We start from the raw sequence: 68,195 nt of genomic DNA on the forward strand, positions 1-68,195 counted from the left end.
CTGTCCACAATGCAAATGAAGTATTTAGCTACCTGGATGTCTTCATCAAAGGCATATAAACAGCTGGATGCAACTTTGGTATTAATTTGCAGAGGACAAATGTTATCCTCAGATGAGAACTTACTTTTAAGTGAATGTCATCTGCGCTAGAGCAGGAGAGCACACATATTGACTTCAAAACTGGGGAAGAACATTGGCCTAATCTTTACACCACAGGCCATTTGACTCCTGTAGCTATGTGTAAGAGAAGTAAAAAATAAGCAAATTCCCTTATTTGGTCAGATGCTGCTGATGGTAGCTTGATCCAAAATGCTGGTTATTGGCTAGATTACCCTGGGCGGATCACAGGAATATTTGAAAAGCCAAGGTCAGTGGGTTGGTTTGGGTTAAACAGAATTTGGTTGTGAGTCAGGGATGGGGAGTTAGTGAGTGCAAGCGTGGGAGGATTGTGGGTTTGGTGCGGAGAGAGAGAGAGAGAAGCTCATCCCGTAGCCACCAGCGACAGTGACCAGCCTTTGGATTTGCAATCTGCAATCATTCCAAATAGATGCTGTGCATCCATAATAAGCATTTTGCACTCATGCAAAGTGACAATTTGCACGTAAATACAACTGTTGGACAATATGGTGGTCTATTTTTGACTTTGGCTGCACAAGGAAGAGGCTAAATGGCAAAATAAAAAATGTAACAGTGGGGAGATTACCTTTAATTTATTGACTTTAGACAGAAAAATCATTTGCGTAAGAATGATTTAAAATCTGAAAGTGAAAGGAAGACACACAGACAAATACAATGTGAAATAAAACTCAGCCTCTAGCTTCTCAAACATTCCCAGCAGCCCATTGGTTGTACTTCATGTCCAGCGACTGCCACAGAACACAATACAGTCATTATGCAACTGGGAGAGGGACTCTATTAAAAAGTACAGGAGACTAAAATTGAAAAAAGGAGAAAAGGTCCCACGAGGAGAGCAGAGGGAATCAGCCAAGCTGGTTCGTACAGTGAAAACATACAATTACCCGAGCTACTTATGTGTTCACCCAAGGCCAAGTGATTGTAGGTGTGCTCTCAAACAGCAGCATCCTTGACAATCATCCACTATAACAGCCTGTGGTTCAGCTCCAAATCTGGCAGAACGGCGACTAATATAACCTAACTGCTAAAAATAACACAACACAGCCAAGATATAAATAATCCTAACAACTAATGTCAGGGGCACTTCCTCCCTTTGTTCCATGCTGAGGAGGGACTGTGGGTAAAAATAAAGAGAGAGTGGGAGAGGGTAAGGAAAAAGAGGGCGGGATCACGTTAAATAAAGAGGAGAGAGACAATGTGGGCAGTGAAAAAAAAAAAAAGCGTGTGAGACAGAGTTCTAACGCACACGCACACGGTGGATAATGATGTGGCCCTGCCATGGAGAAGAGGAATGTGACAACTTTCCCCTGTCTTCCCTCAGATAAAGAGACAAGTGGCTTGGGGCCAACAAGGCCAAGCGGACGCTTTAATTACATGAGACAAAGGAAAGGAAAGGAGGCTTGGATGATGGTGGTGGCAGTGTGTATGTGTGTGTGTGTTTTCATGGGGGTCCTTGAGTGTGTGTTTGTGGTGGAAAAGGGAGTGGGGGAGCGGGACGATAACTACTGTATAAACAGGGAAACATCTTCCATTTTTAACTTGATGGGTTCCAGACTGTCAAACTAATCATGTTGAACATAAACTATATTCAAAAAACACACACACACATGCACACAAATACATAACAGAGCATATATAGTATCCAACTCATATAGCCGCCTCTAATTTACTCCATGAAAGGCTAATAAAACTGACAAAGATCTCAAATTTAGCTGACAATATAATTTGACCTGATTTGAATGTGTGCAGCTTGGAGACAAATATAGCACCACAAAATACCAAGCGTGTCTAAAAATATTACAGCGCTGACTGCTTGAAATCAAAAGTGCATTCTTTGGAATGACACTTAATAGTGATTCATATTTTACTAAATCGGGCCACCGATCGAAACTAATTAAAGCTCATTCCATCCGGGAATAAAATAAGGTTTCATTCCTGCAAATGAAAAAAAAAAAAAACTCAATTGACTTTGATCTATTTGGGTCACTTGGAAGCAGGCTGAGGTCCATGACATGGCTTGACATGGGGTTAGAATGAACTCTCTTATTACAGGGTCGGAGTTTAGAGAGGCTGTGGCTAAACAGAGGTTGGTGGTGGTACATTGAATAATGGATGATTGGCCCTGCGTTCTTTTTTCAAGGTAAAATGGGCACCTAGTAAATGAGGGGCTGGTCAGCGCTTTGCAGCCTTGGTGACATATGATACAGGGCCGCAGACGTCATTCACACACACACACACACACACACAAAGGGGCATGTCTAAGGTGCACACACATGCATACACATAAACAGTCAAAATCCACAGCCCCATCTGACAGTCATTGGTCAACAATCAGCGACAGGAGCAGCCGGTTGAGGGAGAAGCGTGTGTGTGTATGTGTGTGTGCTCATGTGAAATAGAAAACCAGGCAACTCTTTAACCACTGTATGTATGAGCCATGGTAATACGTCCTCTCCCCCACCCATACATTAGCTTTAAAACAGGAACACAGGGGACCTCTCAGTTAGCATGAAGGAAAACCTCCACCAATCCCACCACCACATGAAGAGAAGAGAAAATAACTCTGCTTTTCATTCCAGTTTCTCCTTTTTTTAAAAAACCATTTTCCCCGAAAGCACAAAACCAACACATCAGGCATCTTGATTGCTTTGAGGATGATATATGACGGGCAGATGAGGAATATACAACGGTTTTCAAAGTGAATCACACTGCCTCATACAGTTATGTTTTTAGCATTTTGATCACAGTGGCAATACAGTAGCTTCTAAGCTCAAAGACACTTTGCTCCTGAAGGACACATTTTCCATTCCTGAGATCAAACCTCTGACCTTCTGATCGTAGGCCACACTCTCTAACCCTTCTATAACCTTATTATTTAATCAGCATGGTCAAGTGATAATGAGAAGCTGGATCTGGTGGAAGTTGAGAAGGCGAGGTATGAGCGAGCACTTGCGTTGACGCACGGTCTTGAAACATAGCCAGCATAACCTGAACCTCGTGGTATGTAAAACTCTCTCTCTCTATCTTTCAACAATCCACCAGGCCCTGTCATCCTAGGTCACAAATAAACGGGGGCTGGGGGCCAAAGATGCCTTTGAAAGTTCATTAAAAGTCATTGGGAGCATACAAAAGAGCTTTTTTAATGAAAAAAATAACTTAGAGCTGAGCCAGAAACAGGGTTAGAAAAAGAGTTGAGTCAACATAAACCACTGTTTCAACAAAAAAACCTCACAAAATACACAGAGGTCAAGCTTTTTGACATGTATTGCATGGTGTATTCATTGCAATTAAAGAAACATTTTGATTATTTGGGACTACACTTATTCGCTTAGATGAGAAGATTGATTCCACTCTTATATTACAGTGGTATTGATCTTTGCATGTGTCTCTTGGCGAGAAAGCGAACAAGCAAGTTTCCACAAATGTCAAATTATCCATTTAAGTAATATGTTACTCCTTGACAAGCTCTTTTTTCCCCCTGTTTTCTTGCCCACAGGGAGGTCAGAGGTCAGGTTCAGCCACAGATCAGCTCCGCTGGAGTTCAGAAGGGATTCAGAGTGAGATTCCCGTAACTGGGGGATGACCCTGCTGTTCATAAGATGATGACTCAACTCCTGCTTCTGTTTTATAAAAGGAAAGTGAGGGGAGTCATGACTCTCGTGTTGCTTGGATATTAAGACCTGTATTTCCATAATGGCAGCTTTTCAACAATTCAGTGTGTCAGTTTTATTTTCAGGTTGGCCATCAGTCAAGCCAGGTTTTGTAAGCACTGAGCTGGAGGTACAAGGTTATGTCATGACGACAGCGATCGACATTTCAGTCAGTGTGTACCTACGCCTGCCAAGTCAACGACATACTCCTCATGTGTTTGGTGTCAGTCCGACCTGTACTATGTGTTTACTGCTAAACAGTGGCATTCGCCAGAGCCAAATGTTTGCCTTTTTTTTGACATTCAGGTTTAAGCTCTGGCTCAGTTTTATAAGTAATGTCCGGTACTGACGAAAGGAAGCAAATGCAGTGAAGAACAAAGGAACAGCAAGTCACAAGAGCATCAGCTATTAAATTGGCCACGGCTTATACTCCCATGTTGTTCCGTTGACCTTGAAATGCTGATGCTATTAACGATTCCCACGGTAAACGCTCAGTTATTACCCTCAACCGCCGACCAAAAGTCTGTGAACGGCATAATCAGGACATTATGTAAATCTAATGGAGGTCCACCAGTGAGGAGTGACGCTAAGCCTTACCTCGCTCTTCCCCCTACCTGGGTAGAGGGGAAGCAGCCATGCATCCCATGAGTGAGTGATGGATGTTGATTGAAGGTCATTACTTAGCACCCCGCTGAACTCCTGACCCCACCCTGAGGGGGGTAAAAGCCCCCTGACGCAAGGTCAGGCGGCTGGTGGAACATCACACATATGAATGGCCTCCATACAGGCACATATAGGCAGATACAAACACACACACACACACACAAACATGGGCAGGTTTACACACAACAAAGCTACACACACTCAGACAATGGCTACAGCCCAAAGAGGATTCAATATCATATGCCATAATCGGCCTCTAAGCCTGAACAGAGGGGGTCTCTGCGATAGATGAGCTTAGAGCGCTTCAATCCTATTTTATCTGCTTATATTTCCTGTGCTCATAACTTTTGGGACTTAAAAAAAAGCTTGGGTCAAGGTAAGGTCAACTTGTAGATGACCCCGGCTACAAGTGAACCAGAGGAGGTCTTTAATATATTTGCTGTGGTTTACTCGGAGGATAATATCCTCTACTGATATCTATTTTTCCCTTGCAACTTTCAGGAAAAGTCATCTAGGGCTGTGCTGTGATTTGTCTACTTGAAATTTTCATTCATCAGTGTGGAATAAAGCACAACACCAAACGTGCTCATGACCACACACGCACACACACATATGCGTAGAGATTCTTTTACAAACCCCGGTTACAGCATCTCCTGGGAACCCGTTTAAACAAGCATCGAACAAAACACAGGCGAAGAGAAAAAGCTGAAAATTGGATCACAACGTCTCCCTCGTTTCCTCGTTTTTTTTTTTTTTCTTCTCCCCCCTCTGAGCTCACTTCACGTGAGACAGCGGGGCTCCTTTTTGCAGTCTTCTCAGAGACAGGCTAATCCAACTGTGGACCCCCAAAGAGGAGAGAAATGACTGGGTGAGGAGGGAGGGGGCGTCTATCTTCTGGGAGGAGGGAAATTGAGAAATAGAGAGACAGACATGGGAGGGAGAGATGAGAAAGGTAAAAAGATGAGGGAAGCCTCCCAGAGCTGTTTTATTAAGGCCTCTCTGCATCTTTTAGAAATACCTACCGTGTGTTTAGTCTTTATTCTGCTGCTTCTCTTCCCAAAGGGAGCATTGGGTAATTTCTTTCCCCTAAATAGACAAGCTGGCTCCCCCGCATACACACAAACACTCACTCAGACACTCACGTGCAGGCCACTGGCAGACTTAGCGACTGTAAGGCCAGACACTGCAACAACAGCATACTTCTCTCCCTTGAGACCTTCCTGCTTTTCCCTTATATGGGATAGCAGGAAGGTAAATCAAAGGTACAACAGCTTGAACACTGAAGGACACAGACATGAGAAGTGGTTATGAAAGGAATGTCAACTCCATACATGTTGCTCATGTGCTTTGTTATTATTTTTGAAATGTCTAGACTAACCAGCAGCCTTTGTATAGAGGTTTGGAGGGGTCATCACTTCTAAAGATGACAGATCAGATGTTATTAACAGTGTGAACAAGAGAATGAAAGGGTCTGTATTGATTTTTTGTAATCATAATTATCTGAGGTGTATCATTTATGTGCCACTAATACAAGGCCATGATACCTTTTCCCTTAAATCAACATTATGGAGGGTCGACTTCTTCACCATCCTATCAAGAGTTGGATGGGAGGGTTGACATTCATTTCAACGCTATTTAGTGGAGAGACTGCGACGGATGATCCGACATTCAGGAATCAGTATTAAGTATCAAGTATTTTTGGGGGGGCAAGGGGGGGGGGGGGTTGAACCCCAGGGCTTCCCTGTAAGGACGGGACTCCTGGAGTGATGCGTGCAGTCAACATTAAGCTAGCTGTTGGTGGTCAGTAATACCTTTAAACTGCAGACTGGCTGCTAAACCGCAATGTGTTGTTTTTTAACTTTAAACATGTTAAATATAAGATGCATGTAAGATGTGACATGTGGGTGAATTGTTTGTTATACAGAGCTGTAAAGAGTAATATAACAAGTAATGTGACTAAATACTTTGGCTGTTGTAATTAGTAATTTAGTGATGTTATGTAATTAGTAATATAATAACTTTATCACTGAGTTATGAGTGATGAGTAATTGATTGCTTGTTTCACATAACCAACATGAGTTACTAGTCAGCACAAAGATTATTTTAAGTATTTTAGTAATATTCCATCTCATCCTCCGTTTGCTGTATGTCCTCGCCAGATTTGGAAGTCTGTAAGTCATTAAAGTGCAGATCATGATAAGCAGACTTTTTGCTTTTCTTCCTTTTTGAAAATCCAACTACACATATTTCTGACTGGCATCCATCTTTACATGACATTCAGCTGATACAACAACAGAGCGACAGAGAATTAACCGTAACCCCTCTAGCAGCCTCATGTGACTTAGTGTAGGTGGAAGTTCATAACCAGAACGTGCAAGAAATTTCCCTCTCTACCCCTCATGCGCTCTATCTCTCTCTCTTTCTAATTGACTAACAAGGAAGGGCCTAATCCTGACCCAGAAGAACATATGTTAGGAGGTGGGGGTTGGGTAGGGGTGGAGGAGGAGGAGGAAGAAGAGGAAGAGGAGAGAGAAAAAGAAATGGCAGCATGGGAGGAGAAACAAGAGAAAGACAGTAAAAGACAGTAAAAGAAAAAAAAAAAGGAGGAAAAATGACTATAAAGCAAAAGCAGGGAAGCGCAGGATGAATGAAGACACAGTCAGAGAGGGAGAGAAAACAAGAAGGCAGTGAACTCATTAAGAGCTTACGCTGCAGGGATAAGGTTGAGCAGCAACCTGGGTTAGACAGGGTTAACTAATCTGAGCCACAGTTCCTCCCTTAGGATCTGGACCGCACACTCTGCTCCACACACACACACACAGACTAAAGCTATTGAACCTAACAAGATTCCAGGTGATTTCTCTCCACTTCACTCTCTCCCTCAATACATCCTGACTGAGTGATGAAGACACAGCGGAGGCTGACGCTCCTGTCAGGGCTGGCTCGGGGTCAGGCTGAAGGTTTGGGCCTCTGGATTGATTTAGACTCAAAAGAAAATTTTAAAGGCGGGTCAGACGGCAATTTCTCAGGACATAGTAAAGCTGCAATCACGCCTCTAAATTGTAATTGCATTGGATTTATATTATACTAAAGCGCTTTACAGTATGCCTCTCATTCACCCGTGCACTCACACAGCTGTCATGGGGAGGCGAGCCACTGCAGGTGGGGGTGTGAATGAGCAGGGGGAAACATGTGGAGCAGAACTAGAGTTGAATTATTATGATTCACGTGGAGACAATAAACAAACGAGTGTGCTGATGCATGCTAAGGCTATCTTGCTAACCTCGATCCTTTTATTATTTCAATAAAATTCAACTTTGCCAGATTGCCCAATATCATTGATGACTGATGTAGAAAAATTGAAAAACGTTTGACGACTACTGCAATAGAGAGAGAACTCCAGTTTTGGCTTATTGCTTCATGATTGTTATTGTGTTTGGTACAACAGGGATTTCCACGAGACTACTGTCTTTACTTTATATTAGACTTCAAGACAAGTTTTGAGTGATGATTTCTGTTTAATTTTTTTCAAAGCTGTTGAAAGCTTGCTGCTTTCTCTACAACAGAGTTGGTTTAACACTTTCTCATGATAACACCTGAATTTCCTGTTAAATTTCAGACTAAAGAGATAAAAAAACAGCTACAGATATTTTTCACACCCTCCTGATGTGTTGAATAGTGACTGAAACAATAAGGTATAATGTGACTGCCCTTGTAAAGTCCTTTAATGAATGCCTTTGTGAACATGTGCCTGTGTAGGGTAGAGAATAAAAACCTTCTCTGTGTGGTTCTGCCCTTTCGAGGAAATCCTCTAGGCGAAGGAAGCAGAGAAATGTTTCTTCTTCTTTTTAGTCATGTGTTGTACTCTACTGGGTCTTTTTTATACATCGCCTGTCTTCCTCTTGTGTCTTTGTGACTGTCTGTGTATATTTTTGTCTTTTTTTTTATTGGTTCTCTTTCATTTTGTCAATCTCTGTCAGTTTCTTTTTATATCTTCTTTGCTCTCTTTTCTCCTCTCTCTCTCTCTCTCTCTCTCTCTCTCTCTCTCTCCCTTGCCGTCTCTCTCAGTCTTTCCAGACAGTGGGCCGTGTGCTCTTTACTACATGTTGACACTCCTGCTCCGCCTCGCTCTAGCCATAATTGGCCGCCTGGCTTCATCCTTGTATAGTGCGCACACATACACACACACACACACACACACACACACACACCAGAATACCAGACGCAGAGGGAGAGACAGAAAAGTCAGAGCAAAAGCGAGACAGGGAGAAAGGAAGGGGAGTGGTAGCTGCCGGCGCCTGGGCCTGGTCAGTGTCTACTGTTGATCTTGGTTGTGGTAATATTTAGTTTAAACACTAATAGCCGACCGCATGTAAATGTCAGGCAGCCTCGGACCCTGCAGCATGCTGCAAGTGCCCTGCAGCATGAGGGCTGAGAAGCCAGGCCTGAAAGTCAGGAAATAGCAGACGCATATAGAGAGACACACAGTGCAAAAACAGGTGCTCACATGTACATACTGATGGATTACATACTGAAGAAGGCTGACATACTGCCAGCGTCAGTCTCGTACATTGCGACATTAAAGTTGAAATAATGCCCAAGCACTATATTTGCCTTTCATAAAGATACCATTGGGCAAATAACATTACAGACGAGCTTGTAATTGCAGAGGAAATACAACATGACAGATGGTTACTCCTTTTTACCATCCATGCTCAATAAATTCAATTGCGCCATAAATGCTTTTTATTGGTATTAAATAGCCATGTGGAGCTACACAGTGATCATTATCTTCAGCATAATATATATTCATCTGCAAAAACATGGCCTCCAAATGGAAATTTTAACCATCTTATCCAACTAAATGTAACCTGAGACCACTCAAGCGTGCCGTTCATACTTCCTATCTAACTTGTTTTGCATAGTAATGCTTTGTTACGCTCCCACTGTGGATCCAAGTCTGAAAGCAATGTTTTCCTCCTGAAATCCTCATCTCCTCTGTGGAGTAGGAGGGTTGCTTGGCCTAGATTTGTCTGCCCTGGATACACTGAGGGGTGAGGGGGGGCTTTAATGGGAACATAATGATATCAGTGCAGATTTACCTGGGCAGAGTCCTGCAGATAAATGGGTCAGAAGGATGAAAGGATGATGGAGCTACTCAGCAGGAAGGAGACCCGGCCGTAAGATGTGGGAGGGTTTAAAGTGCATGAGTGGGTGGGAAGGATTTAAATAAGTGAATTTAAGTAGTAGTAGTAGCGGTTGTTTTGCATTGAATTCATTTTTCTATATCCACAGGATAATTATTTAGCTTAATTTGATTTGGTTCAGTTGGTTTTGCTTCGAATCTTCACTTCAGTTTCAGTGTCCTTCAGATTCGATTCAGTTAAGCTCCGATCAATTCCACCTTTGATGGCAGCCAAAGATAACATTGTATAAGTTGTGAATTCAAGCTGGGGCACACAGGGGGTCTTTTATGCAACACAATCACAGCCTCTGACATGTCGGCACGCCTGTAAAGCAGTCAGTCCATCTGTGCTTGGCCTAGTTTTGGTTCACGTTGGTGGCATTCCAGACCCCATTCTCAAAGGGGACGGACAGAGACACACAGTGTGTCTCACACTGGATAAATATAGCCATGACATTCGAAAAGGCCTGTAGTTTGGCTAGTCAATTCATTTTGGCAGGCGCAGGATAATCAGACGCCCCAGCAGTGTGTAAACTCACAAAACCGAACTCATATGAACAAAGAGTTTCTTTTAGGATGTTGGGTTACATAATACAGTAGATTGACTTATTTAGATCAAACACACAATAACGACACACACACACACATACACGGCACTTTGCATGCATGTATGTCACACACATATACAGGTATGGGCCTGCCTCAGAATCAAGGGAAAACATGCTGGTTGACGTTCTCACCGTAAAAAATCTGACGCCCCTTAACCGCAGATCAGGTCTCACCCACTGCTCCGAGCTGTCAGCTTATACAAGGTAATTGCGTATGTATGCGTTTAACAGCCGTGCCAACAACAATCTGGGCTACTTTGGCACAAGATGAGAGGGAATCTTTACATCTGAACTTACAGGAATTTACGTGTGAGTGCCAGTTGTTTTGCTTTCATTTATGCAAATTCAGGGCAACTTGAAATAAGCTTGGCAACAATCCAGCTTCCTTTCACTCAATCAAGTTATAGGCTACTCGGGGATTCATAAAACAGCATATAAATCTAAATACTGATGCCACTTGTCAGCTTTCACATAAATCTTCGTGAAAAATCCTCTTCACTGTCAGTTTTATACATTCGATAAAACTGTCACACCACATTGACAAAGAATTCAGGTTAGTGTGTTTAGGTTAGTGTGTTCACCCGAAGGCAGGACACCCGCTCTGTGCCTGACGGTGTTCTTTGAGTAAAAGCTACTGTGAATGAATGCGTAACGTGTAAGGTGAGCGGGTCTGGGCCGGATTGAAGCGGCTGAGTGGGGCATGAATAATGGAGGCTGATGCAGTTGAGCCGTGGCTATAAAAGCTACCAGTGTCAGTGTGGGCTCCTTTTGAGGATGGCCTGGCATTTCGAATTCTTTCAAGGCATCTGAATGTGTACCTCAGTGTGCTTTTGCAGAGTTTTTTTCTTTTTTTTTATATCTTCTTTCAGCTCCAATTTTCCAATTCAGCCTAACATCCTATTGGCATTTTGACACCGTGGTTGATTTGATCTACGCCGTTTATGAATCATTGCTAATTTGCATTAGCTCCACGCCGTGTACAGTGGTGTGTCATTGTTGGTAAAGCAACCATAGTTACAATACATGAGTCACAGTTTAGCAACTGTATGTTTACTCAGCTTGGGCCAACACTAGACAGGGATATCCCTGGGAATTAGGACACTCCTTGGGCCAACTTTTCTCCACCTTATGGCTTTAGTATCTTTACTTCATCTTTATTTATCCTGGGAAGGTTAGCTGAGCACACCCTGCACACTCACTCTTAACACACGTTCACAACTGAGAGCTGCCAAGTGCAACCCCAGCCTGCTACTGTTCAATCAGGAAAGACTGACTGAAAGAAGGACTTATAAACTAAATGAATTTACTTGAAGTAGGCTGCACAAAATAGGAAAAGCTAGAGGAGATATGTTAAGAAGAATCTTTGGCAATTAGACACTACTGGGTAATCATTATCTTTCATTAGGGTAGTAATACCATGAGCCATGTAGGATTATCCCACATTGATGTCTAGACATTGGTGGTGGTGAAAATCTTGATGGATGTGGTGTGGAGTAATATTTCTCATGATTTTATTGGACAGGCTCAAAGATTCTGGAGGTTGGAACCGGAGTCGAAAGGCTGGATGTTGGTTGCATCAATCAGACACTAAAATCACAGCTGAAAGTAATCCAGAGAAAAACTGTTGAGTTTCCAAGTTCATCCTTGATCTTGGAAACAGCAGCTGACAAAACAATCTCACCTCAAGGTCTATTTAGTGGCTGTTCAGGAGTTTTCGATCGTATTGTGTGATCTTCATCAGCAGATGGATCATTCGCTCAGTTGTCATGGGGTTTTTTTTTCATCTTTTTATTCTATTAAAGTGCTCAAGATTACACGCTTTGTGGGATTTACATGCACTTCTCCATCTGAGCATAATAAACACAACAAGACAAAAAAGGGGAAAACAAATAAAAGAAAGTAGTAATACTGAACATGTAGTCCAGGCTGCCAGGGCCTTCCCGGAAAAAAAACAGATGCCTTGATTTTCTGGTCGATTTTTCTGTTTTATTGTAAAGCTGAGGGCTACAATTGAATGAGATCAAGTTATATTAAGTTAAATTAAAACACTCAGTAAAAATTATATCCCAGAGTAGGTCTCATGAAAATGTAGACGTTCACATTTCCATCTTTTCTGGGCACTTTTAGGGCTTCTTGTCAAATTTTAAGCCAACATGATTAAGAAGTCTTTTAAGTTAATCAAAAAGAAAAGGAACTTCTGAAAATCTACGGTTCTGACAATTGAGCAAACATCATCTGGTGATAAAGATCATGCGATATGATTGAAAGCTCCAGAACAGCTACAAAATATACAAATGATTGTTTTCTTCACGGAAATAGTTTGAGATTCTGACAGCAGCAAGAACATCAGTTCTTGTCCATGGCAAAATCAGTTTGGTTGAGGCGAACAAGAGTCAGTTAATTGAATTGATAACTGGAATAGAAAATGCACAAATAAGAGAGAGGAAGCATTATGAAAAGTGATGTACTCTACTCCACTAAGCTCCATTTGCTCCATCACTTAGGGTGTAGGAATTAAAGGTCATTTATACATCACGAGTAGCTGCTGATAGAAATCAGAGTGCTTCTCTTTCACCTCCCCAGTGCACATTTTTGCAGCTGCTCCACAATTTGTATTGACAACCTTCCAATCCTGCTTGACCTTTAACCTTTCAGCTGTCTAACCACCACGTTAGTCACTTGATTTTATGGTCGATTAACAATAACTCCTGCGTTGTATTGCTGATTTGCTAAGGAGGAGTTTCTTGTGAGTAATAATCAAAGAATGAAGCAAATCACTGGACACTGGAATTTTCCCATTTGCGCGTGTGTCATGTTGTCAACAATAACTATTATGGCAGCAGGCCACACGTGACTCCTGTGTCTACATCAGTTACTGTAACCTATGCGTACTCCCTGCTGTGTTTGTTGCCATATCATAACAGTGGACTGTGCCATATTGACATTCAACAGAGCTTGTCGTGGATACTTGTCAACAGTGGAAGATTCTTGGGAGGACAAAGACAGAAATTACTTGGGAACACATGAGGGCATGGCCTAGATCTTACTGTCCTGCACCCAAAAGCGGACCGGTTCAATGTGTGTCTACCGACAGACACATGTCCTGCCAGAGTGTCCTTGAGGAAGACAATGGGTGGGTGCGTTCTGACTCATATTACCATAAAATTTAGTATGCCAGAAAAAGATTTTGTATATCCCAATACATAGTATGTCAAATGCAGTATGCCAACAGTAAAAAAAAAGAATGTCCTACTACATCCGGGAGCATTTTGCAGTATGCAAGCCAGCATGATTTTTTGGCTATTCTGACCCACAATCCTCTGCTCAGCAGAAGATATATCACATCGACTGAGCTGCCAAGAGAGCACAGACCAATGACAGTGCACTGACAGTGCAATGACAGAAGCCAGTGCAACAACAGAAGCTGCAATGACAGATGAAGTAGTATGTCCCACTTGTATGCATACTGCATATGTACTTTGTAAGGCAAGCTACATTATGTACTAAAAGTGAAAAGTAGAAGTATGCAATTTGGAATGCGGCAAATGTGTAATGTGGATCTGTTTTTGATCTCTCTTGCCATTTTGCCTTTCATCACCTCTAGTGCTCAGTAAATCTTTGTCTTTTTTTCTAGTTCCCTCCCCTTTCTTACCTCTCTCTCTGTCTCTGTGTCTCTCACTTCTAGTACATTTTGTGCTTTAGCGCGTGAGTATCATTCCCTCGAGGGTGCAGGAGATAGCAGGGGCATGCCATAGCAGTACATTGTCTTCCTCATTACACCATTTTAGACGCTTGCTCCACGGTTGTTCACACCTCGAGTGCAGGGGCTAATGACACTGTAGCTGTGAAAGGAAGCTATAGGTTAATACTGAGGGACAGTTTGTGTTTAGTGGCCTATTATGGATGTCCACTGTGTCTCTATAGAGACATCATGACAGCCATAATAGGTAGGTCACAGCTGTTGCCTCTCAGGTAATCGGTTGACTGCATGGTTGTTATGTTATAATTCAAGTGTTTTTATTCATAGTGTTGTATTTGTTATTATTAATGTTTTCTCTGGGAAAATTTGCTTGTTTCACAAACTGGTTTCAGGTAAATACTAAAGGTTATTCTATTTAGTAAGTAACTTAACTTAAAAACTGCTCTAATATTTTTATGTAAACGGATGATTTGACTATTTGTGATGTGAAAGGTCTTGCCGGTACATGACAAATCTGCTGAGAATTATCACCAATGCTGCATTTCCCTTCGACTCTATGGCACATTTTCATGTCTTTCAGTGCATTGTTTTGGTTTTACAGCCCACAACTTTAATGTTTTGGTTTTCAGCAGTGTTTCCAGGTGCAGCAGGCAACTGATTTAGCAAAAAAACACTCTGATAAACTCCCTTTATGTTACACGCCAAGCCCCAGCAGACAAAGTTATTGACAATCTAACTAGTTATACAGTAAGCTAGTTATACGGTTAGCTAGCTAGTCGAGCATTTAGCGGCGAAAGAGAGAGATATACTGAATATCTGGAGTAGGTGGAGAGCAAAACAGAGCTAAAAGGAGAATAACATTTATCAGATGCACAGAAACTCAACTCCAAATGAATGCTAATGTTGCTCCATGTCTGACAGATGTGTAACTAGGCTATGCTCACTCACATATTAGCCATAACTTGATGACAAGATAATATGCTAATCTTTTGTTTACATCTGGTTGCGCTGTCCCCAAGTGGCCAAAGGCAAACAAATATAATGAATCCAGGTTTAAGGGAAATTGATTAGCAAATATAAGTGACAGCCCAGCTGGCAGTACATTAATCCAATTAAGGAAGGCGAAATTGGGCTACATTTTTGTCCTGGTATTGTGATGCAATATAGAGGAGGCTTTCAGCATATTGTTGGGAAAATTAACAGAAAGGGGGAAAGTTAACAGGGCGTTAGAAATCATTTTTACCTTTTAGAGAGCTTAAAACATAGTAGGAACAGGGGGGTTTGTTAGGGGGGACTTGCCACCTGAACTTCTGGCTACAGCCTTAAATCATGAGTGGAAGTCTCAGTGAAAGCAAGCTCTTGTCAATCATCTATTGAGCAGCCAATTTGAACTACACCTGTCACAAACAAATTCCTGTGGAGCCTTGCCAGACTACAAAGAGAAAATCTGTGGGTTGGCTTTGAGAGGCTCACTAAATACAGTTTAATACCAGGAGATTTTTTTTAAGGTAAGCTGTAGGCTAAGCAAAACACTTTTAATAAGCTACGAAACAAGCTTCAGGCAGAACATTCAGGCCTCTACCTGTGAAACTGTGATTCATTTAACTTTTGTCACACTTTGTTCTGCCAGAAATACAGGCAGGAGCAGCTCTGGTGAAAAGACAACCCAAATCCTAACTCACTCTTCAAAAAGTAAAATAAGGAAATAAAAACTGAGTGAGCCGTTGGTGGTCATTCATTACTACTAAATCGATATAATACAGTCAGATGTGACCATATTTTGCTTATTATAGCAATGGCATTATGAAGGGAACTGATAAGCATAACTCATAAGTGGTGATGCTCAGATGATACTTGGTGACTGGCTCTCATTGTGTTATCCATGCGCTCAGCGTCACATGCAGATAGGGAGTCCAGGATGTGAAAGGCCATGTGCTTAAGGCAGGAACACTGGTACACATGCTTGTAATGCACATGTATGCCAGAGGTTGCACGTATACACACACTGATAAATAAATGTATGAAGAAGTGAGCAAACTGTCAGCTAACACAATTGCACACTGAAGAGTTCCACTCAACGATATGCAGAGCCACTTGGGGTTTTCACACCTTCCAACGTGAACTCTGCAACCCGTTCATGACAGCACCGGAGGACTGAGGAGGGACACACTGAGAGAGATATACAAAGAGAGATAGAGTGTGTGTGTTTGTGTGTATGTGTGTGTATGAGAGAGAGGGAGAGGGGAAAGAGGTGTTAGCATGTTCTGTCACATATGTTCACACCATGGATAGCAGAGGGACAAGGGAGGTTAGCAGTGTCAGGCTCATGCTCCATCTCACACACACCTGTACAAAGAATAAGTAACAGATTCTAGAGCTTTTTTTGAGAGCAAACTAGGATGGATTATGGTACGATGGTTTAAGATAAAAGGCTTTAAATTTAGTTCACTTTCCCATACCAATATTAAAGTTGAGACAAAAGAGCAAATTTTGCAGAAGAAGCTCAAAGATATCCTTTATCTTTATATCTTGTCACCTTTTAGCTAACATTGTTACACCATATTTCCACAACACTACCATAATATAACATGTAAAAACACATTAGATTGAAAACACAGTAGATATTGCAGGGCTGCTCCCAGAAAATTGGTCAGCTAAGGCAGTGGGCAGTGATTCATTGGCTAACTCTTTAGCAAATCCCTACAGAGGATGAGTTTCTCATTAAAATGCTGCTGCCGTAAGTGCAAACATCTCCTTCTTAAATGAACAGCAAGGTTTGAGGTGTTGCCAGCATAATGATACAGTTGTGCGTTTTGAATGCTGCAGACGCTATGCAAAGATTGCTAGCAGCGTTGTACATAGCAGTGTGACATTTCACCGTGAGAAAGTTGAGGATAGCTTAACGCAGGTACGGGATTGGGGAATGTAGCAAGCTAGCAGAGGAAGGGTGTGTTGCACCTGTGACTAATTTCAAAAGATTGGTTTGTAACAGCTGTATCAATTTTTCCTAATTTCATACAGAATTCTCCTCTGATCTGTAATTGTGTATTGAAATAATTATATATTGCCCAGGGACTACGGACGGAAATTAGCTAGTAGCTAAATCTTTATCATATCTTCTCCTTGTATGAGATTGTTTTTTTTTTTTTGTATATAGTCCCTGAAAAACAAAGGTAGTCATAAATCTGAATAAACATGTAGATAAATCTCTTATCTGTTTTCCGATACGTATCAGTTAATCTTTACACCTACTTTTCTCCCAACCTTGGGACATGCTCCCAATGTTCAAACAAATCATCTTGTTAATCAGTTTACTAATCAAGGAACAGTTAAAACAATCACCTCATTCATGAAATACCTGGTATGTGTTTGAAGCTTAATAGACATGTTATATTTCATTAAAATGTATGTCGGTATGGATACACTTTATTTCTGGTGTAATAGGGCACCTCCACTATAAAATACTGCAGGAAACCCAGTTTATTTGTATCAGTTTGTTAGCAAAGCAATTATGTTCCTTATAGTGCTTCACAAATTGCCATGACTTGTTTATTTTTTTCACTGTCAGTCATTTCATAGGAGATGAAAAACATACATTTTGAAGTAATCATAGAACAAATTACTTTTGGACGAGCATGTGTGTGTGTGTGTGTGTGTGTGTGTGTGTGTGTGTGTGTGTGTGTGTGTGAGCAGCCTGTTTGCACCAGTGAATTAAAAAAAAATACAATAAAAAGAAAAGGCCATTAGAAGGAAAACTTACTGTATTTTTTGGTAGTTCAATTCATTTTTCTATCAAAAGAAAGGCATTTTGCTCATGTCTTTATCGTCAGCATGACATAATTATCTGGCATCAGAAATAACTAAAAGAAATGTAATTCATAAGGTAACAAAGAAATGGGTCTTTATATCATTGGGATGCTTTACTCCATTGTATGACCATTTCTCTGATGTATTCAGTCAGTAATTTCATTGAACATTAATTGAACGCAGTGAGAAATGAAGGTGCGGTGGAACAGAACGAAGCATATGAATAATATTTCAAGAGCTAATTATGCTTAAGGGGTATTATCTAACTGGACTTTCCAGTTGCCATTCAACCAAGTAAAATTAATTCTCCATGTAAATGCGCCTCTTTCCCAGGAAGAGAAAAAAAATCACAAATGAGCAGTTCAACAGTGGTTGACACTTGGGTTCCTGTTTCTAGTTTTCTGGGAAGATACAGACAGAATTTGCCTCAGATTGAGGTTTTGTGGTTGTGAGAGAATTGCCTGTTTTGTCATTTCATGCATTCATTTCAAAATTCTTCCTTTGGCAATATGTGTTTTCTGCAAGAGAACATTCAGTCAGCATACTTTGGAAACATGGTACAAGCCTGCTAAGACATTGGACCATTTACTATTTAAATGGTATCTCCAAGAATAAGATGATGTTGAATGGGCTACACAAACAAAAATGCTGAAATGTTTGATATTTTGTTTTATCTGTCCAGCAGTTTTAACTACATTGTTCCATCAAAAGACATGTATCCTGTTTAGTTAGATTAAGAGCTTCTAACAGTCCTGCTTAAATGTCTAAAACGTGTCTAGCTTCTTTCACGTAATGCTGTCGTAAAGGAAGAGGCCATGCGATCTGTCTGAAAATTGAAACAAGACACTTTGTCATTGGTGTGGCAACAAGAAGTGCAACAGTATAGTATGTCACAATATCCAAACTTAAACATTAGTTCAGCTTAATGCACGAGAAGTAGCTTAAGCAGCACAATTTTTGTTGTAACAACAAAAGCTCATTTACAACTGATGACAAGTGACTGCTGATTTAGACTTCTCTGTTACTTACAGCTAAAAGACACAGCAGTTCAGTTTAACTGAGACTGAAAATAAAAACCCTAGTTTTGCAATATTATGCAGACAATATCCAGCTAATTGAAAAAACAGTAACGTTAAGGAAAAATGTTACTAATATTTTAATGAAGTGGGAGATGGACAATGGGGTCACGGGGCAGGAAAAGATGAGAAACAGTTAAACTGATTTCATCACTAAAATCAACTGCATCACAAAGGAGGGGTGTACATAAAGGAAAGTCAGATACAATGACATTGAAAGCATAATGAGGCTTGTTTCCCCCACCTTATGAGTTTTGGTTTATGTCAGCTCATTTTAGTGGTGCTAGGAATGTGCTAAGATTGTGTAGATTTAGTTTGTATGTGCAGCTATAGCTCCTGATGTCCAGATCCTAACCAGACAGGGCTGCGGGCAGGGGAGTTCCAGGGTTCTGCCAGGGTACTTCCCTCTCCCTGCCCCCCTGTCCACTGGACTGGGAAGAGAGGGGTGGCCTGGCCTTTATGGAGCTGAATGGATGAAGAAATCAAAACCTCAACAGACCCTATTGTGCCACAGGATCAAAAGGAGCAGTGGCACGGCAGGGGCTTTGATCATGAGGCGAACACAGGAGGGGAAAGGGGCTGGTTTCGGGGGGAGAACACCCCTGCTCATGAGCTCATAAAAAGACACTAACACACAGGTGCAAGGACATACAGTGTAAGCGTGTGGACATACTGTGCATGCACAATGACACTCTCATACACACGCACGCATTGTCGCTCTAAGAGCACGCGGTGCTGTTCACTTTGATGCCTGTCTGCGTTTGTACCTGAGGCGAAGTCACACGATCACTCAGCGCTCTGGTCGCAGTGCTGCAGTGTAACGTTTCACTATGAATGCCATTGAAGGCTGAACCGGTGTGTTCAGTTAGATTTACAACTGCTGGGGTTTGGTATACTTCATTATTATGTTTGCCAAATTATGCACCACACCCAATCGTGCAGCTGTTATGAAAGAGCACCTGAGCAATAGTTGGAAAATACCCAGAGTTTTTACAGATTCTCTCACCAACCACTACCACAGTAGTATCACTTTTAACCCAATGTACACTGCAAAAAAAGGCCATGTTAAGTCAGTTACATGTGCAGTTGTTAAAATTTTGATGTTGAGGTGAAAATCTGTAAGCCTTACTGAAAAAGACAGCTCTCTCCTCCAGAATTAAAACAAGACCAAGGGTGTTTTCAAACCTATAGTTCTTTTGCTTTGGTCCATATCAGTGAAGGAGTTGGTAAATTTGTTGAGTCATCTCCCGTGGTTCAGGTTTCTGTGCCCATGGCAAAAAATTAAAGCGAACCAAAATGCATCACTAAAAGCCATGCGGGAACGTTCCCTCCGTTCATTGGTTAGTTGTGTTTGGGGCAGTAGCAAGAACATGAACACAGGAGGAAGGTCCTGAAGAAGGTCGTCTGGCCAAATATCAAAAATGCATGTACTTTGTTGCGCTAGCTGGACATGGTTGGACCTCAATTGATTCTCTAGCTGCCAACAACTGTTGATTTCACTCATCCACATCCCAGTATGCAAAGTGTACCTGATTACAGGAGCCGTTTAGCTCAAACTTCCAGAGTACGTCTAGTAGTTGGGTCCGATCGAGGTTGGATCACATTCCCACTACAAATGAACTGCTCCAGAATTCGTTTCGGGTCGGTCTGAGATCGCAACCTCAAAGGGTCTCAGTGCAGTTGTTTTGGTCGGAACGTGAATGTTCTGATCTACCCAAACAAATCACACCAAGGAGGAAAACAAAGCAGAGTCTGATTCAGCTAGACTAAAAAACATGTTTTAAAATGTCTTAAGAGTCTGTAGCCACACTAGCAGCTCTGTACTTGCCAGCATGCCAACATAGGGAATGTAAACATGCAATGTTAGCTAATTAGCAGTAAACGCAAAGTACAACTGTGGTTAATAAGAATATGAGAATAAGTTTTGGACAAAGTCAAATGTTAACCTCATGGTGGTACTAGGGTAAAAGTTGGGAACATTATTGTCTGTAGCAAAATTTGTCTATACTAAATTGTATAGCAATCCATCTAGTAGGTGTTGAGATGCTTACATTTGGATGAAAGTAATGGAACTGACAGCCTGACAACCCTAGAGCTACCCCACTAGCATGGCTAAAATAAAATAAAAGATTTTTTTAATTTTGAGTTTATTTGTATTTAAATCAAGTGACATTATCTGATTTTTAAAAATGTGCATCAAGAAATGAATTGAATCTTTTGTATTGTAAGCCAAGTCTAAGCAATGGCAATTTCCCATTTATCAGCACCCACTTCCCACCAGTATGGTTGATGTTTCAATAGCTCAGCAGAACCCAGCTGCAGCTTACGTCAAATCACTTTGGGTCAGCAATTATTTCAATTATTTTCTCCTGAAACCTTGTTATGGTATTTTCATCAATCAGCTGCCAGCACAGCTCCGATTCTCCTGCCCTTTACACACTGCCGTGCTAATCTGTGCCCAGATATACACTGTTTATATTGCTATATTGGGCTTGTGTGAGTGTTGCACTGCCCAGCAATATTCACTTCTATCAGGCTTTATTTTAGGATGTATGCCAGAAAACAATCAACATGGAAGAACTTGCAAATTGCAAATGTATTTTCCCCAGTGTTTTTCCAGACTTCAAGCAAACCTGCTTCTTAAAATATGCTGAGTGTACACAGTGTGAAGCCTTCTTGAAACTGACCAGCTAACACAGGATCAAAGGAGTGTTCTGTTAATGATTTCACCAATGAAATAAAGGACAAAATACCTTTAAGCAAATGAGACATTTTGTACTAGTGAGTGCATGACCTAGTTCAGTTCGGTTAAAGATTGAGTCCTGTTCAGCAGCATTCATGGAGTGTCCTGCTGTTACTCTACCTGAACAGGTCACATGTGGCGGAGTTCCCAGTGGAAAAAGATCAAAGGGAGAGGTGGAGATCCATCGGAAAGCCTGCGGTCACCTTGGAACACTAACCTTTGAGTGGTCAAACAGCGGAAAGTCACAGCCTATCTTAATCAGGGTCTTAATTCTGTGTACTGATAAGACATTAAAGAGAGTAGAACAAGTACAAATAAGTCTATGTTTGTCAAAACACAACTCTCTGCGACCAATTTGTCCATTAAAGCTAGATTTAGTTAGACAAACATTCTGTATTATTGTACTTAGAAGATAGAGTAGTACTGTGTGTTTGGCTATATGGGTGGCATTGAAGGTCTGCTGGTCCACCCCTTTGGTCCAGACTGAAATATCTCAACAACTATTGGATAGATTGCCATGAATTGACTTTAGTGACCCCCTCCCCCCCAAGACTTTTCCTCTAATGCCACTAGGAGATTGACATTTTTGTTTTTTAGTAATATCTCTCGACATGCTGTTGGATGGATTGCCATGAAATTTTGTATAGACATTCATGGTCGCCAGAGGACTTTGGTGATTCCCTGACTTTTCATCTGGCACCACTATCCAAGTTTTCACCTATCTAGTGAAATATGTCAACATTTAGTTGATGAATTGGCACACATCATTGCACAGACATTCATGGTTCCCAGATGATGAATCCTAATGACTTTGGTGATCCTCTGGCATTTTCTTCTTGCGCAACCATGAGGTTGACATTTGTGATTTTTAGTGAATTGTCTTGGCAACTACTGGACTATTGGTCCCCCACAGGATAAACGGTGATCCCACAACAATTCATGTAGTGCCATTGCTAGGACCAAATTTTAATTTGTTTGATACTTTATGACAAAATACCTGCAAAACTATTGACATTCCCATCAGCCTCAGCTCTACTTTGTGTTAAGTGCTAATTAGCATGTTAGCATGCTAACATACTGAGATAAGATGGTGAATACATTAAACATTATACCTCCTTAACATCAGCGTTGTAACTGTGAGCATATTAGCATGCTGATGTTAGCATTTAGCACTTTAGCTGTGCCTAAATAAAGCATCATAGTCTCTTAGATAACAGCACTATCTTAGTCTTGTTTGATAATATTATACCTTTGAATTATATGCAAAAAAAGTTGAGGAAGAATTAGTTTCTTTATTATAGCTGCAATTCACTGATGCAACAGAGCAGCAATTGCCTGTATTGACACTATTGTGGCTTTTCACATTTCAAAGATGGAACCTGACTCACTGTCTTTATTGCAACTCATGGCTGTGGGTACATGCTTGAAATGGAAAACTGGACAGAGAAATGTGAGTTGGGGACTGTTTACACACCAGCAATGTTGAGGAAAGACAAACAGAGTCCGTGAAAGTCAAGGTGTTCTCCGTTGTGGAAAGTTTGCGATAACCTTAATCATAGTTTCCTAATCAGCTGTGAGGGACAGAGGCCTCTGGAAATAGTTGGCCCCAGTCAGTGTGGTCACACCCCCTTACTGGTTTTGGTGTGTTTGTGTGAGTTGGGTCTCTGTGTGTATATGTTCATGTTTGCATGCGAATGTGGATGTGTGCGTGTGTGTGTGTGTGTGTGTGTGTGTGTGTGTTCTAAGGTCCTGGACAAACAGAGGCAGGGGTCCTGTTGACGAACCAATTAAAAAGCAGGAAGAATGGGGGAGGACACACAGACCCAGCAAGCTTTGCCCATCACTCAAATTAGAGATGGCAAGTGGAGTAAAAACAATCAGGATGTTATGAAGCACTTTCGTGTTTCTTAGGTACAGTTAACAAATTCTTAAATCCTATTCAAATTATCAGCAGTGCATCAATAGAGGGAAGTAACTTTTATCAGTTATTTATTCATTCCTATTCATTCAAGTCTCAATTCCAGAGAAATCATCTTTAACTAATCATCTACTAATCATCATTTAACTTAACACTTGAATTCTTTGACAATTAATTGTTTTTGTTTCATTAAAAAGTAAATTCTTCACTTTATGTCCTTTTTACATTAAACTTTGAATTCCAAATTGTCAAGTTGTAGTAGTTGCTTATCTAGGAGTATCATCAAGAAAATTCAGTTAAAACTGGTTTGCTTGGTTCAAATGTTGAAACAGTTCATGGGGGATTTTCTAAAATGTCAATATAGAATAAATGATGAACTTAGGTTACTTCCACAGGAAGGGCAACTGTAAAAGTAGGTGAGCACATTTCATTTCATGTGACACAAAAATACCATGGCATTGTAGTAATGAAAATAACAGTATCACGAAGCTCTTTTCTTCCAGTGTCTTTTCCAGGAAGGCAGAAACCCATTTAGTGACTAATGAACTTTACCTGCATTTCAGAACCAGGAAGCAGGGCCTAAATTTAGTTCCCGGGCCATAGTTTCTTGTCCGTAAAAAGTCCCTGCTCTTGGGGTCATATTCACTTATGGAACATTGGCACAGAGTTTGCAGTGCTGATCATTGCTGACTGGTCAAACACAAGTCTCAAGTCTGCTACAACTTGTGTACAACATTCATCCGCATAGTATCCAAGAAGTGGTTGACAGTAATGTCAATATAATGGCAAGGAATGGAAGTTTTCTGTAATGGTGTTTAAGCAAAGTTTTATAGTTGACTATGCAACTGCTTGAGACAAAGGATGAATGAGAGTGAGTGGAAGTGACTGACAATCAAGAGGGCGAATGAAAAAAAAACAACTTCAATCTGGTCACATAATAAATCGGTATAATAACCAGAAATACACAGGTGTCCAGCCTTTCTGGCATTTTCAGTCCCTTTTTCCCCCTCTTTTGTCAACTTATCTCTACATGCTCTGTTTACATCATACTGCAGTTGCACAGCAGTCAGTTACAAAGTGGAGACCTTGGAGTTGTTGTCACCTTGCCTTCAAAAACATTATCGATTTAATTTACCTAATTTTCTGTAAGAGTAAGAGCCAACTGAGAGTGAGGACAGAGCAGCCAAAAGCTCAAAGCCACCAGACACTCTGTTCGTCTTACTTTTGTATTGTCTAGTAGACCCTTAGTGAGTGAACAAGCATGAGACAGAGAGAGAAAGAAAGAATGCGACATGCGGATGTGCGGAAAAAAGGAGATGAGAAGGGGCAACTGGAAGAATGAGGCAGGTAAGGAAAAATGGCTGTGAAAAATACAGGGAGCCAGGAGAGGAAGAAGAAAGAGCATGGCAATAAAAAAAGAGAAGGGGAGGGGGCTTTGACTCACAGGTGTTTCTTCCCTTTGAAGAGGGGATTCCTCCCTCGCCTTTAAGCAGGAAAATAATTAACACTTTGTTGGTTGCCATGCCAACACGCAGCTTCTCACTCCGCTCTCAGCTGTGAGCATTCCTGGCTGTAATTACCCACAGTTCAAGAGCCCTCCATAATTACCCACAATCCATCTGCACCTCCATCTGAGAAAGAGACTGAGGAATGAGGAACAGAGAAGCACCAGCATTTATTTGCATATTCTGTCTCGTAAGACTGCTCATAGCTATGAAAGGTCACATGTACTCAACAGAGGGCGTGGCAGAGTCGCCGGGAGCCTTAATATGACTTTTAACCATACATACTCATTCCTTTACTGTTTCTCTTTTACATCCATCCCACTGCTTCTCTCTCTTTTCAAGCAATCACCTTCTAAAGACATGTAAAAAAAAAGGCTTGCTAATTATCTAGCTCATGTGCATTTGCAGGTATAATTGCCATTACACAAATATACATTTGATCATCAAACAATGTTCCATAATGTCCTCACCAATCATCCAGAGCGATAAATATTTGAAGATTTGCCGGTAGCATCATCAGCTTCACATGATGATGAAATTACACATGCCAATATTGACACGTGAGGTGGAAGCTTATTATATTCACGGGAAATAATTGGACATGTTGCATATAATTATTCAATAAGTACTTGGTGTTATCTTCGACAGGCACAGGCTTCGGTTGGGGTAGTTGTGATTACAGCGCAAAAGCTAACCAATTACGGCCGAGGACGGGAGTCTTGTATTTCAAACTGCTGAGCATGCAAAGCCTATTGACATGCAATTAGTCAGGCCATCGTTAGGAGGCATTTCAGCGCTGACGCTTCTCGATTAATTCTCATTACCTCCGTGTGTGTGTGTGTGTGTGCGTGTGTGTGTGAGTGTGTGTTAATGTGGGGTTTTGCAAGGATAGGACAGAGTAGAGTGTGACTTTTGAATGTAGAGGGTCATTATGATAATCAGCATCATTAGCCCAAAAGCCCCAAATGGAGTACTTTTATAGACAAGGTCCCTGTTCTGTTTCCTTTTTACTTTTAAGACTTCTCAGATGCCTTTGGTTCCTTTAAACCAATGAAATCAGTGACTTTCTTTTTTCTTTTTCATTCAAGGAATTTTAAGGGACAAACAAGCTTGTAAAGTCAGAATCACCTTATCATTGACATGCAAACCTGCACACACGCCGTGCCATCTAACAGGGAATTGGCCTGGTTGTCTATAGGAGGCTAAACAGCTTCCTTTAGCTTAGAAGGTAGCGGTGATGAGCTGCCAATCAGAATCCCACCTTACACCTTTTAATTACCCTGATCATGTAAACGCGGACAGAGCCAAATTGAGTTTGAAGACCTGATAATGTGGACTCCGTCTCCATTCTCCAGTCACCGTTTAGTTCATTTCAGTGTGAGCGCTCAGGTGTGAAGGATTTGAGAGTCGGGGGCGGGGCACAGGGGACCTTTTTATTGTGCTGGTGTCATAGGTGTCGCGGCGAGGGGGTCTACAGCTGCTTTGCTTGCTATTGTCACTGTGTCATAACATCAGGACCTATGGATTAGGGCCTCTTGTGGGTTAAATTTCTGCACAATGTGTCCAAGCTCTGCAGTGACATGTGGCTATTAGCCAGGCTGGTGAATAAATAATGATGTGACCATAGCTTATCGCTTGACAGGATCTGTGAAGATGAAACATAAACACAACATGAACCGTACAGCTGCTTATGGCTGAGCATGTAATTTGTGTGTGGGTTTCTGTGTGTGTGTACATGTATGTATTAGGCACCGGGCACATGTGTCTTTGCACATGGGCAGGTTTCCTTCTGAACTGCTGTGTGTGATTGTAAAATGTGTGTTCGTGTGTGTGGGTACAGACTGCTGACCAGGCAGCTTGTGCCAGAGCTCGGGCCCTCACAGACACACAGTCAGCACAATGCCTGTCACAGCAGCCAGCCAATCAGATCACTCAAAGCGCGGGCCAAAGGGCAGACAGGAACCAATTGTTGTAACAGGAACCTATGTGCAGTGGTATAACTGGTGGCTCAACAGTTCAACAGTGGCACAAAACACCTGCAGATAGCTTTTATTCATCCTGATGGCTTATGATAGCTTGTCTTAGTTGTTAAGTCAATGAAATAGGTGAATGAAAAGTCAAGAAGAAGAGGTCAATGAAAGTCAATAAATCGCACATTTTCCCTAAACGCATGTTGGTAACAATCTGTCATCACCTGATTTTCCGTTAGGTCTCATTTGCATTTCACATAGCTTTGCATACATTTTAATCATACTGTGTGTTCCATTGCCCACAATTTAAGTTATACAATTTACAGTTCCAAAGCACTGATTAGACAAGACTAAGACTCTACAGACAAACCTGCTGGTGGCGCTATATGAAAGGTAAGGGGATCACCAAAGTCAGTAGAGTTCATCCTATGGGCACTATGGACATTGGTACCAAATTTTATAGCAATCTATCCAGTGGTTGTTGAGATATTTCAGTGTGGACCAACGAACTGACCAATAAACCAACATGGCTGTCCCCAGTGACACGCCACTAATCTGTCCAAAAAGGTTCCTATCATATATACAAGAATTTTACTGCTCATTTGATTCAGAAATTCATGTTTTTGAACACTGTGGCTGATCATAGCACCGCATTTTGCTCTTGCAATTTGGTTCCGCAACACCTTTGAGTATTTCCATCAGTGTTGGACAGGGGTCAAACCTCTTCTTTGGTCCATATCAAAACATTCTAAACTGAATGTACAAAAATGCCAAGGACATCGCCTTGATTTTGAACTGCAGCCTTTTTGCACAATCCCCATCTGATTTGACTCAAACCATAAAAAGGCTCATCTGTTTCTTTTTATCTACATCCCCTTCTTTTGTGATTGGTACATATAAAATAAGAGGAAATCAGTACAAGGATAATGGCCTTTACCTGGATTCACCTCATTAGAGTGAAAAAGTAGCTCTTATATTTTGGACATGCAGTTACAATCAAAGCTCTCTGGACCATCTCTGGCCCTGCTGCCCTCCCCTCCCGGGGTCGTGGGCTTGGGGGATTTAAGGCTTTGGTCTCAGTATCCTCTTAAGACAGGGATGGGCAGTTAAATGGATCAAGTCACTGAAGGGAAGTGGAGCACTTAGCTGAAACTTTCATGTATACAGTATGTGGACGTTATATACGCCTGCTCTACCGCTGAGGATTAACTACCAACACAGCTGCTTGGGGGCAGGATTTCTGAAACAGTTTGAGCAATAGACTTTGAGAGTGACTATTGACTGGTAAATAACAATCTCTTAATAAGGATAAGAGGTGAAAACTCTATTTGGAATGTAAACCATTTATGTCAACTGTTAAGTAAAACTTGCAATGTCGCTTTGATAGCTAAAATTGCATCCATATGGTCGCCTGAGGAGACCCCCATTAGAGGGAAAGCAGTGAAAACATAGCACCTGTTTTGAATTTTGCCATCAAAACTGTGCTAATCTTTTCTACTGCAAAATGTTTTACTGCCTGAGTTCTGAGTTGGGCAAAACGCCGGCCCTTTTACATGGTATACTCAAAGGCCAACCCAAACCCAAAACCTTAACTAACGCAATAAAAGGTTGTTCCTATCCAAATGATCAAATGGGATTTGTTTTTATGAAATCTCCTACACTAGCCCTGCGGCCTGTTCTGTCCCCTCTTGCAGTATTTATGTAAACACACACACACGCTGACCATGTGCATGTGCACTGAAGATAGAGAGCTCAGATACAAATGAGCTAGGCTGATATGGGTGTTTTTGCTTGATGTAAAGTGCCAGTATTGAAGATGTTTGGTGGCAGGGAAGAATGTGTGTGCATGGTTTCATGTGTGCACAGTTTCTTTAGGGCCTATTCATACAGTGTCATTTAGGGCATCAATGAGCTGGCACATATGCTGTGTATGTCACATCAAGTAGAATAACCTTTGGCTTACTGCCACAGTGTTTTTGGTTTCTCTTTTACTTTATCTCATTCTAATCATATAATGTACGGATAAGAAATGCTAACATAGGTAGAAACAAAAACATTTCAGTTGTAAATTCAGTGTCATATAATGCAGTCTAAACATTAACTCATTTCAATCCTCAATTTGTCCTCCTTTAACGTCCTGGTTATACACTTAAATACACACCCACATATGCACACTAGTATGACCCTGGGCTATCACTCTCTGTGTTAATGGTAGAGTATATCTAGGGTAAATATTAATTGAACATTGAACATTAACATTATATCCTGTATAAATTACCAGGAAAAACATACATAGTATATATAAAAAGTGTGAAAGTGAAGGTGTGAGGGAATGTGTAGAAGGAGCTAATGAACAGTTATGCAATGTGGCTGCCAGATTACCAGGCTGACTAGGGACCTGACATTATTACATAATGCTGAGTCCAGACAGTAATCCATATAGCGACCTGGCAAGCATGCAGCACACATGACCAGTAGTCTCAACCTGTCCAGGATAGTGTTAGTGCAAGTGGCCAGGATAGTGTTAGTGCAAGTGGCCGGAGCAGTGTCTCTCGAAGGAACAGTAGCAAAATGTTTGTATTTCGATACATGTGTTCTCAATTTGTTTTAATTTTTTACTTCTGGTCATACAAGAGAGTAGCCTGGTCACCCAGAGGACAATAAATTCATATTGTCTAATTCAAATATTTGAAGCATCGACTGCAGTTCTCTGCAGTTTATATTCCTACAAAAGGGAGATGAGTAAAAGTGGATAGTGCGAAACAGCCAATAAGCTATAGCTCCTTCCATTTTCGACTCCCCTTTCCCCAATTCCCCAAAGGTCAGCAGTGTCAAGACAGCTTACCTATCAGTCCACAGTGGGAATTTGTGGGTCAAAGCTCACCAAAGTTAAAATCAACGTGAAAAATTTGTGTGGATTTACTTTGCCTCCTCAAGGAAATCCACTAAATGCCACGATTCCCAAGGAATTAACTGATTTCCATGTGCAATTTTGCTGTTTTAATTGATGGTGCGACCAGGTCTTAAATATTAATTATTTTTTTTGTGATTACACAAATCTCATTTTTATATGAAATTCCAAAAAATTTACAATGTGTGTCATTTTATAACACTTGTCATGGCTGTGCACTCTTACTCAAGGACGTTGCTACAGCGAACATGCCTGCAGAGAACATAATACATGTATATCCTGCACACATGTTGAGCGATCTAACCTCAGCACGATGCATGACAAATTCAGTCCCTCAGATTTCCCTGGCAGAGAGCACCAGCTCAACCAAGCTGGATCGATTTCAATCGGCGGCTTACCAAAATGATGTGGCAGCCACCGGACTAGCGTGATGGCGCTAAAAATAACCTCGGCTGACCCCAAGGCTCAGATGTGGCCACGTACCCTCTGGTGTGTCTGGTTTTATGTGTCCCCAATGAAACCCATCAAATTACAGATGCAAACGCAGCCGGACCCCTTATCAAAACTATTTCGGCTCACTGACACAGTTTACTAAGGCAGTAATTAGAGCAAAGGAAAGCAGGAGGCATCCTAGGCACGCGGAGAAAGAGAAACGGGGCAAAAAAATGAAGAAATAGGAGAGAGAAAGAGGAGGGTGGACAGTGACAGGCCACAAGTCATCTTTCTTTTGCTCTGTCTGCGCCCCCCACACCCTTCATCATTCTCTCTACATCCATGGATCAAAGGATTGGTGAACATAAATAAAAGCCCTGATGATGATTTCCCATGAGAGCTGTGAACAACTGCATAGCACGCGTTCATATGAAGCCTCAGCAAAACAGCTGTCTGTGCCTTTGCTGTCAGCACGCCCTGGTTTGGCCAACTGCCTGACTGCCTCACTTGCTTCTCAACTGGTTCACACCGCCATGAGAAAAAAAAAAAAAAAAGAAATAGAAAAAAGGATTACAATCATGAATACTTCATAACTTGACTGGTCCTTGTTCAGGGCAACGCCTTGTAGATCTTGGATTTATCTCTACATAATACACTACAATACTTTGGATGATAGAATTGAGAGATCCATGCAATGCATTATTTAGGTTTGCTTTTAGGAGAGCTGTCTAAGGTGCCATGTAGGGGGCTTGTAAGGTGAAGAGAAGTTTTTTACAAGAACCCTATGTTTTTCTTGATAGTTTCTCCATTTATGAGCATTTCACCCCATTAACCACTATTGTTATATTCCAATTAGAAACAGCAGCAATAGGAGTTGCAGAAGTTCAGTTAGGACAAAGTGAAAGAAGAAGGATGACGATTATTATTTTTATCAATCCATCTTTTTTTTCATATTCAGAAGCATGTTATTTGCTGGAGCCTGTCCCAGCATGCATTGGCTGAAAGGCAGTAAACACCAGGAGTAGGCTGGTGTCCAATCTATCACAGGACTGACATTCAATATCATTCCAGCCACTACACCTTCGCTCTATCCACTCCATCTCCATTTGCACACTTGTATGGAGGGTATGCTATACTGAGGGCTATCCCAAGTATTATTTTGGTGCACAAGTTGCATCTGCTAAAGGTTAAGAATGGCGAATAAATAACACAATTTACTGTTTGGTATGGAGTGCCTTCCTCAGCAGAGTGTGAATTCATGTGAAGTGACACTGTATAGAAGTGCAAATGAGGAGGGACTGGTTTGGGAAAGAGCCATAGAGATAAAAACTCATTCAAGCTCATAACTATAGGCAGGTTAGTGTTTCAAATTCACCCGAGCTCATCTGCTTGGACTGTGAGAGGAAGCACACTGGCAAGTTTCACACATAAAAGTGCATGAGATTTGGCTTTTGAAAGAACTTCGGGGTAAAAAAAAAGGCTATAGTATTAAAAGCAATCCATGGTAACAACTGTACGGGTCAGAGCCACGATGTCTCTAAAAATAAACTAATGAACATAGAATGATCATGCAGCAGAGGTGAGAGGATTTTTCTGCAGGGAATAGACTGATACTAACACTGGTGCAGGGTCAAACTCATTTTCTTTGAAGCATAACCCAATAAACCACTGAACTCTTTGTCATTTATGCTAATGTATAAGATAAAAACAAATCAACCCTCGGGGTTCTTCCATATGCCCCCACACAATCTGCATGTGTATAGTAGTATATCTCACAAAATTCAAATACAGTATGTCTTTGTACATTTGCGTGTCCTCTTGACACATTTTCTTTAGGGGAATACAAAGCTTTGTTTTTCAATATATATATGCAATGTGTCCATACAGCATTGTTATGCTGAGATGTAACATAAAGCAATGCATAAATGTATTGCTATCATGCATTTTCTCCACATGTATTAGTGTCAATGCACTAGAAAGACGAAACAGAGTATATTATCATACAGTGAATATACAGAGCATCACTGCAGGTTAGCCCAGAGGATGTTACTCTGCTCTCATATGCAGCCTGCGTGCACACATTTACATAACTTTGCAGTCGGCAGGCCTATAGCAAGATAAGGTTCCCTGGAACTCTCTGATGCTACTGTTTGGTTAGTGGTTACACACTTACACATACATGCACACACAGGTTATCAGAGGTAGCACAGGATAAAAAGTGGAAAGTTCAACTGGGAACCAAGGTCATGTCAGATGTGTAGCAGTAAAACTGGAAAGTTTACCTTCTGAAATGGGACAGCTGGCCCTGCACACCTTGATCTGATTATTTTTCCATTTGTTATCCTATCATCATACTACGCTATGTTGTTTTCAAACTGTCAGTGCATGACATAGTGTTCTCTTGTTTTATTATTACTTATGCATATACAGCAAAATGCAGTATGCTCGCTATAGCTAGATGTGCTGTTGAGTTATTATTTTAGATTATTTATTTTTATAGTTTGTAGAGGTTGTTTTAAAGTGTCATTTAGATTATTCCCATGATTTTATAAATACATACTATTTATACTATAAGTAGTATAATATGACCCTATGTTTGGCCAGGACACTCTTGAAAAAGAGATTTTTCATTTGAATGAGGCTTTGCTGATTAAATAAAGGTTAAATAAAAATATGAAATTATTAATTATCTCTGTTGTATGCATACACTCATTTTTTTTAGATCTTTAAATAATTATTGGTATCAATTAAATGACAAAAATGCTCTTTTTTTGAGTGTGGGGAATTCTGGAGGTCAGTACAAAAGGGTAAACAAATAACACAAGTAAATTTAAGTACATTCCATTACTGTGAACAATGTGAAAGAGTTTATTCATAGTTTGTGGGAAATTACACTACAGAGAAATGAAGTCTCCCCCTGCAACCATCAACTGTTTGTCTCCCACTGCAGAGCGGCAAAGGAAAAGGGAGGGGAGACGTCTCTGAATTGCCGCCACGTGCGCTCAAATGCCTTCTTTATTATAATAACTTTTTCTCGATTGGTCCAGATACGAAACACAGTATTTATATACGACATCTAATTGGTCGTCGCCTCCGACTCGGTAGTGAACACAGCGCAAAGCTTCCAGACGAGGGATTCTTGGGCGTCTCGTACTATGAGAAAAGTAGTGCGTGGTGCAGAGGGTTATCCCGGTGATATTTTCGAATAATAGTATAAAGAAATTGTATTACCTGCCTTTTATTTTCACGTAGACGCGTATCTAGTAAAAAAGTGTCGATTTATAATCTCGAATACAACGAAAGTGTCGATTTGTATTGGTGGCGGAGGGATACCAGCATCCCACTGCGCGTCAAAATATTGGCTTGGGAAGACCGCGCCAAAGCTCAGACAGCGGCCACTCTTCAGGATATCAACACGCAGCGGAGGGCCTTTAAACGCACTCTACTGTCGCCACGGCTGCTACACACATCGGAGTGTTCGTTGTTTTTATTACCTAAGAGGGTTTTTTTCGTCGGAGATACTCGAGTCAAGACACACATTTCAGATTTCATGCCGGTTTTTGGGGAAACGGTGTACGACTTAACTGTCGTGACGCGACTTTAACGGGCGCGGTGCGGCGGACTTGGTGCACTGCTGGACTGGATATATTAACGGTTACCCGCTTGAAGCCAAGAACATTTATACTGCGCCTGAATTCACTTCTCTCCTTACTAAACTGGTTTCCAATCGACTCTCAACGGGTGAATAGGGATCTTCTACGCCGGCTTCTCAGCTTGAATATGTTGCTGTCAAAGTTTGGTTCATTTTCGCATATTTGCAATCCTTCAAGTATGGACCACCTACCAGTGAAAATACAGCTCCAGCCGGGTAGGTTATCGTTACTGAACGCTACATTCCCACCGCTTAAATAATATATTTGTAATACAACAACTGAAAAGTAGCTTAAACGCATTTTTGCTTAGCTTGATTAATTTAGAGTAAGCTAGTAGCAGTGCAGCGGAAACGATAGCGAACACTTGACCTCGCAGTAAGCTGCGGTTTGTTGTGGAAATACTGCGCTTACCGTTACCTTGACATTTCTTTTTTTCTACTTTTATTTGCAGTCAAAGTGGAAAAGGAGCCCTTTGACAAGGTTTACCAGGTGGGATCTGTGCTGGGCAGCGGAGGATTTGGAACCGTGTACGCCGGCAGCCGGATTTCCGATGGCGCACCGGTAAGGATCGGGATCTGTGTTTTGATCCTACAATAAAATGTGACTTCCTCATAATATTTTAAGAATGTGCTTAAGTATTTTTTTTCCTTTGCGTATTTCAGGTTGCTGTGAAGCATGTTGCAAAGGAGAGGGTGACCGAGTGGGGCACAATTGTAAGTATCCGTATGTGTGTGTGGTTTGTTTTGGTCCCCCACTCCCCCACCCCCCACCCCCCGGCTGCTGCTGCCGCTGGGTGTTGTGATGTTAAAAGGAGAATGGCTGTGTGTATTTATATATTTCCCCATCTGTTTATTGCAGAACGGAGCGATGGTGCCTTTGGAGATCCTGCTGCTGAAGAAGGTCAGCTCATCTTTTCGCGGAGTTATCAAATTGCTGGACTATTATGAGCGTGCGGACGGCTGGCTGATCGTTATGGAGAGGCCGGAGCTCGTCAAGGACCTTTTCGACTTCATCACCGAGAAGGGCGCCCTGGACGAGGACACGGCGAGGGGCTTTTTCCGCCAGGTTTTAGAGGCGGTCAGACACTGCTACAGCTGCGGTGTGGTACACAGAGACATCAAAGATGAAAACCTGCTTGTGGATCTGCGCACTGGGGAGCTCAAGCTTATTGACTTTGGCTCAGGGGCGATTCTCAAGGACACAGTCTACACCGATTTCGACGGTAAGTTAAGCAGCTGCCGCCCCCTTTTTACACATGAATCTGTTTTATAAGCTGTTACAATGCTGGCTTTATGAATTGTTTTTTTTTTTCTGAATACGTATCAGCGTGGGCTGGGTTGTATTTGCCCTTGATGCTCCGTTGAGCTATATTCAGATATGGAGGCGTTCATGAGGCTGTGACGCAGCGGTCTGTTTTTAATCGAGGGTTTTCCTCGCCTGGGGTCTCACAGCTTATCACGGATCGATGCTGCTAAATGAAAAGTTTCCAGTGTTTTTAGCGGGATGACGCGCATGTTATGGATCCACAGATATGACTCACAGTTTATTAGTCCTACTGGTGGCCGTTTGTAATCTCTCACACATTCACATCATGTGAGATTTGAGTGTACTTTTATGTTTCCGCTTGTTATTTTGTTAGTAAAGCTTGAGTCACAGTCACAGTTTGTGGGTATTAGGTCAGTGCCACGTAACATCTGTTTGTTGTGAAACCCGAGTCGGTGGTTCACGTGATGGGCTCACATTGCCTTTTTTTTGTTTGTTTGGTATCCAAGTTCCTCCTTCCAGGAGGGAGGAGGGAAAGGGGAGGAAAAGAAAGAAAAGAGGGAGGGAGGGAGGGAGGAGACGCAGGCAGGTCACCCAGTTTGTGTTTTGTGGCTAAAGAAGGATGGAAAGCATTTCTACCATGACTCAGCCATTTTAGACACAGACACATTAATTAGTTTCCATTTTTTTCTCGTGAGCACTGGTGCCCTCTATATTCCTGTAGTGTTACACTTAAACCTGCACAAACTAGATCCCTTTTAATGCAGCATTTCACAACACACACACTCACTCTTCCTCCCTTTTATTTTCTGTCCATCATCTTTTAGGTACAAGAGTGTACAGCCCGCCAGAGTGGATCCGCTTCCATAGATACCACGGTCGCTCGGCGACGGTGTGGTCGCTAGGCGTGCTGCTGTACGACATGGTGTGTGGAGACATCCCCTTTGAGCAGGACGAGGAGATCCTCAGAGGGAGACTGTACTTCAGGAGGAGGGTTTCAGCTGGTGAGTCAACCATAACAACGCACAAAACACATGAGGTGAATCTGTTGCCCTCTAGCCACAGTAACTGGTACAGCCCACAATCTCCTTCCCAGTTTGACAATGTTATGAATCAGTTTACATTAGAGTATGACCTCACATTGATAATGGATTACCTGCTGATGGCTGGTAGACGGCTTTATCAACCATGGCAAAAATTGAGATTTAGGTTGTTTTGATTTCCCTCAGTGCACTTTGTGTAACAGCCCTGCAACCCCCAGAGAGCTAACTCAATAAAAGGATGTGTGCTCTCCTTCTATTGGCTGTCTCTTCTGCCTACACACTCAGATATTGTAGATCCATACAAACTGAGTCATATGCAGTGCAGCTACATACAGATAAAAAACAACTTAGTATATTCTCCCTTTCACTTCAGAGCATCTTATCTTCAATATTGTTTTCTGTCTCCTCCTCCACCCCCTCAGAGTGCCAGCAGCTGATCAAATGGTGCCTGGCCCTGCGTCCATCAGACAGGCCGACCCTGGAGCAGATTTGCGACCACCCCTGGATGAGGGCGACAACAGAATCACCCAAATCACCAGAGGAGCCGGTCGCCGGTGACATCCGCCTCAGGACCATCGACACAGACTCTTCGTCAAGCACAACCTCAAGCAAGGAGAGCCTCTGAGGACGGCTCTGATGGACTGAAAAGACTTTCTGGGGAAAGAAGGGGTGGGGATGTAGGGAGTAATATGGACTCAAGGCCAGCAGCCTGTAGCCCAGCTGGCCTGTCAGCGGCTGGGCACTTGACACAGCTGGACCGGCAAGAAAAATGTACTTTAATTTTCCTCTTTTGTAGGGAATTTCTAATTTATTACTGTTTGTTCTTCCTTATCTTATTTTCCCCCCATCCCCCCTTTTTTTTTCTTTTAGTTGATTATATTTGTTTCCTAATCGGGAACATTTTGCTGTTTGGGCGGTCTTACCAGCACTATTTATCCCCCTCTCCCCCTTTTTTTTTTAAACTTTTGTTTTACTTGTTTTGTTAATAGGCTGGTATATACAGCTGGCAAGGCCCTCCTATTCAGACATGGCTGCTCTCATAGAGCTTGGAGAAAACCTTTTTATTTAAATGTTTTAATTTTGATTTTGGAGTGCCTTTTTTTGGAAAGCTGCTTTTCTGGGGGGCTTTCGTCAACAACTATGTTTTTGTTTTTGTTTTTTTTTTTGTTTTTTGATTGCCCGCGGCCTGGCGGCTAAGTTGCCTGTGCTGTGATGGAGGAGGGTGTAGGCTTCTTCTTATTTTTTTTTCTCTTTTTTTTTTTTTTTTTGTTTTTTTTGTCCCCCTCTCCATCACTGTAAGCCAACCGGCCCCCAGCCAAGAGGCTAAGATAGCATTAGATAGGAGAGAAGGAGGTGGGGGCTCTTCCTGACAATGGAATACTTGAAACACACTCGACTCAACTCTGTGTCGCTCTCTCTAAAGCTGCTCACTCACTCTATAGCCTGAACAGGTGTTTGGAAACTGGATCCTGTCTTTTCTGAATGTCTACAAAATGTCAACACACACACACACACACCTCTCCCCTCCCCCCACCGCCTTTTTCTCCTTCTCTTCACCCATGCCTGTTGCGGGGTGTGTGGCCCTCTTCTTTTCTTTTTTGCCTCCCACCATCTCACTGCTTAACACTACATGGCCCCCGCCCCTGGCCTCCCTCAGGGTTTGGGGTGTGAAATGCACAATCAATGCAATATTCATGGACTCAATTATGCATTTTTTTTTTTTCGACAACAAATATTGTACAGCGTGTTTTGTTGTTTTTTTTTTCTCTTTTTGTGTGTGTACATTTTTTTTCCTCCCCATTTGCATTTAATTTATTTGTAAACATGTAGACATTCCACACTCTGTGGCTATTTATTTATTTATTGTCTATGCTTAAACACCCTCCCTCAAAAAAATTTGCATATCCTACTTGGCCTTTAGTTTGCATTCCTTTATAACTTATTTTTTACATTTCGACAATGGGTTTTCTGAGATGTGGAGGATGCACTGACACGGTTGTCGATGTAAAGCAGAATAAAAACGAGTTTACTTAAATTTGAAAGAGCATTTGAATGTTATTTAACTACTTTAAAAAGTCTGTTGGTAATGTTGAATGGCTAAAGTATCCGAGGAATCCATCTGGTTTCTGTGCTGTCAAGATGAATTTGAGTTCTATGGAAAGCTAAACAACGGGTGGAACAGCGTAGTCGTCACATAGCCTCATATTCGAGACCTTTCAGTTCAGCTGTGTGACTTGTGGCTGTGAAGGATGGATATTGCTATTTTTTGATACAAAAGTTTCAATTAAACTCCCATTTTGTATGTACAGAAATAAGTCTTGGTGTCTTGATCATTTTGAAGGTGATGCATGAGTTTTATTACATCATATTAAGCGAGAAAAGGAACAAATTACCTCATATGTTAGAGATATTGCATGATACAGTAGTAAAAAGCACACACATAAATGAAGTCTTTACACCTTGAACACACCAGCCAAAATTCTTAATCTACTTGACGTGTGGTTCATTTACACTGCCTTTAGCAATAACAACAATATTGTTACACGTGACACGACTGTCAACGAGGCTGAGGGGGAACATCACAGGAGCCATTAACTGGGATGACAACCTGCAGAAGCCACACGGCTAATAAGAGGCAGATGCTGGCATGATGGAGGAAAAGAGAGAGAGAGAGAGAGAGAGAGAGACAGTAGGGACGTTTTGCATCATCACACACATACGCTCAGCCTCTAAAATATAACTAATTGCTTTTCCATTTTATGTCTCCTGCTTGCCTACCTACCGTACAATAACATAAGTCATTCCATTATTGGACACAGGAAGGTCATGAGTAACGGAGGCTGTGTGCATGTGTATATAATGTGTGTGTGTGTGTGTTTGAAGGGTTTCCAGGAAGCAGGAGTGAGTGGTGTATTAGGGGTAGTGTGTTTTTTTTTTTTTCTGGGGAGGTGCTGCCCCCTCTGGTGAGTCAGTGCCATTAGCTCTCACCTGTAATACTTTACCACTGATTACAGCTGAATTATTAAAGACGCTGCAAAGTGACATTTTATACAGACAAAGCAGACAGATAGACATAAGTGGGGTTTTTTGGGGGGCGAGACAAACGTCAAACGCTCACACTTTTCAGACCTTCTTATCCCTGTGTAAAAAAAAACAAAAACCTCATCTTGATAGCTCATCCAGACGCCTACACATGTCCAATTACACTTGACTGGCTGCTTCCAACTCGACCGGAGTGGAGACATATGGGTACTTAAAGACTTCATAAGACAGCTGGTCCCTAAATCTTCTCAGGGATCTAATTCATGATAACAGGACTGATTTATATGCTTGGGAAAAAGGAATAGACCTTTTTAATTACCCATTGGAATATAATGTACATCTTGATACATGGGGCAGACAAGTTAAGGCATTTAAAGCAGCAATCAAGTAGTATTTTGACTTCATTCACAAGTGATTTTGAAGAGTTAGATCTGCAAATGGAGCTTTATTAATACAGTATTTGAGAGAAAATGTCTTGTAAGTCCTCAAAATATGCCTTCTCTTATAAGAAAAATTAAAAATCTATGTGAATTGAGTGCTGAAAAATGGCTTTAATGTTGCATATTGATACGTAAAACTTGAACCAGGATGAGGTAACTTTCAGTGAGGGAATGGGGGACTAGTATAGCTGGAGATGCCTCTATTAATCATAATCTAAAACTTCATTCCTTACAAGCACCCCCATAATAAAAAACAGAGCCATAAATGATGGCTGATGTCACATTCAATACGTTGACATCTGCGTATCTAAATGTGTCCCTGGTAATCCTCCATTGTCTTTGTGTCTCCGGGCTTTTTGACATGCAAATGACCGGCAACTCGTCTTCATCAGAATCCCTTCTGCTTAGACTGAAGGCTACGGCGAGGCCTCATCCGCTCGCACCGTGAAATCCTCATTAAGTGTAGCGGGGCATATGTCACACTGTTGTCTCCTTCAGTTGAAGTCTGATCCCACAGGCTGGTTAATATCATCCTGCGCTGCCACTGAGCTCGACTTTATGAAGATCCCACAGCTTTATAGAGATCTATTAAAAGATCAAATGTCATGAGATAAGAGCGCATTTGAAATGTTTTGGGTCTAAAATATTTAGATTAAATAGTCTTTACCTGAAGTTGTGTTCAATTTATCTGAAATATTGAAGAAAAGAAGCATCATGAATCATTTTACTATCATAATCTAAGTATGTAGTAGTGTTTTTTTTGAGTTGTAGCTGAGGTCACTGCATGCAGAGCTTTTTATCCCCCCCCCTCTGTTACTCTGTATTCTCTGAACAAAAGTGCTGGCACGTTGGGGCTGTTGGTAGCGGCCGTCGTAGGTGACAACTCGACAGACACAGAGGAAGATGCCAGATGGACTCTGGGCCCGAGGGCCCTGATGGGCACAGATGGGTGGGTGGGTGGCACCCACACAAGCAGTACAGGCTGGAGCGCCAGCACCAAGACAAGGAAAGGATGAGAGAGATCACACCACCGCCAGTGATACTACACTTCACACTACTTCTGTGTGTGTATATGTGTGTGTGAATGTCCGTAAATCTGACCCTGATTAAGGATATGTCATTTATATGAGTTTGCGTAAGTGTGTGCTGTCTTATATATGTGTACACGTTGTGGTTCTGGATGTCTCCATACTTTTGAGTTTGTGCATGTACTTACACACCTCTCCCACACAATACACTGAAAACACTTCATCATGAATCATCTTCTTCTAACTTCTAACTTCATCATCTACTTCTTGAAAGAAGAAGATCAAATACTGTGCATGAAATCACAGCTTTGACCTGGACTCACCTGATCAGTCTGCACACTCACAATTCAAATGATCATACAGGTTATAAAAATGGCCGCTGTTAACATCATTCACAGTTTACAGACCTACTTCCTTCTTCAGCTTTAACCTACTGTGCTTACCATAGTTGTGCACACCTGCAGTTTTTCTGTGAATTGAGAGATTTTTATTCAGCATTTCAGGTGCGCTCACTTTCACATAATCTGGCTAAACTGTTGGTTTGACCTGTGTAACGGTCTGACTGCTTAAGTTCCTCACTCCATCAGACTTGTTGAGGGGTGAGTACAATGTTAACTGGAAAAAAAGCCAAGACTATAAAAATAAGACCCAAGTTATAATAAACTGAAATTATCCTTTAAAAGTCAGTTAAACGAACATGTAGCTCTACAAATAAAAATTATGTTTCCTAAAGGGAAATAATATATATATGACCAATATTTATTACTTGTGAAAGCAATAGGTGTGTTTTCATCCACCTGTTTTAAAAAAAATGTGAGTGGAAAACAGAATATTTGAAAAAAATCTCAAAATATTGCAAAAATATTTGTACGCTTGACTGAGGTGCAAAAGTTGGCGTATCGATAAAATCTGAATGCGACAAAGTCCAATGGAAACAGATTTAGCGAGTAAATCATGACGTACGTGATGCAGGTGACTTACATGCCCACTCATGTTTCCACTCCACTGAAGAAACCAAAAATAGCAGCAGATGAAAACAAATTTCTGAAAATTTGGTAAAATTTGCACTACTCTGATTTATTTTATACTGTATGCGTCCTTTCACTTTAACCATGTTTAAGTACTTGTACTTGTGTATGTGCCTTTGTTTGTAGCCCATGGGGTTGCAGGACGGCTGGCTGCTCACTCTAGAGGCCTCCTGCTCTCTGTTACCCAGCGCAGAGCCTCCGCAGGGATTTTCCACTGGTCTGGCTCAGCCTTCATTAAAGGCTGTGCCACTGGCAGAGAGGAGTACCTGGCTGCTGGGAACCTGCTGCTGTCACCGCTCACCGTGAAGGAACTCATTGTTCTGGGTCGACGGGACACTGTGTGTCTACGCTGTAAACATGAGGGTAGTGTGTGATTCAGGGGACACAAAAGCAACAGCATCAGACATACACACAGACTTGTATGAGGACACACACACACACACACACAAACACAAACACACAGTGGTACAAACAGATCCCTGAGATTAAATAGAATCAAGGCTCCAAAGCCTCAATCAGTCCGGTGTACTCTGCTGCTGTTGCCAAGCTCCAAAACAACAACATCAACAACCGCAGATCTCAGCAGGTGAAGTGAGGGGACTGTAACGGCTTAATATTCCCGAGTCAGAACAATTGATCATATCACATCTATTTGTGAGAGTGTGTGAGAGAGACAGAGAGGAGGTCATAAAAGGCGGAAATGGGGAGGGGAAAAAAAATGAGAGGGTAAACAAAAAGTGAGAGGAATGTGAGGGTTTAAAGGGGATGAAAAGAGTGAGAGTGTGTGTACAGAGAGGAAGAAAGATTGAGATCTTAATCGTTACAGTCTTGTAATGTGATCAAAGGATTCGTTGACCTGGTCCTCATTTTGCCTTGTGGCTGTTATCTGTTTCTTCAGCACGATGAGAGGAGCCTTCTCTGCCGGTGAAACGGGACACTATCTCGGGAAATATTAGTCCAACAACATTTCTTGTTGTACAGCAGCGTATTTATGAAACTGACCACAAAAAACCCCAACTTAGTTTCTCATTCATATCATCTGACATAAAAACACTGAGAGAACGCTGACTGAAGGGTTATTTGAGTCCTTCTCTCCCAGTTGATTGTCCTCTTAGTATTATTGTATTCGTGTTTGACTTTGATCATTTTCTCTTTGATTTTGTACATCTGTGTTTTTTGTACTTAATTCCCTAATATATTTTCAATGTATTTGTTGCCTATGAGATAGTATTCATGCTTCCATATGTATACAATGTTGGGTGGGACTAATGGTGTTTCCAGAAAGAACGCAAAGTATATTTTTGCGAGTTTGACCAAAGTTCATTAGATGTAAAGTAGCTAGCAACAGATGCACCAACCGTGTCTGTCAGTCTTTGTGTTCTTTCTGTTATTTCTTCATTTCTCTCTGGTTTCCCCTGTCATCTGGTTTTATGACGTTAATGAAGCAGATTTATAAAGCCCCAGGATCCGCGCAAATTTTCAACTTGGCAGGTCTTCGCGTCAATGCGTCACCGAGGATGAATGTGTGTCTACTCACGTGTTTTCATTGCCTTTATATGCAATTGCGTCACCTGTAAAATTTGCTTCACATTCTGTCTGAACACAGTAAGACTATTCAGTGACACAATGAATCTGTTTGATTTCTCTGTACTTGACAGGGCTTGAAATGTTGCATTTTTCCTATATATTAAAGGGAGCATTCAACAGTCTTGCGAGTCCTTGTGAGGCAGAAATCACATTTGCAGTTTTTTGGACTCAGAACGTGGATTAGAAAGACGTGCATTTGTTTGGCGTATTTATTTAAAGTTGCAATACATGACATTCAGCCACTAGATGTCGCACTATAGCACCAACATCTCAGACCAAAACAAACGTGTGTCATTTACTCAATAAAGTTGGGGGGAAAAAAAGAAAGCTGACACCCCATGAAACTCAGATCAAACTGTCAAACTAGGCAATGCTGATCAAATATGGATCAGTTACTGCATTGCCTATCACTCGCCTCAAATGTTCTCAGAAACATATTTTAGTGTACTGTTAAGCTGTTATTTAAGAAAGTTTGTGACACGGCTGCCATCTTCGAAACGGACGTGGAGGACACAGAGGGACTCACATGCACTAACATCTACGCGCGGCCGGTGCGGCTACCAAAACAAAGAACACAGAAGCTCAGATAACAACACACACAGAGTAAGTGTGACTTCATTCACTGCTCAGGTCGCCATTACTCCACTATGTCTTTACATAGCAAATAGTTGTTTGCTTACATCCAGTGAGGCTCAGTGTCATTTATTGGACCTTTAAAGATACGCATTCTCAAACAAAATCTAAATTAAAGTAGCACAAACAAACTTGTATTCTTGCTGCAGCCTCATGTGACCTCACAATAACAGGTGAAGAGAATGAATGACTGAATATTCTCATGGTTGAGAGCACAGCAGGACTCCCTGTCAGTCAGGTTTTGTTTCAGGACCATGGCTCTCTAGTGTTTCCTTGAACTCAAGACAAACACAGCCCCCGCGGATATCAAAAATTCATCAGCAGAGAGAGCACAGATCTCAATGTCTGTAGAAGTGTAAAAATGGATGAGTGACTACATTCTTTCGCTGATGTGTCTTGCTCTGCAGCGAGGTGTCTTTTTTTTCCTTTGTGGCTCTCTGGTGTCAGCTATACTCACTTTCTCTTCTGCTTTTGTAGCTCAGGGCACTGAGGACGAGTGGAGTGTAAAACCGGAATGTAATGTTTCTAAGTCATGTTTATATTATCAATGAATCAAATGATGGGTAATGAAAGATATCACTTGCAGTGACTGACAAACCCTATGTTTGCAGACAGACAAAGCTAACTAGCAAACTAGCTGTGAACATAATGGAGCGTGTAGCAGCTAAAGAGCCACATGTTTCCCTCAGGAGTTGGTGGAGACCAAAACAGAGCTAGAAGAAGAGTGAGTATTGGACATTGCCATTCACCAGGCGATCAAAAACAATAACATTCACTCTCCTTTTAGCTCCTTTCTCCTGTTATCTTTTGTTATCTGGCTCTTTAGGAGCTAAATGCTGCAGTTTATTAGAGCTTTTTTGGTTGTAAACAATGGTTTGTTACAGCTGGAAACGTGTTTGATAAGAGCAGTGAGAGTGAAACAAAACAGTGTAGTTGTGGATTGAAAAAAAACACTGAAACTCTCCGTGGACCTGAGGGGAAATGCAGAGTCAGGTGATCATTCTCCACGGATTCATCCCTACAATTGGCTCCTTTCACATTATATGATTGATGCATTGCTGATATAAAATACTGATAAGTGCAGCTTTAACCTAAGAAAATTTCAATTAAATACACCGAAAAGACTTTGAACCTCTGCGCCATGAGTGCTACGAGGCAGACAGAAAGACAGCATTATGGGGCAGGTGCAGACATGTTAGGAAAAACAATATTTTGGATGAAAAAATGGGGCAGGGTGAGAGACATCAGGATAAGATTTGAGAGTCTGGACGTGAGTGGGGTTGTAGGAAGAGAAGATTCATGGCAGCAGGGAAGTGCTGCACATGGAGACCTACATTTCAACATGTGTTTTTGTTATGAGTCACAAGTGACTGCACAGGCTTTTGTATGTAACAATCAAGATAAATTTATCCTGTTGAAGGGTCACAAACAGATTTTTTTTCTTGGACTATCTCAACACTGAACTTGAAAGCTTTGTCAAGACAAGATGGTACTTTAAGATTTCTAATTCCTTTAAAATAACATCTTATTCTTCTATGACCCACTTCTGGGCCCAGACTGGCTCTTTAAAAAAATCAACAAGAGGAGCGGCACACTAAAAAAGGTTCTATCACAGCACTGAATCAAATCTACCTCCCTCTTATTTCAACTGAACAAATATCACTACGTGGTAGTCGGACACAGTTTACACAAGCAGGGCTTCGATTATAAGCTGTGAGAATGGCATGGCATTCAGAATCCCATTCAGGACTGTCACGAAAGCTGGCGCGTCTCCTTGATGGCGATGATTAAAGGGCGTGCGTTCGCCACAGGTATGTAACAACCACTTCAGGCTGAGCTTAGCTTCCCTCATGCTACCAGGAATGTATGGGAGCTGCTCAGAGGGAGAGAAAACTACCACTGTGTGGGGAACTACTCCTTCATTTTGGCCCCTCCTTCAGGCTTTCTGCTCAACCACATACAGTAGGTCCACCATCAGGCTGCACTTTCACCACTCGCTCAGCCTGAGAATATATGGTTTGGGAGGATCCTGGGAATCAGTGGGAACAGAAAGGAGAGAATTATGGGCGTTGCTTTGCTTTCTAAGAACTGTACATGCTGAGAAATTAAACAGAAATTTTGATGACGCTTTATAACTAAGTACAGACTTGATTACTTTGAAACATTTAAAAAAAACATTCTTTCAGTATGACAAAGAACAAGGTTATCATTTAAAAACCTAACTTGTTTTTTAGTCACTTAATTAATTAGCAACACTCTGCATCCTTGGAATTTAACACATACTAAATATTCAGGAGCAGTAGGTGGGCAGCCACACCAAAGCAGCTGAGGACCAATTCCAGCTTTGCAACCAATGCTTCGGTCAAGGGAAATGGTAGGGGTCTTTATGAATACATAACAAGCATGTCCTGTGTCAGCTGGTGTGGAAGAAACCTGACCACAAGCATTTTTCCTCCACAAACACATTCAAAGTTCAAACTAGTTTGTACAAAGTGCCATCCTAAAACGTCTAAAGGCGGGGACACATTCTCTCAGACTGTGTCTTCTTAAAAGCATTCATTAGTGTCTGAAATTAACTTTTTGACTCATCTGCCAAATGGGACTGCTAGATGAAAAAATCCACTGGCCAGAATAATAAACTGCCTTTTTAACGGTACCTAGCAGCAGGCTGGCGGCAAGTGACAGTTTAACAGAGAGCTATAATGCTCCGGAAAACTGAGAAACACAAAATTTCCTCATCATCTCAACCACTGTAAGATCATTGTGAGATTGACTAAATTAGAAAATAAGTTGTCTCTTTTGTAACATTGCATATATTAGTTAGTTTTACTCAAAAACAAAGTGTGTCAAAATTATTTTTATAAATGTTTATAAAATAAGGATGTGGCTATTGGTACAGAGTCATCCATGTCAATAATCCGTTTATTGTTGGTACTGAATTATTATGCATTGGTATTGACTGTGCAAGATCAAATTAAAATAGTTTCTAAATGGAGGAACGTTTTTGCTTGCAGGTGATACGTCAATCCTTCCCATGGTTTGGGTTAAAATGGTTAGGTTTAGGCACAGAAACCACTCAGTTAGGGTTAGAGGAAAATGCCCATTTACCGGCACTAGAATGTCAGGTTAGTGGTCTATAAGAGGTCCAGCAATAAATTCTGGAAACTCATTATGTATCAATAGAACAAACTACTATTGGCACGGAAAACCAATCCAGACAACAGCTTGTGGACTACTGACATGGCATCCCGTTCTGTGTCAATAGTCAGCAAATTATTTCACTGGTTCTGTAGCCATGAAACAAACCTCAATAATTATTATTTTTTATAATTACTGCCAGTTCTGTTCTGATATCTGTTGCCATCAACACATTGGCCGCATTCGTCTGTCCTTCTTGTCTTGTTCAAGGTGACTGTGTTCACCTGAGCATGAAAGCTGAAGGTGTGACTCAGCAATATTACATGTCAACATCAGCTTCGCTTCCTCTTATTAGAAAAAAAAAAAACAAGTCCATCATGGAGCAGCTCTGGAACAGCGTGACCCCGATGCAGTGCCAGCGTGTCACAAAACCCCCAAGGAGCCGGATCAGTGACGAACACTGCTGCTTCCTCTGGCCTCTCTCTCTCTGCCTTTACCAGAGTCCATTCATTCACTACAGCGTTTTTTTTTTTTTCATTCAGTTATTCTGACATTGCTACATGTCCACTGTAAGGCAAAAATCTTTCTGACACATAAAAGGAACCACAGAGAAATGCTCTGTTTTGTATTCATGACTGTGTCCTCAGTGAGGCAAAATGTCTCATAGCACTTTGTCATTGAAAGAAATATGAGCATCTTTTCGCCCTGAGGTGGCTATATCAATGCAATCAATTGTTTTGGTTTTTTCTCAGAAGTTTCTCACTGATGTCATTGATGATTTACATAAGAGACCAGTACTAACATGAGAACACTTTCACCCTTAACAATAGGCGGAATTGGAGCAAGTGAACAGGTTTTGGAAGATGACATAAACAAAGGTGTTTTTTGTCTTTCCTAGGGATTTTTTTTCCTGGGAATTGGTTGTTTTTATCCTGTAAAAGTTGACTTACTGAAAACAAGTGCTCAGGTTTATGCTTGAGTAAGGAGTCTCTGATTGAACTCCTGCCATCTGTGTTTCTAAGTTTGTACATCCCCAAACAACTGTTGGCTCCTGACCAACCTAACAAACCATTCCTCCTTGACATCCTCTTTCTCACCTCTACCTGCTTTTCCTCCACACATCCTCACTCCTCCTCCCCCCTTGTTTACCTGGAGCTCTGTAGCCACGGTGATGGCCGTGGTTGTCACAGTGATCATGTTACAACCAGGACAGCCAGTTCTGAGAAAGGGGAAACAAGGGATTCCCAATAATAAGCCACCATTGTTCCCAAAAGACTGCCTATCTCGGTGCTGCTACACTCCCATAACAGAAACACAAGAACATGCAGATACTACAAGATTCACAAAGGACACTACACGTATGAAAGCATACGTATGTTCACACAGGAACATGCATTCTGTGCAGTTTCACATCTGAGAAGTTAAAGGTAATTGGAAGTAACATTTACTATATAATCTGGTACATTGTTAGGTAGTTGTCCGTCATATGTCACAATTACTGTAAACTCGGATATTATGGGACTTGAATCTTTGATATTATGAGTTGACAAGGAGTGCCTGAACGCACCATTATTTGTTGTCACTAACGAGCAGCTAAGTGGGAAAAACTGTCCACATCAGCATCCACTTGTAATTCAGAATCAATGATGGGAATGTTGGGAATCTGTGAAGGTTACAGTATCTCATGCTTAACGACAAAAATGACAAGTGTCAACAAACAAGGGATGTTCTCAAGTTTTTCACAGATTGAGTAGTCGTGTAATTTCAATTTCAGATCAAGTAATCACACAGAGAATATCTAACGTATTGGACAATATATGTGATGACACTGATTATAAAATGTAAAAGTTGAACATGAAATACTTCCAATAAAACATACATTACTGACAGTTACATCTACATTATGTCGAGTATTAGTACTAATATAATCGATTTAGCTTATTATAACTGAGCTATTTGTATCTGGTTTCACTTGTTCATGAACTGCTACAAATGTGTAAAGCAATAAAAAAACCCAGCTACTTTAGCTTTAAAGGAATAATTCGACATCTTGGAAAATATACTTATTTACTTTCTTGCTGAGAGTTAAGCTGAAATTATGCCTTCAGCGTCCACAAGTACGCAAGAGTCCATTAGTGTCAGTGTGACGTAAATTTCGTCATCGGAGGGTGTATGCATAGGCTCTGTGCAGACATCCACATACCTCCAATTTGTTGTGACCGTGTGGACTTGTCCGCATGGTCTCAACGCTGTCTTCCTGTAGACGCCGAGGAACACATCCTCCAAACAAACTCCACAAAGTAGTATAAACAGAGCTACTACGCGTCCCTGGTTTCCACAGCTGTACATGTATGTGTCCGCTCAGGAGAATATCTGTGTACCACTCTGTGCATCAAGTTTGAAGCTGGAGCTGAGAGGTGATCAGCTTAGCTTAGCATAGCAACTGGAAGCAGGGAAAACAGCTAGCCTAGAAAGTTAAAAAATCCACCTACCAGTGCCTCTAAAACTCATTAATCAATGTTTTATCTTGTTGGATTCTCCACTGGTTGCCTGGCAACCTCATGGTGATGACAGGACTTTAATTTATTTACTTATTTAATGCAGTCATTGCTTAGGTTTATGCTAATGAAAGTTGAGTTATGTATGTGCATGCTAACCACGCGGGCGGAGGATTTTTCCTGGGAAAGGCCTAACTGAACTAAGTGAAGCTTAGGACAGCAAATGTTTGGCTTATCAGAAATAAGAAAGCTGCCATTTCACTGTCAATATTCTTCCTTGTGATCACTTATCAGAAATTAGTGTGTGTGTGTGTGTGTGGACGTAGAGGCAGGTCTTAAGTGTATAATATAAAGCAAAGGGGAAGAAAACAACAGAGCTGAGGTCAGTGCTTAACGGAGTGTTTTCACTCACACTGCTGTGTGGAAGACGCCGCTGTTCTTCTGGCTCTGCTGCAGCCGAGCGAGAATTCCCACAGGCTTTTTCCGCAACACAGCATACCACAGGAAGCCAGGATGGGTAGCAAACGCTTTAGTTTTGTAGGAAGCGTGTGTGTGCAATGCAGTATAACCTGCAGCAGAGAACTCAGATGCTGGCCAAACAGAACTAGGTCACATCCAACGTCATAACACACAACAGCAAAGTGGAAATATGGTTGCAGCGAGGCCACTGATTACGGCCTACTTTCTGCCTCTTTCTGCAACCTTGCTGTTTTCAAAAGTTTTATGGCACACAAAAGACACGGTGACACAGAAAATACAGTCCAATGACATTTTGAACAATCCTTTTTGTTGCACGCATGATGTGGTATATGTGGTTCTTTTATAAATCCTTCACTTAGAAACACATTTACAGATCAGAGCCTATATATTTTACAAGTCTAAAGGTTGTATTTCTGTGTGTATTCAGAAATATTTCCCCTATTAAATCTAGAAAATTTCAGGTACAGCATAAAAAAACAGAATTCTAGCCATGCAAGGGTTCACTGAATCAATATAATCTGCTTGAACACATGAAAGGTTTCCTTCTTCATCTGATCCTTGTACTCAGTTTGGAGGATGAGTGAGAGCACATGATCTCAAAATAACTTTCTATAAACCACCTTGCTCTTCTGTTCCCTGCCAAACAGCAGAGAAAAAGACAGAAAAGGCCTGAAAAACACAGGAAAACTCTGGAAGACAACCAGAGAGAGATACTAATGTGGGTGTTTCCGTGTTCAGGTGGATGGCAAAGGTCCCAAGAGACTTTGTTACTCAACAAGCGATGATGCTGCCAGGGCTGTGCACACTTCCAGAACTTTTTTATTTTTTCTTTTTTAAGGGAGAGGAGGAAGCAAACGGGCCATTAGCTTAGTACCTAAAAGAGTGCTTTCAGCGAGTGGTGAGAAGCTCACAGCAGAGGATTGTTTCTGCTCTACTGACTGCCGTGCTAGATGTCAGATTTCAGAGTCTAACACCATGACAAAAGAGCCAGCGTCCACTGATTGGAGGAGAATTGTTCAATTATTGGACTCACTGTAAATATCTGTATTTAAAACCCATAATAAAACCCAATATGCTGCACGTGTAGTTGTATAAATGACAATGGCCTTACACTTTCTCCACCACATTGCACTGTGTTTGATGTTTCCATGTCAGTTCATTCATGCACGTGTTTGCGTTCTCTCTATTTGCTCCTGATTATCACTGAGGCGGCTGTGATGTCACCAGCACAGCTCGCAATAAAAGGTTACGAGTATCAAGTAGCCCATTTGTTTGTGTGTCAGGTCTATTTTTGGACCTTTCCATTGTGAATAAACAAGGTAGTTAAACTGGACCTGCGTACATTTGTGTTGACAGAGATGTGATGCAGGTAAAACTCAAATACAGCAGAAGAATTGCAATTATTGTGACCTTTAAGCTGAAATGAGAAGAGAAAGTAGAGTTTATGAAGTCATCATCCCATTGACTTGGCCAAAACTGATTTTATGTGGATATCAGATCTGTTATTTCAGATCCCTCTTTCTTATTGGCAAAGAGCTGTGTATAAAACATTCAGGGAGCAGCCTCTCACTTTTAAGCGGCACTGACCGTCACTCGCGTTGGTTAAAATGACAAATGTCACAACTGGCAGGTCATCAACTGTCTCTAATTAATGTCAATTCTATAAGTAACTTGACAACATACCAGAATTCAGGGAGGGGGGATGGGGTGGGGGTGGGGGGTGTCAGGCAATATGACGCCTGTGTAATGTGTGATATAAACATTGTCACTGTGTACGTACGTTTATTTTTTACTACTGCCTTATTGACAGTGGATTCAGTAAAGAAACTGAGGTTCATTCACAGATGTCAAAAAGTACATGTTTTTTTTGCTTTTGACACAATGCAATGCAACGTCATCCAGCAAGGAGCTGTGTTGGCCAATCACATACAAGCACACATTCCTGGTGGATTACCTTGTAATGTGAATGCCATATTTCTACTGCTTACCTTGCAGTCATTGTGACGAAAGATAAGATACTTGTCACCATGATAACTTTCCAGAGTTGTAGAATCCTGTCTTTGAGAATTATAAACTGTTGCGCAGTGTTTGAGCATCTGATAAGCCTTTAAACCCATAAATCTGTAACTCAAACTGTCCAACTGAAATTAAATTGTATTTGTGAGGGAAGGAACTCCTCTCTGTAACATCACTGTTCAATCATATGGAGCCCCCCAGGGGTCATGTGGTAGAGAGAAAGTATTGATGGCTGAGATGGCCTATTAAACATATGTTCCGCCTCATTGTGTTCCCTCTGATCACCTATACTGTATTTTAATGTAGCCGAATTTCTGCGCCTGTCATCAGATAACAAAACAAGTATGAATTCATGTGATGAATGATGGATAATAAATACTAGACTGTGTTGACCAGCAGTCATCATTACCATGCTGCTGAGTTGCATATAAAATCACTATTTTATGATCATGACAAGGTCAGACAAAATAACCAAAAATACAGGTCAAGCTTGTGTCATCACAGTGGACACATTGACTTCTCAAACTAATTTTGTCCTTTTGTTTGCTTTGTGGTTCCGGCTCTAAGTGAGTGACATCATTTCTGGTCAACAGGTGCTCAGGTTGGTATGCAAGGAGCCAGGTGTCAGACCCGGAGTCACTGAGCATACTGATGATGTCATGGAGAGGCAAATTTTGTGTGTGTGTGTGTGTGTTTCTAAGATGATGGCGTGTCAACATTCCCTAGCGCATTTTCCTACATTCCCTTGTCACCCTCAAGCACACACACACACACACACACACACACACACACACACACACACACACAAACACTTTTAACCACCCACACAAAATGCAGTACATGCACACATGTATGAGCACGCGCACACGCTCCGTCCCCCTTTCTCATTCTCCCTCTCTCCTCGATGTGATATTCCACATGAACTCTTAAAAAAAAACCTTTGCAGCAGGATGATAAGACATGATATGACAGCATGGATTGTGCGGGTTACTGAAGCGGAGAGGACAAATGCGAGGCATAGTTGAGTAGAAAAAAACCCACTAATCAGCAACTTTATTACACTGATCTGAGACCTGCTAAGAAACATGTGTATGTGTATATATATATATACGTATATATATATATATGTATATATATATATATGCTGTGAAGTCAGCTAATCTCAGCCTGCCTGGCTGCTGGGAAGGATTTCTACCCAGCAGGCTTTGGGGGTTCAGTTGAAGGCCAGAGCACAAATGCAGGTCACAAGAGGCTTGAGGGAAAAGGATATTTCCTTTGACCATATAGTTCTAAATATATGCATATTCATCTTATATTAATGATGCTGTATAGTGATTTCTAGCCCGTTTAATGTATTTCTTTGAACATTATGCACTCAAGCATGAATTATAAGCCAAGTGCTACAGTCAAGTGTTTTCCGGTGGAAAGGAGCGGATTTAAAATGCATATAGGTGTATGAATGTATTTACTGGATGGATGTGCTCTTAAGTTTCAGGTTGCAGGTTAACGAGCTAAGTACTCCCATGGTAATCTTCAGGCACAAATGGAGAGGCTCTTCAGGTTTGAAATGGCTGATGTTGAGTTTTGGTCATGTTGTGTTGTGTGCTTCTTGCCGAGGATGGTTACAAATTGTGTTGGGATTATCTTTTATACAGAATTTCATATATTCTTTTTTCTGTATTGACTGCTTAGGTTTAGTCAATGATATCTCAGTCCAGTGCAGGAGCCTCATCTTTGAATATGGGCATTTTGAATTCAGCATAAGAGCAAAACAAGACTTGAGAGTCTACAGCAATGTTAGCTGCTTTGTGGGGCTGTATTTAGCCTCAACTATGCTTTGAGCTAAATGCTAATATGCGTACAATGACAATGCTAAAATGCTGATGCTAAGCAGGTACAATGTTTACCATGTTCACCAGTTTAGTGTGTTAGCATGCCAAAGTAAGTCTACAACTGAGGCTAATGGGAATGTAATTGGTTTTGAGACATTTCACTTAAAACCACAAAAGTGAGCTTCATGGTAGCACTAGAAGAAAACTCAGGGAATCACCAAAGTAGTTAGGATTTATCCTCTGAGCACCATTGATATCTGTAACAAATTTAATGGCAATCCATGCAAAACATTTCACTAAAAGCTGAAAATGTCAACCTGCTGGTGGCGCTAGATGTAATTTCGGGGTATTGCCAAAGTCAGGAGGATTCATCGTCTGGGGACCATGACTGTCTGTACAAAGTTTCTTGGCAATTCATCCGAACAGCATTGCCATCCCTTCAGCCATGCTATTAGCGTGCCTAAAAAGTCAAATAACAAGTGTAATCCAAAGAGCCTTTTCTCACTTTGAAAATCATTACTGTTTTTCTGGGTCACGTATTTGCTTGCTGAGATTGAGTGTGGGTCCTACACTTGATTACCTACAGTATACTGCTTCTCTCAAGCTCTGAGATATCTCTCAGAACATGCTGTCAACAGTTTTCATGAGGACTATTTCCTATAGTAGGCAGTAGTTACAAAGAAAAATGTTCAGTGAGGTCTGTGGATTATTCAGAATAACTGGGACACACTGCATAAAAAAAGATTTGCTCAGCAGTGTTTTTTGTAATTTGGGTGATCTGACCCTTTTCTGACATCAATTCTTTGATCAGTCAGCGTCATTTGTTGCTTTGGTGTATCTTGTTTTGGAACAAAGTGATGACCTTTTTTGGCTCTCGAAGTGTCACAGGAATCAAACTCTTAGCATGTTTATTTTGAAACTCATCCACGAAGATTTATGACATTGTTCTTATGTTTGATGTTAGGCTCATTGTTTTGGCCAGAGGCACAGAGCTGCCATCATATGACTGTTTTTGTGTGTGTGTGCGTGTGTGTGTGTGTGTGTGTCTATGCACGCAAATATGATGCAGTGGAGAGAACAAGTGTGTGTACAGACTGAGAACAAGATTAGGTTTCCACGTGGATGTGCTTGAATGCGAGCATCCGTACGTATGCGTGTTTGTCTGCATCCTTGCGTGAGCTCCGCCTCTTACGTTTTAATGAGTCATGACTAGCGAGTGTTGCTCATGCTGACTAAAAATAGAGTTTTAGTGATCTGCTCAGTGAACTGCTCAGCACTGCTTAATTATTCAAGACCTGGAAAAGGCTGAGGACTGCCATTTTCTCTCTCTCTCTCTCTCTCTCTTTCTCCCTCCCTCCCTTCCGTTTGCTGTATTTTGTTTCCAGGACATGGAAGACGGATGAAAGCCCCTGCGTCACTGCTGAGTGCGTGTCACTGTGTCATTCACTCGCTACTGGATGATGATAATAATATCTTCTAGGCTTTTCCCCTTATCGCTCTCTGTGTGAGCATCCGCATTCACGCTGTTCCTGAATAACATCCGACGTCATAGGAGTAGGAGGTGTACAGTCACATGCTCACTCACAGGAACACACACTCAGTTATTCCCTTATTTGCTTCCCTAATGCCCAAAATTGTAACATACGCCTCAAAGCATTTAATCATACTTCTATAATCATCATGCTTCCATCAATATTCTATTTGTAGAAATACAACAAGTACCTTCACTTGCTGGTATTGGCAAGCTATTTCTGTCATTTTGTAATATGGTTGTATTTTTTTGGGATGAATGGTGGCCTTGTTTCAAGTCTTACTGTGTCTCATATCCAATTAAAGTATAAGACTAGCACTATTCTAGATTTCATTTATTGTCAACAAATCCCATGAAAAGACCAAAATTAACAATTTGTTTGTTTATCCTATCAGTAACTACTGCTTATTTATTCATCTATGCTAAAGACCTCCATTATTGTCCAAAAACTTTTAAAGGATAGGGCGGTTTTCTGTGTTTTTCCTATTTTCATGTGCAGAACCAAACAAACAAAGAATTGATCTACTTACAAGTATTGTGTGTGTATCCAAAGCATGATATATCATATTCCTCTGTGCCATAGAGCTCTATTGTTGTCCAAAAGACTTTGGTGTTGCACTGGGTGACATGCTCCTTGTCCCCAAAGAGCACGGTTACTTTAGTTTTGTTTAGAATGGCTCCAAAGAGTAATAACACACCAAGTTTTGACTCTCTGGAAAGTATTTTCGTGACAGAAAGAGTCCATCGCTCATGTGCGAGGATGCAGTACTCTCTACAGAAGATATTTTTTCACCTCGTATTATTCACACTATGATCCAGACATTGTAAATTTCTCAAAGTTTGGTACAAGGTCAAGACTTTATGACACGTGGGGGATGTTGGGGCTGGGGTATAACCTTAGACTGAGGAGCTCCGACTATAACAAATTTTTGTTATGTGAGATTTTCCTACAGTGAGATTTTGTCTCTGACCACAAATGTATTACCTTTGATGCATCCTTACTACCCACTACAATAACTACCATTCCCGCTTCATCTTCTAATGACTGTGAAAAGTCTTTATCCCTTTTGTTGGCAAGATCGATGATCTGAGGTCATATTTTCCCCCGACTGTTTTATCCCCCACCCCACTCAGCCACTCTGTTTTACTGTCTGAATTTGCATCTATTTCCCAGCAGTTCCTTTTAAACACTGTAACTCATTTGTGTCCCTATTCCAGTCCAACCTTATTTTACTCGATTTAACTGCTACCATCACTCATGCCATTTTACTTGATAGGCTGCATAATTGGCTTGGCATTTCTAGTACAGCTTTAAACTGGATTCAGTTTTATTTGACTAATAGATATTTTAATGGTTGTATCAACAATCGTGTCCTCTTCAGCTGACCTGTGGTGTGGAGTCCCTCAGGGGTCGGTCCTTGGACCAATCCTCTTCTCGTTATACATGCTTCCTCTGGGTCATTTCTTCAGCCACTTTCAAGACGTGTCATCACTCTTATGCCGATGATACACAGATCTATTTCTCCACTAAACCCAATAACCTGAATCAACTGTCCTCCCTCCAAACTCTATATGTTCATTCTGTTTTGGTCTGTTTCTCATTGTGCTGTGTTTTACATATTGTAATTCATTTTGCTTTAATTATTTATTATATATTTTGTGTGTTTGTGAAGCACTTTGTAACTGTGTGTTTTTAAAAAATGCTATATGAATAAAGCTTTACTTACTAACTTACTTACATCTTTTAGTTTCCAATTACGGGATGATTCTGCATTTTACGGGATGGTTGGCAACCCTAACGTAGCACAACAAGCTAGCAGAGCGGTGTTCTTGTCATATCCTGCCTGGACTTTGTTTTTGTTCTCTTGGTTTTCTCTGTTTCCCTTGTGTGTTCCTCCTGTGTTTATGGGCACCTCCTCTCACCTGCCCTGCATCACCCTTGTTAGCCCAGCCCTGCTCCTAGTGTCTTCCCCAGTTTATCAGCCCCCAGTCTGCCTGTGTGTCACCTGTTGTCTGATTACTTTAGTTCCTGTTTTATTTTGAAATGTTTTCTCCTTGTGTCATGTTAGCTTTACTCCCTGGGTTTTCCCAACTTTGTTGATTACCTCATGTGTTTCACCTGTGTCTCATTTCCCTCACCTGTGTTCAGTTTGCAATCACCCAGTGTATTTATAGTCCAGTTTTCATTTCGGTCTTTGTCGAGTCATCTGCGTTTGTTCTGTGTTTCTGGTTAGTTTTTCCTGTGTCTCCTGCTCTTCTGGTTGATGTTCCTGTGACTCAGTGTCTCCAGTGACTTTTTGTATTGTTTCATTAAATATTCTGCATCATGTCCTGCCTTCCTGCCGTCTCTTGCGTTTGGGTCCACCTGCTCCACTCACCTTCATGACAGTCCGTATACATGCATGGTGGCCTCCAACCTTATCATTTAAAAACACATAAATTAGCCACACAATTGCACTTGGTGACATGCTCCTTCATTACGATGAACATAAGTACTGTAGTTTATTTTGAGTCCACATACTCCATATACACTAGCCAAGTGATGTAAATACTAGCGCAGCAAATATGTATTATTTTGTGACTGAAAATAGTCACTGAGTAACGCTAAAAACTAGTGCCCAGCCATTTTAAACTTTCATTTGCCATTTTTAAATAATTGTGAGCAGCAGAACAAGCTGAACATGGCTAACGTGTTAGCTAACTATTTCCTATTTACACATCCAGCAGATAAAGAGCAATTACATTAGCGTTCACATTTCTAGCCACAATTATTCATCTCTGTTTTGGTACAAACCAACTCTTGAAGGAAATATCTAACACTTTAGCAGCTAAATGCTTCACAATGTTTACCAGCTAGTGGCTACTTAATATATCTGCCATTTGGTGCTTGGCAGGTTGTGTATAGTAATTTTTCACTGAAAACAGCTGCCAGCTGTGGCAGAAAACAAGGTTGAAGACAGTGGGCTGGAAAATGAAAACAACAAGCTAAAACAGAAGCAAAAATGCTCAGTGGAGCTGAAGGAAACTGCCAAGTCTCGTGATAATTCTCTGTGTGTGTTACTACAAGTGACCCATTTTACATTACACATAGTCATGTGATCCATTGTTGATATAAAAATATCAATTAGTGCAGCTTTAAGAAAATTACTTTTTGTGGTCTCTTAAATATTTATGTCTTCATGTGGAACAAATAGGCTTAGGGCTAAGTGTCACATACATGTAAAATTATTGAAAGATGGACTAACTTGTTGTTTTGGTCTAATAAGACAATAAAAAAAAATAGAATAACACCAGCCTTATCCTTTAAACTTAACCCTAACATTACGTGCTATGGTCTCCACTGTATTTCAGTGTCACAGTTATATAAGGAAATTTGAAAAGGTCTCACTCACTGCACATATTTAGACAAGGAGAATACTGATGAGACCTTGAATGACAAAGCTTGATGTCACTCACGCTGTGTAAATTAGATGCCCCTTCATATGTGGAAGGCACCAAGGTGAGAATTCATTGTCTGGGGATGACAATTGTGTGTGTATGTTCGTGTATGTGTGAGCACCTGTGCGTCATGTCCACCTCCTCCGTAACACCTTTTGTTCCCTTGCTGTCACCTCTTATAAGTCAAACACTTCCTCCATCACTGCACACTCTCGCTTTCCTGATGTCCTTCTTTTCTTCTTTCTTTCCTCTGAATCTTTCCATCATCCTCTCATTCTTCTCTTCTCCTTGACGTCAGTCTTTATCATATAATGACGTAGATCGTCTCCCTTTTATCATCAGAATGATTTTCCTGTTAGGAAAGATACATTCGGAAGGACAGGAGAGATGCAGATGACTATTTTTATTTCAGAAATGAATGAACAAAAACAGGACTGATTAACACATCATCTTAACATAGACAGATGTTGCAACTTTTGTTTTTTGAGGCCAGCAGGGATGTGTGTCATTGGGAATGTGTCCAAGGGCTACATGCTTAGTGGTGCTGGTTGAGTTTGTTAAAGCATACTCAACCCTTAACTCAACCCTTTAACACTCAAAGGTGGGTCGAAAAGCCTGCCTGATCCTGGCTGCAACACTGACAGAGTGTCTTTGCAGTCTCAACACAATGAATCTTGCAAATTAGGTTATTGATCAGGCTTTCCTTGGAGGCTTTCATGGTGTTGTGCTTGGTTGTACACATGAAAAGTGACACAAAAAGTTGTGTGAAGAATGAAAAAAGGGGCCTTGAGAGAAAGCCTTGCTTAACTTTTACATAAAATTTGCCTAATTTTCGGATTGTCTTTTGGCAAAAGTCACAAAAATTGTTAGACACAGCATCCCCAATTTTGCTTATGTATGGTCCCACAAACACTTTCTTTTAAGCATACTGTGGCTCTAACACACTTGTTTGTGATTCTAGATTCTACTTATTTTACAGCAGTTGGAAAACTATATTCTTCAAGTAAAAAAAAGTCATAAACATAGTTAAACAAGTTCAGAGCATTATTGAATTAGCAGAGCAACATAATGAATGATGCTTCCATACAGGGATTCACTGAATGGTTTAGTGAGTATGATACGTATTGTGAATTGTATGCTGTGGCCTTTGCAGTAACCAGATTTCAAACAAAGAACAACACAGATGGGAGATTTTGAAAAGACCACCACTATGTCAAAACACTAAATGAGGACATATCTTTTGGAAGCATGGTGTTCATCCCTCCCGTAGAGTTTCAGTGATTTTGAGATTCTTTGATTTTTTTGCCAAGGAGCAGTTGTTCTGGAGGCTCGTGGTGGCCCTAACTAAGACCGCTGTTGGCTTTTCCTTTAATTTATCACCCATCTGTATGTCTTATATTAATGTGCAGCAGAAGATGCTTTCTTCAACAAGCTCCATGTTGACTTTCACTAAACTACCAGCACTGGAAACCTTTGGGAGAAAAGACAAAGCAGTCCAACGTGACCAATCACAGACACATCACTGGACCCTCTATGTAGCTGCCACACAAACAGTAGGTACCGCGACAACTCGAGTGAAAAGCAGAATTCAGTCGCAGAGTTCACTCCGGCCATTCACTGGCAGTGTCCATACAGCACGGTTGCCCTCAGTCACACCGACACACAAACGCATGAACCCCTCTGAACCCCTTGCCATATAAACAGGCAGGCATGTTAGGAATGCCCACGTGCATTTACAGACATGTTTTGTGCCACCGGTGGCATTTGTTTGGTTAATCAGTCGGAGCAGGCAGCGGGGTCTTTTGTTATTGGCTGGGGCGCAGGGCGGGGCCTGCCGGCTGAAAGAACCTATGAGCATCAGCAACATCCTGCCTCTTTCATCAGGGAATACGGGATGCATTCCTGTAACATTGCAGCATTGTCATCTCGTATAATACCAGAGAGAACAGGGAGAAGAAGGAGGAGAGAGCCCTCATCTGTCACTGTCACGGCTTCTCTCCTCTACACAGACCTCCATATTCCATCTGAAACAGCAATAAGATCTGGGTGAATGTCCTTTTTTTTTGTTAAGATGGAAATTTAGTTCTTCAAGGCCAGGAGAAAAGATAATGGGCATCATATCACGGCAAACAATATTCAACACAGTGTTTCCAACTATTTTAAAAAAGTTATTGGACTGCACTGGCGGTTGAAAATACAAATCACATATACTTTCTGCTATTTGTACTTAGTTGCATGACCATTTTCATGCAACTTCAGGTCTTAAGATTGATTTTTCTACTTTCCAGGTAGCCACTTGTTTCCATTCATTTCACTGTGCTATTCAAAACAGTTTAAGCTGACCTGAAAATGATTTCGTAAATTATTTCAGTAAAGATTAGTTAGTAATAAGTTGTTATTCCATAGTTAGACAGTTAGTTTGTTGGTGCATTCAAATAAACTCCCACAGTTAAGATTTCAATGTTGGACTGTCAAAATAAGGATACATGGACTTGATGAAGAGGATCATGTAGCTGTTATTTGGTGGTTGTTGGGCAACCCACAGTAAAATCTTGCATGTGGAAGGCAGAGCACTGAAGTCATGCTTGTATTAGCCGGTTGGCATCAGTTGTTTCATTCATGCTTCACAATCACTGGCTCATTCACAGCTATGTGGCAACCAGCTGGCTTGTAACATTCAGTCAGGTCCATGCAGGTGTACAGCATGGCTATTATTACCTGACACCTCTCATTACAGTACTCTGCTGAGATGCCCATGCCAGCACTGTTAGCTGCCACAACCACCTCCTCCTTTTTGGTGGAATTTTGGTAGATTTAATTGAGCAATATAACCATGATGATCACAAGCATGTGATGTCGGTTTTTGATGTTTCAAGACTGCAAATTCATTTCCTTTACTAAAATAAATGGAAATCAATGGCTGCCTGGAAGGTATAATGTAAAAAGGTATATGTAAGTATGCTTTGGAAATGTGCTTAACCTTTTACAGCCACTTTAGCACAAATCCCATGGCAGATCTCGTTTTGCATATCCTCCTCTAACTCATATGCTATCATCTGCAGCTCCTCATATGGGATTAGCATAAATTTAATGGAAATCAATAGGGGATAATGGCAGGTTAAGGACAACTGGACATGCGGTTTGGTCTTTTGACTTATTTTGCCACTCAGCCGAGAGGCTTCCTCTGCTGACTGTATGGTATTCCCGGGCATTTTAACCTATGGGTCATCAACACATTGATGTCACATGAGAGTCATTGAGGTCAGATGTGAATTGTTAAGGTCAGATGGCACTCATGTGAGAATCATCAGAGTCATCAGAGCGGTAAAATGTCAAGAAGAAACAGAAAGTCCAGTTGCCTTTGACTTTGGTCACTTGTCTTGGTAGCCTAACATCAGAGGGGATAATGACATTTATCAGGATTTGTCTCATCAGGGGACTCTCTTAACAATTAGTTTCGGTCATAATGCAGCACTTCCCCAAAGAAGAGACTACACATTTTCTCACTAGGAGGATGCATTTAATTTAGTCCAGAGAGCCCAGATGGAACCCCCATGATCAGCATTCAGGAGTCTGACTCTTACCATCTAATTCTGAGCTGTGGGGAATTATAGGTTTTACAAAGGAGAGATTGTTCAGATTGCAGTTTGCATCAGAGCTGATCGTAAAAAACTCACGGGGGGCAAGGACGAGAAGTGGGGGAGGGTATGACAGCACAATCCTTGTATTTCCCTTCTGAGCAATAGTGCCAATACAACAAGGCTATTGTGTTGCTCTTTGTGTGATGTGGCCAGGTGGGGGAGTTTGGAGTGAGACAGTGAGACAGGGAGGCAGGGTGGGAAAAGTCACTTAAAACAACACCTAACAGTGTTATGCTCTTGACAACACACACATTGTTCAACCTGCTGACAGGTGTGTGAGCAAAGGTGTTACACTGGAGAGACAGAAAAAGAGAAGATAGAGGGAAAGGCATATAAACAGGAATGAGACAAGACTGAAATAGCATTCAAGACTCTCTCTCTTTCCCTCTTTACCACATACTTGGTCTCCCTGCCGGTGTCTCCCGGGTCGTGGCTGTGCTGGGTGAGTGGAGAGTCACGTCGGCCCCCCTTTGGCCCTCCTGCACCCAAACAGAGTGGCCTGTGTCCGGTGGAGGAGCAAGGTGACGCCAGTGGGCCACACTGAGCCTGTTGTTAAAACCTGCATATGAAGAGCGGGGGGTAGGGGGTAAAAAGAGGGGTTGGGGGTGGGCATGTAAGGAATAGTGGTGTTTGGGGGAGAAATGTAGGGGAGCTGGTGAATAAGGAGAAAAAGGAAAAGGAGGGAAGCGATATTGAAAACATGGTCTGAGGGGAGGACACTAGTGAGACGCAGGGAGAGCAGGATTAAGAAGCATGTGAGCATTTGTGTGTGTGGCCAAAGTTACATCTGTTCCCAGTTACCCACCCCCCAACCCCCCTCACCTCCAACCCCTTTCCTCCCCAGCTTGTAAATGGCTGCATTCTGCCAGCCATGTGGGGCAGAAGTGAGGGGCAGGAGTTTTGATGCTTGGCGGGAGATGAGGCGGGATGCACTAGATTAACAGTCAAATCTTGTTCCATTGCAAATTCAAGTTGTGTAACTGCCGCCTTGCCAGGGTGAAAGTTCAAAACCATTACAAAACCTGCTCATTTCATTCAAAGTGGAGACCAATAGATTTTAGAATTTACCTAAGAGGTTTTATTGAGTTATGGGTTTCAGTAAAGTCATCTTAGTGAGTTTAGAGAAAAGAGCTAAACAAATAAATGGTAGTAGTTTGTTAGCATGAAACGGAGTGACGATGTCTGTTGTCAGTTTTAGTGCTAAGTGATTGGATATTCCAGTTTATTACAATTTGGATCTTAGTCTCATAGTTTTGGCCAGTTTTTGTACACACTGAGTAAATCTGGGAACACTTAAAACTTCCTAGCTTGTGCTATAAAGGGGTAATTAGTAAAGAAATGCATAACACAAGTGTCATTGAAACATTTGTAAAACTCTACAGCAAAGGGAAAACCATCAAAATGTTTATTTTTCAACTCATTTTGATTTGACAAAATGTTTCAAATGCAAAAATGAACAAACAAAATAAAGACTAGTAGCAATTTCCCCTCTTTCCAAAAATATTCCATTATACCCTGAATATTCATGCATACATAATTTCTAGTTAATCAGATTTGAAAAATCACATGTAGGGATGTTTTTAATGTAAGATACTTTAAAATGTCTGTATTATAGTTGTATTATCACAGAATGTTTCTTCAAATTCAAATGTGTGAGTAGGTTTTTTCCCCCAGAAAAAGACGATCTGGCTGGAGAAATTAGATAATGAAGCAAGCACAGCTCAATGAGACAGTAGTAAAAAGACGTAATAAAACAGTAATTTTTTATATCAATTGTAACATTTTTTTAAATCATTACATTACAAAAAAATACTTTGTCACACTCACAGCCAGTGTTGTCTATAAAAAAGCATTGCTATCTCACTAGCGTTGTAGTCAGCTGGTAGTAAAACATACTAACAGATTTGTGCACTAGTGTCAGTGCTAGCTCATGTAACTGAGAATCTCCAATCACAGTTCACAAACACACTTCCTAGTTCAACTTTGACCTTCGGTAGCTGTCGCTGTCGCTGTGTGAGCACAGTTTTCATGTGCAACTTATAGCTTTATGTCCCAAAAAGTGGTTTAGAGCTAAACTTGTTGGCTTGTTACAAACAGTTGGATGATCTGACTGCTTGTGTTTGCTTTGTCAGCCTTTATTATTGTTGCAGTGTTCCTTGATCCCCGCAAATTCTCTGATTGGCACAACTTTATCGTTATTGCTAGAATTTATGGCCAAAGTTGTTATAAATCTGAATTGTCCCTTAACATCAACCTCAATGTTAAAGAGTGTGAACGTTTTTCAGCCATGGAGAGTATCATCAAAAGATGGCAAAAAGAAAATCTTCTCACTGAGCCTTTCTGTTTAAGTTTAAAGTTTGGAGTTTGAAACAGGCCTTTGTTACGTAATTCCTGCTCTGGTAGTAGTCCATCTGGGAGTACTCCATTGGCACGTACAAACATGTGTGAGAGTGTGTCAGCGTGTGGGCGAGAGCAAGATGGAAAGAGTCAAGTGAGTGAGTGCGTTTGTGTGAGCATTGTGGGTGTGTGTGTGTGTATCAGCCTTTCTGCTTTTAGCGCAATCGATTAAATCCAATTTATGAATTTAATTGTATAATTTCTAATTCATCCGCATGATGCTTTGAATGGAATGACAGTTCACCAAAGCCATCTTTGTTGCCAATATGGGACGTAAGCATCCCTGTGTATGTGTCTGTGTGCGTCTGTGTGTGGGGGCAGCAGCAGCCTGGTGAGTGGGCTGCTCACTGGCTTCCATTCTCTCTGCAATCAGAGACACTTCCACACCGTTTGCTACCAAAATGCAGAGCCATTCACAGCCATCACTAAAGAGTCCCAGAAACAGGATGTAGGCCAAGCCGGAGCTGCTATTGCTTGGCCACGGGAACCCGACTCAGTTCCAGCATTATGTAAAACCTGCCAGATCAAGCTGTGTAGTCATTTGGTCACATGCTTCATTTACATTTTCAGCGATGGAATGAAACACCGGAAGCTCTTCTTTTCTGCTCTTCTTTAGCAACAATTAGAGGTTGAAAGAAAGGGAAACACCTGTCTGCACATCAAAGACGGAGGGTGTGTTATATCACCATTGTGCATCCTCAGTCAGGCCACAATAACCTGCCATGATGCCCCTCTACCATCCATGGCAGGAGGATGGGAGGTCGGAGGAGAAAAGGAGAGGAATATAATTGGAAGGAGGAGCGGAAGGAGCAATGATCATAAAGCTGTGAATGTGGTAGAATATAACAATTGAACAACCTCCCCCACATGCACAAATTTGCATGCAAGCTTACATTAATGATAAAGCCTGCTTAAAAAAGACAGATTGTGCATCACTCTCCTCACGTGTACTATTAAACTAAAACACAAACAAGACTTATCTGACTGAACATCACCACCCAATGGCATGTTCTACCAGAAGAGGACATAATGGAAAGCCATGGTGTTGTTAACATTACTACAGTGAGGATCAATGTCTTTTACTGGCACTGCCGTAAACTCAAAGATTCAGGTCCTGAGGCAAGAGAAGCTCATGCAGGCACCAACTCAGAACAGTAAAACAAAGACAGGCCGCCTGGAGGAAAACACTCTGCTGGATGATTCCTGTCTACAGCTGTGTCCAGCCTTTGAATTGCTTGTGTGTCCAGATGTTTCTGGCCATTAAGTCAGTACATGTGCGGGCCACTGAGGTACGGCTGACAAATTGCCTCTTACATCAAGGTCGCCACCCAGTGGTCAGATGTGTAATGACAGAGAGACACCTCATTTAACCTGAGTCAGTGCTACTCAGTGTGTTAACTAAAGTTACTGAGTACAACTACTCAAGTACTCTATGTACAATTACTCAAATACTTAAGCACATTCTTTAAATACATATTTACATTTCATACACTTATAATAAAATATCACTTATAGCTGCTTTAAGTACATTTAGCTGGTAATACTTCTGTACTTTTTACTTAAGTATGATGTTGAATGCAAGACTTTTACTTGTAATTTAGAATTTTTACAGTGTGGTATTGCAACTTCTACTTATGTGAATACTTCTTAAGCTGCTGGATAATGTAGATTCAAATGCTGCGTGATAGGAAAAAATAATGGAAACATCACAGAAAAAGAGGAATGTAACAATTAGTGCAAACTCTGCCACAAAACTTTGGAGTGAATGCCAGTTAGCAGCATTTAAAGACTCTAAAAATATTTTTTTAAGCACCAAAGAGGCCAGAGAGCTTGTACCCAGAATGCTAGGACATAAAAAAACCAACTGCAAAATCTTTCTGATATATTGAGGGGAAAAAAATGTATCCTTAACACAGACAGATGTCATGGATAAGGATTTGTAAACAATTTGTTGATTTATTGATCATCCATGCAATTCATTTACATCTGCTACCTCATATTATTACTTCTATATTATTTTTTCCCCATCTTCAAATTACATTATTATTAACTTCAGATTTTAAGAAGGTGGAGTGGGTTTTAAACAGTTCCTTCCTATTTCCTTCATACTGAATTCTGAGGGTCCTTTTTAGATATTGGTCTATTTCTAGAGATAGCTTGGCTGGTATTATAGCTAAAATAATGTTTTTATTTAACTGTTTGTTTAATTGGGCACATTTTTGAGTATTTTGTGACTGAAAAGTTATAAAGGGGATGTAGGAAGTGGCTTTAGCAGAATGGGCTTCAGTGGGGAATGGGTGGCATGTCACCGGCCCAGCAGCTCTACATGGCAGATATATGTCCAGAAGTGCTGAGCTGACAGAGAGGTGACAGGCAAGGCTTAGCTGACCCAGCAGTGCTGCTCACTCTCCCTCTCTCTGTCTGACTGCAGACTCATCAGCATAGCCTTCAATACAAAACGCGCTCTTTTTCCTGGAACTGTCCAATGTATACTTTGCAGTTAAAAGAAAGGATTTGGTTGTCGTTAATTTCCACTAAACCTTCTGACTAAAAAGCATGTGCCATTTGAAAATGATCACGAGAGCTGCCATCATGAAGTAAAGATTTTGTTTTTAGGCTGAGGTTGTTGAACTGAACGTGAATCACCCCTTGTGCTGACCGAAAGTAGCCTTGTCAGTTGCATAACTGCCATCAGTGGGGTGGTCAGCATGGCTAAGCTGTTGAGCCCTCCTGTGATCGCTGCTCTCTCGTTTCTAGGGTTCCCGTCCAGAAAAAACAAAGCCATATGAACTGATAACAGCCAGGAAATGAGTTCCATGGAGAATGACACAGAAGCTCAGGCCTGTTTCATATCCAGTCGATTATAATATGGGGAAAATGGAATTGATGCCTGTTGTTGTTGTTGTGACAGGCCGCTTTATGCTTTCATGTGGCCGTTTGGCTTTCAAGGTTCATAAGAGACTCATGTCCTCTCTTATTACAGTGCAATGAAACACATCCACTAAACTACCCAATAAAACGCGGATCAGACGGAGGCACGTTCAGGAAGCTGGACGAAGATGTGAGAATGTTTTGATGACCCAGTGCTGCCATGCAGTAGCAGGCAAAATACAGCCTGTGCGACTGACAGAACTGAGATTGAAAAAATACCATGTCTGACATTTAAGACTAGACTATGTAGCAAATTGAGCACATTTAAAACAA

At 41.2% G+C, this 68,195-nt stretch overlaps 1 protein-coding gene and 2 long non-coding RNA genes across 3 annotated transcripts; 1 reads left to right on the plus strand and 2 right to left on the minus strand.

Annotated features, from left to right (window-relative positions):
- Positions 1–33,671: 33,671 nt before the first annotated feature.
- Positions 33,672–38,574, plus strand: pim3 (Pim-3 proto-oncogene, serine/threonine kinase). The gene is made up of 6 exons (XM_044343625.1): positions 33,672–34,171; positions 34,408–34,517; positions 34,619–34,669; positions 34,815–35,178; positions 36,047–36,223; positions 36,685–38,574. The coding sequence occupies exons 1-6, from the start codon at positions 34,084–34,086 to the stop codon at positions 36,885–36,887; spliced, it is 993 nt and encodes a 330-aa protein (XP_044199560.1). The 5' UTR covers positions 33,672–34,083; the 3' UTR covers positions 36,888–38,574.
- Positions 38,575–39,835: 1,261 nt separating this feature from the next.
- On the minus strand, positions 39,836–41,102 carry LOC122975140. Its single transcript, XR_006400573.1, has 2 exons — positions 40,412–41,102; positions 39,836–40,329 (listed from the first exon to the last, which is right to left on the minus strand). It is a non-coding gene; the product is annotated as an uncharacterized LOC122975140 (long non-coding RNA).
- Positions 41,103–46,158: 5,056 nt separating this feature from the next.
- On the minus strand, positions 46,159–51,137 carry LOC122974753. Its single transcript, XR_006400428.1, has 2 exons — positions 49,362–51,137; positions 46,159–48,377 (listed from the first exon to the last, which is right to left on the minus strand). It is a non-coding gene; the product is annotated as an uncharacterized LOC122974753 (long non-coding RNA).
- Between the last annotated feature and the right edge of the window lie 17,058 nt (positions 51,138–68,195).

This window comes from Thunnus albacares, chromosome 23 (genome assembly GCF_914725855.1).
Source record: "Thunnus albacares chromosome 23, fThuAlb1.1, whole genome shotgun sequence".
In the NCBI taxonomy this organism is placed as follows: domain Eukaryota; kingdom Metazoa; phylum Chordata; class Actinopteri; order Scombriformes; family Scombridae; genus Thunnus; species Thunnus albacares.

Bases quoted from the DNA above. Each gene is read 5' to 3' on its own strand.
- pim3 (XM_044343625.1), top strand. From the start codon at position 34,084: ATGTTGCTGTCAAAGTTTGGTTCATTTTCGCATATTTGCAATCCTTCA. The intron at 34,670-34,814 runs GTAAGTATCCGT...TGTTTATTGCAG, and splicing joins TGACCGAGTGGGGCACAATT to AACGGAGCGATGGTGCCTTT. The intron at 35,179-36,046 runs GTAAGTTAAGCA...ATCATCTTTTAG, and splicing joins AGTCTACACCGATTTCGACG to GTACAAGAGTGTACAGCCCG.